Source organism: Seriola dumerili, unplaced genomic scaffold, assembly GCF_002260705.1.
Source record: "Seriola dumerili isolate Sdu_G_001 unplaced genomic scaffold, Sdu_1.0 BDQW01000121.1, whole genome shotgun sequence".
Taxonomy (NCBI): Eukaryota; Metazoa; Chordata; class Actinopteri; order Carangiformes; family Carangidae; genus Seriola; species Seriola dumerili.
This window is the reverse complement of record NW_019174376.1, coordinates 93,784-165,872: the sequence shown is the minus strand read 5'-3', so window position 1 is coordinate 165,872 and position 72,089 is coordinate 93,784. Positions and strand designations below refer to the sequence as shown.

Below are 72,089 nucleotides of genomic sequence, written 5' to 3'. Positions count from 1 at the left end.
AGCTTCTCTTACTACCCCCCTATACTCCTCTCCTTCAGCCTCACCCCTCTTTCTTGAACAGTGTTGCCTGGAGTCAGCAATTGCGCTCTCAGTTTTTTTTTTTTGTTTTTTTTAAATCGCGTTATTTCTATCTCATTCTACCAATGCAGGACCCAAGCTCCATATTAAAAGCTTAATATGATCGGACACTCTCACTCTGCATGTGTGCGACCTGGATTCAAACCAGCATGTTAGCCAGCCAGCCAGCCAATCAGTCAGAGAGGAGAAGGCAGTCGGGGCTGCCTGGGTTTCCTTGCTTGCTTGTGGCCTCTGTGGTAGCTCGCTGCGGCTCAACAGAAAGACAAGAGGCTTCAGTCCACTGCTGCTGCTGAGAGGCAGTGTGCTGGGCAGGGCTGGGCCAATCTGCCTGCCTGAAGGCTGCTGCCACTGCTGTCTCATTGTGCTGAGCACAGAGCCCACTCTGTTCTACTCACAGTGATGAGCAGAAGCCACCATGCTGCACTCAGTCATGGACACACACACACACTCACACACAAACAGACACACACACACACACACACACACACTCACACACAAACACACACACCAGTCTTAGAATGCCAGGTCCTCTTCTACTGCAACACCATCAGTGCATTACTGCCATTCCTTTCTCACAATACAAAACTCAGCACATGGGCTATTCTCTGTGGGTATCATTATATTCATTATTGGGATCATTCTTCTTAGTATTGTCTTAATTGTCTGATGGCACACTTTATTTGGGAAGGGTGGGAGCGCTAAAACTTGTTAGACGATAATTAAGATTGTCGTCCTGAAGTGCTTCGGCTAGTTTCGCTGCTATATTGAAAGGTCAGTGTCTCGGCTGCACTGAAATCCTTTGTTAGCTGTCCCAAACGGGTTTGCGCTTGGTGAGCAGATGTGGCCGACATCGCCAGTAGTTTGACCTTTAGTGATGGGAATGTCTCAGCTGTCTCCAGACTCCTTTACGTGTTCAGCTGGACCCCCTTAGTGACTGTGGTGGGTTTTCTGCAGCACCCTGTGTCTCCCATACACACTGACAGTAAAGTGAAAAGAAAATGCTCGATGTCATGTCATTGCATGCAGTACACATACACATGCTCAGGATTTACATTTCCATATTAAAGTGCATCTAATTACAAATTACAACTATAGACCAACATAACTTGTTATACCCAATCCCATTATCTCAGAGGAATGCTTACATGCTCTACCATCAGCAAGAGTGGAGATGACATTGGTAACAGTGTGTGTGCTTGTATGTGTGTCTATGAGAAAAAAAACTATTATACATGTATGTGTTTCAGGTGGCGTTGTACAACACAGACCAGGAAGGGAGCGATAGTCCAAGAAGCAGCCTTAACAACAGCCTGTCTGATCAGAGTCTGGCCTCTGTCAATCTCAACAGTGTGGGCAGTGTGCACAGCTATACACCGGTAAGACCAAGGACCACTTTTCACATGGGCAATACTGTACTTTTATGAGATTCATTTTAGAGGTCTTCACATATCCAAAATTCTGGACTTGATCCAAAATGTACCTTTGGAAAACCCACTGGAATCTGACACGCATATATTAATGTTCAAGAAAAGACACCCAATGCAAAAGGGACTCAAGGATAGTCACACCTAGTCCCAAAAAGACCTGAGGATAATTAGACTCTTCAGTTGACCCAGACAGACCCAGAACAGGAGCAAACACTACACCTTCAAAGCATGATGAGGCACCATTTAAAAAGCAGCCTGTACTCTGAAAAAAAGAAGTAGCAAATTTGTGTCATTTATCCCTGCACTTTACAGTTTACACTCTCCATCTTTGTTCAAAAAACACCTATTACTCCCTCGATGATACCACATGATCAGAACTGACAGCAATCAGATCAGCTCAGGTACTGACACACAGACCAGTGACAGAACAGGACCCTATCTGACTGATTAGACTGAATATAACTTGGTCCTGGGTTGTGTCTCAGTAAGGCTGAATTGAATGGAGTCATGAAGAGCGCTGGTTCTTTTGCACCTATTAGACAAAACAATGAAGGTGCCAGTACATTATTTTGGTTGCCAGATACATGGTGCCACTGCCGTTCCTTAAAGGGAGATTAGAGTAGGATGGTGATATTTTCAGGTTTCTGTAGATGTTGCAGCTCATGACCACGGCTCAGTTGGATATATTTTAACAGGATATTTATATAAATATGGTAATTTCTTTGAGCACGAAGCGCTAAGGCCAAATGATAAATTCTCATTTTCTCCACATTTTCAAGCCACTAATTGAATGAAAATGAAACACTGCCAGACTTAGAAAGTGTTCTGTATCCCATATTTCATCTGATCAGAAAGCCCCAGGAGGCTGTCTTCAGAGCAGCCAGCGGTAGACAGCAATAGACCGAGGTTCAGGGTGGACATGCACTTCAGTACTACATCAGGAAGGGGGTTAAGGGAAACAGAGAAAAATGTGCACGCTCCTGGAAGCCAGACAAAGAGAAGCGCTTCCTCTGATGTCCTCCCACCAGAGATGCCCCCTCTTTGGTGTGGTCCTCCCCGCATCCTAGAGTGCTCCCTGCTCCAGGCGCTGGGCATCGATCGGCTCAGCCTGATGGATGTGCTCTCTCTCTCTCACAGCCAAAGCAGCAGCTCACAGTAAACACTCTGGCTTTATTATCACCTCTTCACTCTTACCCAAGCCAGACTGTGAGCCATGCACTTCAGCAGCCTACCCAGATCTTGGAAGAGGAAGATGTTATGATCAAAAATTGGACGTGACCTCTCTTGTAATGCTAGCTCACAGTGGACACAGGTCAGGGCCTGCTTTGTGAAATAGCAATGGTTTTGCATCGCTGCCCTTGCTGTGATGAATCTCGTAGACAATCTCATTGCTGGAGGGAAGACTGCTTGCTGTCTCACACCCAGGGGCAGTGCATAACATTGACTGCCCACACAAATACATGGATAAAATGGCTGCTTATTTGTACAAGGTATTGCTATTGATTTTGTTTTAAATACATTTTGCTTGGCCACCTGAGTATTGGCTTTGTGTCCATTCGAGTTGCTCTCTTAATGTTGTGTGAGCCAAGGCGGTAAGCACTGACCTAGATTGTTGCGGTTTGTGTAATTGTTCTTAACATGTTGTGTGACTGACACCTCTTCAGACAGAAACAAACATTGTTATAGTGGCTCCTTAGAGGAATTGGATCATCCTCATATTTGACTTCTGTGTGTTTGCAACGTATGTTCACATAAACCACCACTTGCATTAAATATTCTCGAGGTTTTCTGTTTTCTGTTTCTGCGGCGCCATGACCAGATAAGCACAGCGAGTATCTTTGAAAAGTATGTATATTATTGATGTGTATGTTTGAACTTCATAGTGCGTTCCTCGTAGCATCAGTAGTCCCTGTAGTCTGTGGTGCAGATATAGCCAGTGTTTTTTCACAAAATCCTTCACAAATTAAACATCAAACTTCTCTTTCTTGCGCTCAGTATTGCTCCCTTTTTGTAAATCTTGATCTTTCTTTATCACCTCATCTCCCCAGGTGACCAGTCACCCAGAGCCCGTGTCCCAGTCTATGAGCCTCCAGCAGCCCCCACAGTCCCAATACAACATGCCAGACAGGGACAAGCAGCTCCTGTTCTCTGAATTTGAAGATCTCAGTGCCTCCTTCCGCAGCCTTTACAAGTCTGTTTTTGAGCAGTCCTTCAGCCAACAAGGTGAGTGGCCTCACGGGAGCATCAAGTAGAAACCTAATCGAGAGCTTAAGCTTCACTTATCAAGACCAGGATGATTCAAAGAATGATTTTCCTAATGTGCGTTTGTTCTTAACAGCTGGGGCTATAGAGAGTCTTTAGCCACTAATTATTTTTATTGAAAAGCGAGCAGGTATTCAACAGGCTGACTAGCCTATAGTGCAAATCTTTACTGAATATTTTCATGGTCTTTTGCCAGAGCAATATGGAAAAGGCTTCATTTGATATTCAAAAGCATAGTCTGAGAGTTCATGGCTTAAATATTTCATTAAGGGATGTAAAGGGTTGTTGGTGCATTCATTTTATGGTTAATTCAGAATTAATACACCATCCTTCTTGCTTTATAATTTTCAAATAGCATTGAAGTTTTCTGTATGTTGTCATGTTTGAAATGTTTTCTGTTTCATCAGAGGAGTGGAAGAGGTCACAAGCAGCACAAGTCCTCAGTAAATCTGTTGGATTTGAGGTTCATTTGTCATAATGATAGGGAATCTGTATGATATAATACATAGTGGTGGATAGAGCAGAGCTTTCCAAAAGCCTGTGACTCCCTGTAGAGCAAAATGCATTTTTGCTTGTAATCTGATTGACTGATAAACAAAGAGCACTTGACAAGCGGGTTATGAGCAAAGTAGACCGAGCTTTCTGTGTATAACCTACTTTCACAAATCAAATGCATTGCATGCTAATGTTTTCAAAGATTTCCTCTCCTTTAATCTATCATCTATGTTTCATTAGTTGAAAGTTGTTACCTTTTTTATGTGCATAAAAGTGAAATCTCTTAGTCAGACAAGCTCTAGCAATTAAAAAGCGTAAATAATCGAGCTAGAGGATTTCACACTCTGCCGCTGTAGACAGTGAGCTAATTCACTGGCTTTGATAATAGGTAATGAGCTCGCATTATTATTCTGGTGCCGCGTTAATTGCTTTCTGTATTTCCCTGGTCGGACAATGGGCTTTCTGTGCCGATAAGAGATGCACCTTTGTCACCCCTGCAGTGAGTGTTACGTGCCGATTGTGGAGGTGCAGGGCTGGAGTCAGCTCTAAAAGCACTCCAGTGAAATAGGTTTACTGTGCCAAAGCTGTGAAGGACAGGGCCTCTTAAGACCACTCCCCGCCACTCTGATGATTGCAGTTGGGTGTGCAGATGTTCATGCTCCAGTCATGTCTGTTAAAGAGCCCTGCAGCAGCACAATGAATTTGTCAAAGACAATCCAGAGCCGTGCAGTTGGAGTGGAGAGGAGACGGCAGCTCGAGCTCGTGAACCTCAGAGACACAACTGGTGCTGAGTCATTCCCTGATACAACAAAATGGCAGCTGGTCTGTCTCAAGTGTAGAACTACTTAAACACAGGAGGCCCACATTCCATCATTGTAAGATGTTAAGATACATGACCTTAAGGACCGTTTTTACATGTGAAGAACCTGGCTCTTTGTGTTGAAGTGCGTTATAGTAATTCACCTAAATCTGAAAACTTGTCACTGGCATTTGTGTTGGAATTAGTCTCTTTTCAGTTGCTGTGGCTGCAGCCAAAGGTATTTTGATTATCAATTAATTTGACAATTATTTTTAGATTCAGTGATTCTCAGAGCCCAAGGAACCCACATTTTATTCAATTTACAATGAAAAGAAACGAGTCCTCACAATTGAGAAGCTTGAAGAAGCAAGTGTTGCTTGATAAACGATAATTTGATGAACAGAAAATGAAGTAACTATTTTGGTGATTGATTAATTAAACTATTAAACCATGTTTCAAGCAAAACGGTCAAACCATTTGTGTGTTCCAGCTTCTCCAGTGTGGAATTTTACAGAATTTTTTCTTTTATGTTTTAATATTTTTGGATTTAAAGGGGTAAAGACGTCACCATGGGCTTTTGTTGGAAATGCTTTTAACAACTAATTGATTAGTTGGGAAATTAATTGGTAAATTAATCCATAATGATAATAATTGTTAGTTGCAGCCCTAAATTAGTCAGTTATCACAATCGCCTGTCAGTCGATAAATCTGTAATCGACTATTCGTTTCAGCACTCTTACAGCTTTGTGTTGGTGTGTTTTGTGTCCCAGGTCTCATGGGCATACCGTCAGATTCCTCCCAGCAGACCCACACCTCCTGCTCCTATCAACACTCCCCCAGTGGCACCATTAGTACACAGAACAGCCTGTCAAACAACCAACCCAACAGCCACCCCAACAGCCACTCCGCCAACAGTGGCCAGGTGCCCCTGTCCCATCCTGCCCAAGCCCACCCCGGCCACGGCTCGCCCCACGCACCGCACCTCCCGCAGCACGGCGGCCCCCACAACCAACACAACCAACACACCCAGCACAGCCAACACAGTCAGCACCAACAGCACTCCCAGCACCCCCAGCACGCTGCGCACTCCCAGCACGGGCAGCACCCATCGCAGCATCCGTCCCACGGCCAGCACCCACAGCAGCACACGCCACACCCCTCCCAGCACACGCAACACAGCCAGCACCCTTCTCAACACGGACAGCATCAGAGCCTCTCCCACCAGCCCCATCCTACCCAGCAACAGATGGCCTGCAACACAGGTAAGACCCTCTGTTTGTCATTGTCTTCCTTTGAACCAGCGTGTTGTTTCCTCTTCATCCTGTTCATCACATAGACTCGAGACCTACAGCGAAGACAACATGTGTACAGCCGAATTTGATTCAGTATCAGTCTCCATTATTTAGCTATAAAGCATTTAGAAATTGTTTTAGGTGCAAAACAGTAAATCATCATCTCATTTATTATCTTTGCTGTTGTGAGAACAAAGCAATGCTGCATCCAGTGACTTTAGCAGCCTTTACAGAGTCGACTGGCTCCTCCTTGTGGCCACAATACAGTACTGAACTCTTTAAAAGCCTGATAAACTGTTTTATTTGGTGTTATCTTCTCATTCATTTGCCACTACAAGATTGCCTGCGCAGCTATAAAGATGTGACTACAATGAAAATGCATCATCTGGCCTAACCCACAGGAAATAACAATTAAAGGAGCAATTATTATGTAGTTGTCAATAAATTATGTAATAAGAACTAAATCTGTATTTATCCCAGGAGTGAACTTGGTGTTGGAACCAAAACCATCTGTATACTTCACATCTCCTATCGTGTAATGTTACCGATAGTTTGCTGTGTGTGTGTTGCAGGTTTACTGTCTGACTGGTACCCAAATCTGGATGCACTGAAAGAAAGCTGTCGTATTGCTAGCAGCTATAACTGGGCTGATGTCGACCTTTCACCTTTCCAAGGTGCGGATTGGACACTATAAATAGATCTTACTGCATTTAGAAATATTAAAGAAATAATAATGAAATTTATTTGATTTATATATATCTGAGATAATGATATTTAAAGTTTTCTGTGTTAGATTTACCTCCTGTGTACTCACATATGATCTGAAGAAACAAACATTTAAAGCCATGAGCTGATAGTACAGTGCTGCCCTAGCTTTTGATTGAGTGCTGAAGTGTTGACACTGTGGAGTTGATTATGAGTTTAATTAAACTGAGCTCTTCAATTAAATAACACTGCCTTCAAGTTTAATTACCAAAACACCAAGCTCAGCAGGTCAGTTTATCCAATTATAGTCTAGGATTGCAAGGTAGGATGTTTTTTAAATATCACCCACTGAAGGTTACTGACATAATGAATATAAATTGCAACTAAGTTTTTGGTTCATATTGGTAAATGAATTTCTCATTTGCTAAATTTATATTGTTTGGACAGTCAGCTGGTGCAGTTTCATACATTTCATTGTCACAAAGGCATTTTAGTGCAGACAGATGTTGTCACTAGCTCTGATAATAATTAAGGTGGTTGTGTGTTTCATATGTGTGTGCTTTATGTTCCTAAGGGTTAAGAGAGAGTATGAGACAAGCGGAGTTGAACAATTGGTCCCTGGAACCCACCCAGATCGCAGACCTCTGCTCGTCCATCAACCAGTTTTTTGCCCGCACCGGTGTAATCCAGCCACAGGGGGCAGTGCAGCCCTCTGTTTGCCATGGCTCCATGCACACCAACAAACCAAGCCAGCACCTCAACACAGGTTTGTCAGCCACTTGTTAGTACTATGATCCTGATTCACTCTAATGGTTCGATCAGTGTAAAACTTTTTATACACGTGGGTAGTTTTGGTTTTGAAATAAGGATCACTTCTGGACTGGATCCACTTAAATTGTTTTAAAGTGTTATTTATATTATTATATAGAGACAGTAGCTATAGATTTACCTCTGTTAGGAGGTAAATAATCTGCATAATATATCTTGAAGATTCAGTCATTTATACTTTTCCTGTAAGGCCATGTTATAGTTTTTTTTTTTTTTTTTGGGGGGAAAGATCATGTAATTGTACAGTATATAAATGGACCTGCTGCAGTGTGCCTTCGAGGGCTTTCTGCCTGTAAGCAAAAATATGTGTTTATCTGTGGGGTTTAAAATTCTTTCTGAACTTGAGTCCAAAAGTCTGTAAAAATTAAAACACAAGCCCATTGTCTGAGGGACTTATCTCAGTTCTTTTTTTTCTGCAAGTGCACAGTCTTTTTGCATGCTATGTGCTCTGCTTGACTTATGTGCCAGTGGTTCCCAACTGCTTACAGTGTCTACTTGGAACCCATCATTACAAGCTGTATGTGTCCACCAGTCGTGACCAGTTCAACCAAACAATGGTTTATTTTCCTTGATATATTTGAAAAACTTTAAGAGGCCCGAAGACGAAGAATTACCCAGAAATTCACAAGAAGAAAACAATGATGGAAGAGGAAAGTCTGAAAAAATAAGCACAGTTTTATGTAGCAGAATTTCTCTGCTCTCCACACCTTGTGGGTGTCCTGATCCACAGGGTGGGAGTCGTTGCTCTACAGTATTATATTTCACAGGTGTCAGTATAACACACTACAGACAAAATGTAATGTGACTCAACTCCACTCACATTTTCTATTACTCACAAACTCCTACATTTGAAAGGTGTAAAGATAGCTACCGGTAATTCAACAATTCAGTGTATCAGTCCAGTTTGTTTCAAGTACTGTTTTGGGCAGCCAGAATATAAATGAAGCCAAGAGTACGACTTTTCACCTTTGGGTTGAAGCTGTTTTTTAGAAGAATTCAGAGATGCTTTACTCCAGTTGAATGACAGTGCACAGAAATGTACACTCCGTGCCTCCTGCTAGAAGCGAATCCCTTTCAGACGCATCTGAACAGGTTCTGTTTCATATGAGGTTTTAAGTTTTGTTCTAATTCTCTCCTCAGGAAATCTCTACATGGACTCCAGACAGAGCATGTCCATGATGGGTCCTCCAGGATATCCCCACATGCCCCCCATGAGCAGTGCAGGACCCACTATGACAGGTGACACGAAGTCACATGTAGCAGAGGAAAATCATAATTACTTGCAGCCATTCGGTCTCTTCATTTGACCTGTTTTTATGCACAAACCCAGGAAATTGAGTTTTCGTGATGTGCCTGACAAAAGGAAACAGCGGGGTCAATCTGACTCTTCCTCTCCTCTTTGTTTTCTCCAGGACACCATGCACAGATGAACCAGCAGCACATGATACCTACCAGAAACTTCCAGATGCATCGCATGCCAGCTGACGACATCCAGGACGACTTTGATTGGGACTCCATCGTCTAGCCCCTAGACCTCCTTTTTTCAAACAAAAGGGAGCGAGGAGAGGAGGTGGAAGCCAGAGGAAGCCAGGCTGAGCTGAAAGGCCACAGGAGGAGGAGGAGGAGAAGGAGGCCACTGTGGGTGGGATGCAGAAGAACATTTGACAAGCTTTGGAGAAAGACAAGACTTCAGAGTCCTGACATTTTTACAAAAGCAAAACATAAATAGAAAATGTTACTTTGAAGACAATCATATTTAGTCGGACATGTTAAAGTGATTGCTTACGTACTTGTCTAGAGACAAGTAGAACACATTCACGTCTAAACCACATGCTCCTCAGCTCCTCAGCCAGCCCTCTCCCCGTCCCTAGCCAGCTGCCTTCCAAAGTCTGAACCCCTCTCCCCCCCGACCCCCTGCTCCGTAACTGTTATGTGATTCGAGCGATGTGTTCAGCTTGTAATTCTTCTCGTGTTGACATTGGCCTCAGCTGTCTCTTGGATGAGTTTATCTCTCTATTTTAAAAACGATTTTGTTCTTTTATTTTCTGTTTTTAAGAAACACAGGCCGTCTCTGTGAGTAATGTGATGGTGCTCGTTGGTGAGAAAGTGGGCCCCGCTGTGGCTGAATGGGTGGTAAAGTAAAAGTTAGGTTTACAATAACTGAGGTTTTGAACAGGGTGTTAAATGTTTAAGGCTTGATATTAAACAAACCGAGAGAGACAGAAAGAGAGAGAAAGATCACAAAGTATCGTGATCTGTTTTCATAGCCAACCAGTGTGATCAGGCTCACTGCAACAGACTAGTTATGGGAGTACAACTTTGTTTTTCTTAGTTCTCTGTCTCAAGCACTTCAAGATGAGTGAATATGATGAGTGTGAGTAGGTGGTGATAGCAGGGAAGTCGGACAATTTTTGTCTTTTTAAAATTCATTCAACCCAAAGTAACCTGAGTTTTAGGTAGGTTCTCTGTGTGCATCGTGTGTTTGCTCCACCAGTCAGAAGCTGTTGTAACATTAAAGAGTTTTAATAGTAAAGTTCATCAGTTTTACATGAGTAGCCTATTGATCATTAAACAAGCCTTCAGTAGCAATTAAATTGAGTCCAATCTACACATTGGCAAGGTGATATTTTCTTAGCTTATCGCCGATGTGTCAGTATTGGCTTATGTGTCAGCCAATAAGTAAAAAGAAACTGCAAAACATGTATGAGGTAATTTAGAAACTGTGTTTCAGTTACACAGTTTATTGACCAGAGAGTGTTTCCAGGTACATTTTTAAACTGTACTGTATCTTCTGCTCAGCAAATATCATAAAATCATGAAACAGAAACTAAATTGTTTGTTGGCAGAAATGGTGATATCAGTCCTATTTTTTATACTCTCAAATGCATCGGCCAAAATCAGTTGGGATCCAGCAAGACGGGTTTTGTAAAAAAAAAAAATGAACAGTTCAGGTCAGTGGGGTTTGAATTTATTAAAGGAATAGCTCAACATTTTTATTTGCTTTCTTGCTGAAACTTGGATGAGAATTTTTGGGGAGGGGAGTTGTTATGTGCCAGACTGTTTTTTGGACAGGTGCAGCGACTTCCTGGAGATATAACGTGATAATGAGTGAGCGCCAGAGGTACTGGTAGGTGGATTTTTGGTTACCTTTGGACGAGCCACACTGGCTGTTTCCCGGAGTTTCCTGTATTTATGCTAAGATAATCTAACCGTCCTCTGGCTGTAGCTCCATATATGTCCCTACAGACATGAGAGTGGTATCAAACTTCTCATCTAACTTTCCCAAGAAAGTGTATAAGCATATTTCCCAAAATGTGGGACTATTCCTCTAAACAATAAAACATCACACATCAAATATCAATCCTATAAACCATATTATAATCATTATAATAACAACAGTAAAGATCATGTATGCAAATTTTAGAGTAATCATTTTAAGCCTCACTGACTTGAAACAATTAAGAGACAAATAAAATATATAACTAATAAAAATCTAGCCTCTGTGAAAGCTTTTTTTGATTGATTAATGATCAGTAGGATATTCATGATGTAGAACTCTCATAAGCATGACTTTTATGGTAAGTTTCTTTGATTTGTAAAATGAGTTGCATCCAAAGTCACCTACTGTACATCAGAATGAGTTTTTGATGCTACCCTAAGTGTTTATTGTCACTTCAGACATCAATGTTTTGTTGTGATAGATGCCGTAAGATGTTGCTATTATACAATCATAATAGAATGAGAAATGTGACTCATACAGTACATAAAGAGTGGATGTGTGTGTGAGTGTTGCTTGAACATATGGTGTGTGCGTGCGTGTGTCTTTTGGTTTTATTGTAATTTTAGGGCTATGGTCGATTGCTGTAATCATCTCTGTACTATCTATGAGCACAAAAGCAGATGCACACAGTGATTTAAAGACTAGATTTGAGATTTTGCATTTTTGTGAGAAGGGTTTCTCAAACACAGAACAGGGAGATCAGTGTTTCTGGAAACCTGTCTTCTGTGTCCTGTAACAAGTGACTCCTCAATCAGCCAGGTGCTGAACTTTAGAGACACTATGTTTAAAAAAACAAAAAAAACAAAAAAAAAGGAAAAACAAGCCCTTTGCACACCTTCACTTTTTGTTGATCTTAACCGTTTTTTAAGATGCAAAGCACTTCCTGGGTCTAGCAAGCTATTCACTCATATTCTCATTCATTCATTCAGACACAGTAAGATTATCTGACCCCTAGTGGCAATTGTGAGGCATTGTCTACATTTGATAATGAAAAGGATTATTTCTCCTCTCTCCAACTACTAAACTGTGTATGGTGTTTTGCATCTATGACACTGTGTGTCCTTGTTTAAAGAAGTAGTTCAACATTTTGGGAAATACACTTTTTTGCTTTTTTGCCTAGAGTTAGAGAAGATTGATACCACTCATATCAGTGTGGCAACTATGAAGCGGAGCAGACGGGTAGCTCATCTTAGCACAAAGACTGAAAATGGGGAAATTTATGCTAAGCTAAACTATCTATCTTCTGGCTGACGCTTCATATTTACCTTATAGACATGAGAGTGGTATCAAAGATCTCATCTAACTCTCGGCAAGAAAACAAATAAGATGATTTCCTAAAATTTCAAACTATTTCCTTGAGGCAATTTAGCTACTAGGGACTCCAGTAGTGACCGTAGTTTTAATTTCATATTGGGATGACAATCATGGATTCTTTTTTTATGATATTGCATAATGTCTTTGTTATTGTGAGAAAAAGCACTTTCAAGTCTCACGATTGTTTTATTGGATATTATAGAACCATACTTTTGAACACATAGAAAGTTTTGTGAAACTAGAACCAGCCCAGTTTTATACTGTATATCTTCTGTTGAACATGCAGATGAAGTCAAGTTCTCTTCTTTCAACTGATGATACTGCCGTTCATTTATATTTTCAGCAAATGTTTTTTCTTTTTTTGTTTACCTGCCAATCATACCTGTTCACACCTGCTTCTTTCTTGCTTTGTTTTGTCTATCTTTGTATATCAAATGTCCACTTTTGTGTGGTAAATTGCCTCGCCTGTGGATCTCAACTGAGTTTTTAATCTTTGTTCAACTGCCAGAATTTCATAATTAGTGCTCAGACATGATATTTAGTCAGTTGGGTGACCCAAATCATGACTCTTTGAGGTGAGTGTGGGCCAAAGGACTGCAGCTGAAGACGGCAGTGAAAAAGAGCCATCAGTGTGTTTTCATTAAGACTCTATGGACCTGAAATAGTGAACATCCTGTAAGTCCTGGGTTGGTGTGAGGGTGAAGTGTGGTTCAGCTCTTCCAGGTGAAGACTGTGAGCACACAAGCTACCATTTACACACATCAGCCCAGAGGAAATCAAAAGAATTGAGCGAATGGATGTGGATAAAAGGGGAAAAGGTGAAGACAATGACTGGATCACAATCACAATTTTACATTAAGTCTGTATGCGTGTGCGTGTGTGTATTTGTGTGTTTGCTTGTGTGAGTTTAAGTTCTTTTTTTTTTTTTTTTTCTTTTTTTCTTTTCAAAAGACGATTTAAGTTTTTAAATACCGCTGGACATGTACCTGCCAGAGAGATTATTATTATTGGGAAAAAAAAGATGAAAAGATAAAAAAAGCCTTGTTACAATATGGGAGAGAACTGCCAACAAGTACTGCTGATTGGGGCCTGTTTTATTCAGTGCTGGTGTGTTGTTGTGCTTGTACATATATGTCTTTTCAATCATCCCTTTTTTCCTCTTGGGGGTGGGGTATCAAGGCAGGGGGTGGGTGTTATTCACAAAAGAGAGGAGGGAAAAGAATAGAGTATTTTGCTATTGTCCAATCAGAGGGTGACAGTATGTATATATATCTATATTGTATATATGTGATGAAAATGCGTTGGCTTTTTGTGTGACACTACCTTTTACCTGTACTATGGTTCTACATTCAGTGTTTCAGTGTTGATAATATATATTTGGTTTGTGTTTTATTTTTGTTTATTTTTTTTTGTTTGTTTTTGTTTTGTTTGTTTTTTTTATTTTGTCTTTGTCATTTCTTGTATTTTTTTTCTCCTATTTGTCCTTTTTGTTTATTGCACGGTTTATTACTTTTGTTGTCCGATGAGGTGACACAGCTACTCTTTGTATTCGTTTAGTGCTGTAAAATAACTCAAGTGTTATTAGAATTGTCGATACCACCGCCCACCCCACCCCCTTCCCCAATATGCATGAATGGCACTTAAAGAAATAAAATATGGTAACTTCACTGTGGAATAATGTGCTGCTTGAGCTTTTTTTCCTGAAAACTTTTAGCCTCACCAACATAATCAGCAGATGTAGCAGTTGTCCAAAAGCCCAAAAGCATAAATGGAACTTAAAAGAGAACTAAAAAAAAAAAAAAGATCAAAACTTGATGCATCAGATGATGAAATATCCTGACTTTAAATCAGTGTGGGTTGAGTTCCAAAAACACTGGATCCTACCTATTCCCACAACACAACAGCTCAAGACAGTTTTTTCTTTTTTTTTCTTTTTTTCCAATCCTCCATGCTTTATAAACACCCACGTTTTTCAGACTCTTTGACCACAGTGTGTAACACAAGACTTTCATTTAGACTTAACAGTAGAACATTTCCATGCAGAGCCACAGAAGACATTTGACTAGGATTTGAGAATTTCAATAATTTATTGTTACAAATTAAAATGTCACCACCACGGTTTCATACAGTGGGGAAAAAAGTGCCACGACCGCTTCAATCCAGTCAACATATTCACAATATACAGCAATGCTATCACATGAAAGTATGTACATGAAAATAAGAATCTGAAATAAATGAAGCTGTTCACAAACCGAGTTGTGCTTCACATGATGAGTAAAATGAAATTGTTGTGTAGAAACTATTAAATTCCTCCTTAAACATTATTTAATTAATCTATTATTTTTATTAATGTTAAAGGATGAACCCCTTGTGATGCTCATTTTCAAAAGGGTCTAGACAAAAAGGGTTTAGACAAAAATTGCGAACATTAACAGAAAATAAAGGCAGTAAAAAAAGAGAAATAAGATCATTTATGAAAGAATACTTCTGGAGCTTCATATAGCAATGGCAAAAGTACATTCGATCCACTGAGAGCATTTCATCCATGATATAGGAAGGCTGGTGTGTGGTCTTACTCAAGAAATACATGTGATCATTCTCTTTACCCACCCAGCCCTCCAAGGACCCTCACGATATTCCCATATGGTATGGCACTTCATAAAATGTGTCACATTACATGTGTGCTTCACCCCTGCAGGATAGACTGGTGCCTCTGCTTCACAGTAGAGACGTCAGTTAAGCCACAGCATTGGAGTTACTGGGAAGAAAGGACTCAGACAAGATGGACATCATGTTCAAAGCTTCCTCTCTGCTGCTGCTGCTCCTGACCCTGAGCCTGAATGTTCAGTTATACTCATCAGGACCAATACGTAAGCCATGTATTTCCTCTGAACTCTTTTGATATGGATATGATTGCTTCAAGCTTTGACTCAAATATCAATCATAAATAATCAAAATGAATTCCAATATGTTTCTACATACATACATATATATTACAGCATTATTTCAAAGCTACTTTATTGTATTACAAAGGAAATGCCTCTTTAGGTTATTTATAGTAGGCAAAAAGCAAATCATAAGGGCACAGTTTTTAAATAGACTTTTTACATATAATGTATATAAAATGATGTAATAGTGTCTCAATGCTGTTGTAGTCTGAGTAAATTTATTCATCAAATTATTCCAACTCAAATGTGTCTGTTGTAATTATTGCAACTGATTTAACAGATTGCTGGAATTAAATTTCATGAATATTTGTTGATTTATGATTGCGTGGTGTCAGAATACACTGAATGTACTAATTCAGAAAAACATTACAGAGGTATATAAACATGTTTAATAATGTAAACCTGCATTTGATGTCACATAATAGGAAGACTGTGAGAGAACAGAACCTCAGAGTGGGAAAGGCAAATACTGGTTTAGGCATTTTCTAGCTTATAAATAAAAAAATAAAAAAAGTGCATTCAGTTTGGACACTGACCTCAGTCAAACCCACACATGGAGAATAAAACTCCTGAGCCTGATTAACAATCAAACGTATCTCAAAGTGCTTTCATGGCCTTTTCAATGACACACCTGCTCCTGTTAGCATATTACCACGTGAGACATTTGAACTAAACTTGGATCACTACACACCCTCCATGTTTGTATCAGGTCACTGGAGATGCCCTTAACTGTTACATAATCAGCCATCGTTAAACCGAACACATTTTTCTAGACTTACTTTGTGGGTACACGGCTGCACCTTTGCTTACTATGTGTCGTGTGTCTTAGCTTTAAAAGTCAAATTAATAGACCCTCGTCTACAACATAGAGGAATATGAGACACAGGCCATTTGGCATTGACAGCATAGGCTTCTATGTGTAATTATTATATATTACTGAGAAACTGTAGGAATTATACTTTATCAATTAAGATAAATTATGTGAAGTCCTCAAATTTATTGTTCTGATATTCCAATATATTTTAGGTAAATAAGGCTTCCTTTGTTGACTACCTTGGAGAACATATAAAATGATTATATTGCTAATGCATTGGATAACCAGTACAAGGTTCTGGTTCTGGTACTGACTCCCTAACTTCTGTTGCAGCTGCCACAGTTGTTCAGTCTTCTGTTATTGCCGAGGAACCAGGTCCGGGTCCAGCTGAAGAAGCACCAATCCCAGTCATTCCTGTAGAGACTTCAGAAGATGGACCACAAGAAGAAAATGCAAACGAAGAAACAACTGTTGTTGAAGAGAGTGCTGGGGAAAATGCATCCTCAGAACAGCACAATGTACCAGATCCAGATCCAGCAGCAGCAATTCCCATTATTTCTGTAGGGGCTGCAGAAGATGAAGAAAATACAGAGGAAGCTGCTCCAGAGGACACGCTACCGATAGTCCCTGATGACCAGGCTGAAGTAGAAACAGGTGCTTCTCAAGAACCTCTTTCTAGTGCACCAGAAGAAGAAAAATCTGTTTTTCTTATTCCACCAGAACCTGAGACCGAAGACTTAGTTCAAGAGGAACCTGTTGCTGAGGAAACAGCACCAGAGGACTCAGCCCCAGAAGAACCTGCAGTTATTGTTGCCATGGAATATCTTGAAGAGGATCCAGTTGTCTCAATAATCCTGGAGGATCCCACAACTAATGAGGAACCCGAAGAACCTGAGACCTATGAGGACACTGCGGCAGAGGACACAGCACCAGCAGAATTACTCCCAGAATCTCCAGTTGTCATTGTGCCTATCCCGATTGTCTCAGAAGAAAATGACGAAGAGGATCCTGGCACTAATGAAGAACATCTTCCCAGTTCACCAGAAGAGGAGGAATCTGTTGTCATTGTCCCAGCAGAACTTGAGACAGAAGAGGAAGGTCAAGAGGAAACAGCACCACAAGAAGTAGCCCTTGGAGAACCTGTTGTCGTTCTTGTGGACCCGACTAGTGAGGAACCAGCTCCAGAAGACCCAATCCTCGTAATTCACCTGGAGGACCTTGAGCAGGAGGCTCCAGAGGATGACACAGAAGAAGAAGAAGAAGAAGTTGTCCAATCAGATCCTCTTGCGGACGAACCAGAGGAGAGTCTTCCAGAGATTCTCGTTATAGCTGTCACTGAGACCCCATCTGAATCTGAGGCCACAGAGATAGTATTGGATCCAGTGGAGGAAATCCCAGTAGCTGCAACAGAGACTGTAACTGAAGCCCCAGTTGAACCTGTCACAGCCCCTGCACCAACTGTCACTGATGCAGAGGCAGAGAGAGCTCCTGCTCCTGAAGGTGGCAATGGCACCAGCATGACAACACACACAGAGGATTTTAGAGCTGCAGTCACGCTGACAGCAAAAGAACCTGTGGGTAAGAATCGAATTGAAAAACATTTATGTTGGTTTATATTTGACTACAATGTTAATTCGTCTGAAAAGCTGAACCTGAAAAGTTGAACTTTTCTTCGTACTATATTCAAGCAACATTCCAGGATGCAATTATCATCATGGCATTTTGATGAAATTCCAAAAAATAGGTGGGAAAAAACCCGGGGGGCACATACAGTGTTGTAACATGTTCGTGTCTGCGTAAGAGCTCACAGTGAGAAAAGTAGAGTCATTATAAGTGTTGATTTCACTAATGACAGTTTTTGTCTCCCAGCTCAGGTTAACAAAGGGGCAGAGCTCGAAGCAGGAGTTTTCACACTGACGTTTTTTATCACAATTGGATTTCTTTGAACGACTATATCCAAGAAGCTGCGGTGAATAAGAGTGAGTACTAAACTCATTTGTTTGAATCCGTGATTCATTTTCTCGCTGATTATCAAATAGTTTGGTAACAAAAATATTTCCTTTTGTTTCTTCACATCTATCCAAGTGTTTCTCTTTAACATTACATCTCTCTAATAACCATACCTGTTTAAATGTAGGATCCAGTTACTCAGTACAAAGCTGATTGAAAGACATTCTCTGGACTGATAGCAACAGTCATCACAACATCAACAACACTGTTGGTTGATCTGACCTTATCATTCTTTTTCCTGTTTCAGGACACTGAAGTAAAGATCATCTGACAAAGCTGAGCAAGGTTCCCTGCCTCGGCTCTTCACTAAAGAAAAGCCCGCTCCAAAGTTTGCACGGCCAGAATGCAACTAAAATAATGGAAACCAGTGGTGGAGGAAGAAATACTGAGATCTTCTACTTGAGAAGAAGCAACACCTTAATATAAAAATATTCTACTACAAGCAAAGGTCCTGCATTCATGTTTTACTTAAGTAGAAATATGGAAGTATTATCATTATCAGCAAAATGTACTTAAAGTATCAAAGGTAAAAATAGTAATTCGACAACAGAATGACCCCTGACGCATTAATATGTAAGAAGCATTTTCCCCTTGGTTTTTGGTGGAGCTAATCTTAACTACATATATACTACTGTGTAGTTTTCGTATAAACAGTCAGTATTTCTCAACAAAACGCATTGTGTATCCTCAAGGTCTCATTCTTAAAAAAAAACATTTGTGAGGTTGATTTTTTTCAAGTTTACATCCATGTTTACTTCACTGCATCCACATTTCTACTCTTCTTTGTGGCAATAAGCAAAAAAAAAAAACAGCCTGAAACCAGAGGCAGGAATGTGTCGTTGTGCAAACAAACAAACAAAAGAGGGACCTGTTTGTGAAAATATTACTCCACTGCGCTACTAGAGGTCAAAAACTCAACAGGGTACCTTTAATGTATGGCAATGCATCATGTTTTACAGACTGATTGTAGGTTTTATATGTAAAATCTTAAACTGCAAAGTAACTGCAGGTGTCAGAGAAGTGTAGTGGAGTAAAAAGTACAATTTTCCCTCTGAAATGCGGTGGAGTGGAACTATATATCAAAGCACTTGACTTCAACACTGTGTCTTGACCTATGCAAGCTGTGGCATGGCTATTATAAGCAGATTATTAGCTACTTGAGAAGGTGATAACATACTAGTATAAAGGGTTGTGCGTATATCAGGATGGTATAGCAGTGCTTTTTGAGGAATGCGAGCATGTGACCAACCTTACATAAGCAGGTCGTCGTTCTCCATAAAATGTGATGTGTAAGCATTTATGAATATTTCATCTGCGTGATCATGATTTGATTTTGAAATTTATGGATGATGATAACTTTCATGCGCTTGTGATTTTCCTTGCCGAGCTCTCTGAATGCTGAGCACAATAATGAGTAATGGTTAGTGCAGGTATAGTGAATATTATTATTCTTTTCTTGAGAACGGGTCAAACATCAAACATTGTCCAGTCTTAGAATCACAAAATGTCCTTCATGTACAGCACATGTATTTCAGTTGGCCTCATGGTTCATACATGCACACAGCCCACCACCACTATTAAAAAGCGCACACCTCCCACATGCTGTGTAAGAGCAAGTGGGCCTATCACTTTTCCTGTTCTGTCATGCAGCATGAGACGGAGAGCTCTCCTATCAATCACACTTTGGCATGCTGCAGCACCAGCTATATGTTCACGGCTCATCCTGCACACAGTAAATATTTTTAGGATGGTAAGCGGCGCATGATGTTCCACATGAATGCTTTCAACTGTGTTCTGTACCAAACCTGCACCCAAGTGGAGAACAGTTACAACAACCTTTGTAACTGTTGCCCACTTTTAATGGCACTTGTTTTAAAGGGTCTGTATGAAATAAATGCTGATTTTTGCAAAGATTCCTGTAGAATAATTTTTATACATTTTACAAAATTTATAGCATGTACGTGGCTTTTTCATGCTTTCGAAGCCTTGGCATTTCAAATACTAGCTTATCTTTGATTTATTCATAAAGTCTCATTGAAATCAAGATCTCATTTACAATAGCAATCTGAGAACAAGTTACATATATACAACATCACTAAAAGACACATAGCAGTCAGTACATGCAGAGACACAAATTGAAACAATTACAAATATTATTTAAAGTATTGAAAGGTAAAAATTTGTGTAAGAAGACTGATAAAACAGCCAGGCTGATATATAGTTCAGTATTAGATTATTGCAGATATATTGGTTTCAGTGTATGCCAGCTGATAGGAACAAGAAATTCCAGGACAGAAATGCTAAATCAGTTTTAAAGTAAATTTAGTAACAGTGTCAACCATCAGTTTGTCACCACAGAATGCTGACAAGTGGATTTTTCAGAGATATTATGTCCTGCTTAGTTTGCATCCAGCCCTGGCAGAGGTGTGCGCTCTACTCAGTGCAATTCTTAGTTAATGTTGTTTTGCCCTTTATTATGTATCAACAAGAATGACCCTAAAATCTTCAGAAAGACTGGCAGCCACCCATGTGTTGCATAATGTATTACATGTTATTTACAGTATGTGGAAGGTTTCTTTGTGAAAATGAATTCTCTGTGTTTTACTGTCCCTATTTATGTGAACTTTGATGTAGTCATGATACTCATTGTCTCTTTAGAATTCAGTTTTGTCTATAAAGTGACAAATACAAAGAAATCAAATGTATTCACTTTAACTGAGCTCTTTGTAATTAATGTTATCTTCTGGCAGCGTTGGATAGATGATAAGAGCTTTTTCAGTTCCTCTTGGTAGATCTAAATATTTCTCGTATTAGTATTTTACAGGAATCTGGCATGAAAACACTGGAGGTTGATGGACATCCTCATATGGGAGACAAGGAGTTACAGCTGTCATAAAAAGCAGACGGGCCTGTGACAGCTGTCAGCCTGATGGACATGTGAAGGTCGTCAGAGTGGAGCACGGGTGGAGGAATTTGACTTTGCTGGACCTGTGGAGGGGAAAGCTTGTGAAAAGGGGGACAAAAAAATCAACACATCTGGTTGTGGGATGCTTTAAGTGCTCGGGTCAAAGAAACAGATGAGGTGAGTACATGAATGATCCACAGCATGATCCCTCTTGTGTGACAGAACTACTGAGATTTGTTTGGATCAAATACAAATGGGAAAGTCAGAACAGGGGATGCAATTAATAAAGAAACCCCAGATGAGTTCCCTCAGATGTACCAAACGCCATTTTTAAATGACTTACTAAGTCACGCTTGAAGAAGAAATTGTGACACAGATCCTTTCATAATCATTAACAGGAAGAATAGTGCTTCCTCTTATTCCTGTTTTATGCAAGAAAACACAACTACAATAGATACTCCACCACTTAGTTGTGTAGTTCCCCCTGTGCACTGTGCAGAGAGCAGATTTTCCTACAACCACACGCAGATGGCAAAAAATTAAATATTTAAGTGTATCAGTCCTGTTCAACCTACTCACAGTTTGCACATCTGCAGGCAGAGACGCTCATGTGAGGAGAACACAACTTGTTCGTTGTAGCACAGCAGCCTCTAGTGGCCACAGACATCACCTGTAAGTAATGGTACAACAGCCATGATCACCTGGCTTGCCCTTTGAGAACCAACTTAACTAATACAGCCTATAGCAGGACAGTGATTAGATGATAGAGGCCATGTGGACACTGCAAAAGAAGCCATTGCTGCTTCTATTAACTTCTATTTTTTTTTGTCTTGAATGTACAAGATGTAAAATCTTTGTCTGAGCTGTTTCTATGTTCCATATAATTAGAATAATATCTTGTGTTCCTCCACAGAGGCTGGGGTTTGACATTAAAATGATGTATACTGAAAGTTTGCACCATACCACATAACGTTTATACTGTGGCAGCTATCCCCTCAGCATCTAACGCGACTGTGGGCAACTTACAGGACTGTTTTAAGATATTTTATTTTTATGTTTTGCATCAATGTGATGAAGTCCTTTAATTGTCAGGTATTTAATTAACCAAAACAGGCAGTCCTGCTTGACTATTACACCCCCCAACAGTTTCTTATTAGATTTTCCAGAAAATGTTCTAGGCTATATCACAGCAAATATTGATTGTAAAGTTTTTCATTATGTGACAGAGGATTTTATCTATATCACCCATCCCGAGAGACACCTTGTTTCCATTATTCCTAAAAGAAAGAAATCTACTTTCATTCACTGCACAATGTTTTCGCTGATGAAGCCAGATTAGATTTTGGATAGTGAAAGCATTTTTTCTATCTATCTATCTATGTTCATGTGACTTTTATTTCAAAAGGATGGATACAGTTGAAAAAAACCTTGACACTCTTGTATCAGTGTATTGTGTAGTGTATTAGCCTACTGCTGAAGTTGTGAAAGATCTCTTGCTTCTTTCTTTTTTTGTGAGGTGTACTGTCACACCATGTAAATTTTACTTTCAAAATAAACTTGTATCCGCTTAAAAAGTTATTTTTGTGGGGAAAAAAAGATCACATATAGGGCATAATTTTCTGATCAACAACTCATTTATTTTGAAATTACTCACCTGAAATCCGGCCCTAGATTCCCACCGAATCAGCCGTGTAATAATAATTATGAGAGAAAATCATTTTAATTTAAAAAATATTAAAGTATATAAAGTTGGGGCATTTTACCACCAAATAACACCTTTTAGCCTGCATTTACCTGCTTTTACTGAGTTCTGAGCTATTCATGGATGCACAGATGGCACCAGCCCACAGGCCCATTATGCTCACACATGAATCTGAGCAAGGTACTTAATTGGCATGGTTTCATGTTAGGCTGCAGTGTGGACAGGACCTGACTCTGAACCACTGCCTGCAGGAGAGGAGACCAAGGAGCCTTGGCGTCTACAAAAACCTCCTTGCGTGCAGACTGACTTGAACATCATTATTGCCCCATCACTGCATGTGTGTGTGTGTGTGTGTGTGTCTGTCTGTCTGTCTGTCTCTGTCTGTGTGCGTGCGTGTGTGCACGGGTCTGACAGGCTGCCTCTCCCAACTCCACCACACCACGAACCGAGTTACTGAGGAGGCTTTCGACTCAAGCCTCCATCCGCCATTTTCAGCAGATTGAAAGCAGGTAGAGCACAAACATCACAAGTCCCCGGTCAAACAAAGCAGGTAAGTGCGCGTAATGAGTAGCCTAAACCCAAAATAAGCCACCCAGCGACAGGCAACATTGAGGGAGGGGGAAAAAAAGAAGCTCCAAGCACCTTAGCTCCGGCCAGCATCGGGAAGAATAAGGAGAGCGGGCGGTTTGCCTACAAGGGTAACAATAAACTGCATCCTTCAGGCGCTGCACGGTTTACAGATCCGTCTATTTTACTTGTCTTTGGCAACTTTTCTTTGATGAGCAGAGGCTGAACGCTTTAAAATCCGCACACGCCCACATTAAAATCTCCTGCTCCGTTTGTTGCTTGAACTTCAGCAGGGAGGGATTTAAAAATGTCTGATCACAACTCCAGCACCAAGTGGGTTACAGCAAAGAAAAATCATGTGAACCTAAATGGACTGGACAATAAAAAAAAAAAAAGTTCATGCATTTTTATTTAATAGGGTGTGAAAGAGCCTAAGTTTGACAATAAGGGTTATTGTCTCCGCCACGCCATTTATCTGCCTCTGAGATAATATTAATCATCAAGTCTGTCAGGTGAGAATATTTGCTATTGTGGGAGTTGTATGGTTTTTTTTTATGAATTCACATTGCTGTGTGAGCCTAGCCTCGCAACACATGGGTCAGCAGCTTATTGTGCTCCTTAACAATTGGCTTTTCTGCCAGTTGGGACAAAAAGCAAGTTACTAAAGCATAGCAAGTGCTTGTGATGGCAACATTTTGAATACTCGGCATGTCTGTAAATGCAATAAAGTTGAAAGTGGACTGATCCATTTGTCAATGACCGAAAACTAATTGGCAACTACTCTCATTATCCATTAATTGTTTGAGCCATTTTCTAGGGAAATATTCACTGGGTCCAGCTGCTCAGACGTGTGGGTTTACTGCTTTTCTCTGCTTTTGTATGATTATAAATGGAGTATCTTTTAAGTTTTTGGCTGTTGGTCTGACAAACAAGCAATTTGAAGGCCTCACCTTAGACTCTAGGAAGTTGTGATGAGCATTTTTCATTTCATTAGTTGAAGCTTTAAAAATCAGCCCGTGTTCATTTATAGGCTACTCTTGAAATGAATGAAAGTGGCTTCAAACTGGTTTGTATCATAGGCTGACTAGGGAGAATGAAATACATTCAATATGCTGTCTACCCGCGGTTAAATTTACATGTCACAAAATACTGTCCTTGAGGGCACAGCAGTCTCTTGTCATGAACCAGGACCACTATGGAAATAAGTCACAGTAGAGTTTTGTTTTCATCTGGTGTCATGTTTCATTTTACAAAGAAAACTAGTATTAGAAGGATGGCGTGTTGCTTTCGCTGATATACAGTTGACCTCTTTGTAATGAAGTCCCTTTAATGACGTCCGTCCATCCATTTCTTAATCTACTCAATATTTACAGCATTATCACATGAACTGTATATTTACAGTCCACGTGATAACACTGCACTGAGACTCTGTGCCTGCTGTCTTGTGGAAACCCACCTGAACAGGTAAAGTCTCATCTTTAAAACTGAAGATAAATTTAAAGATGCAGTTTTTGTTTTTTTAAACATGTCATAGATAATTGTATTTGACATTTTCACAGTGATACCTCTTGATAACAAATGAAATCTGCTATCTCTCATGTATTGTAGGTCATGGCTATCACTGGAGGGACAGTGGAAACTCTGGATGAAATTCCAGCCCACATGTGGAAGGGTTTGCCTGACAGTTTGAGCCTCAGACCTTCTGCTATAAATCAAAGCCGCATCGGTGAGTAAAAAAAGTGTGTCCGCTCTGTTCAGAGAACTGCAACAGCATCTTTTTAACAGCTTACATGCTGATTTCCATATGCAATTCATGAGTTATACATCTCTGAAACTGACTGTCTGCAACCTGAAATGCTGGACCACAGTGAGACCAAGCAATATGGAAAAACTGAAGAGCTTAAGTTGATTTTTTTTTTTTTTTAAATTTATTTTAACAATTTTGAGGTTGAATATTTTCAACAGGAGGGAAATCTGAATGTCAGTCATGTTCAGTTTTTGGTAACATAGTCGGAAATGTGTAAACATTATGTTTATTATTGAAGTCATAGTTAAAGGTGGGTTTATACTGGACTATGTTATATTGAGAGGTGTTTCTAATTAGGCTGTACGGGTGTACCTTATAAAGTGGACACTGAGTGTATGTGTGAATAAGAAAATGAAAGATAAAATATTGAAGTAGACTTTTTGCCTAGATATTGACATCAAACTTGGGGCAAATACAATAAAGAAGAAAATGATAAGACAGAACTAATAAATAAACATACAAATAAACAAACAATCGATTGTGAGTTGCTGTTTAAAAGTAGCCAGTGATATTTTAGTAAACTTAGAAAAATCATTTAACTCTGAACTTTTTGGAGTAATTTTTCAAATTTAGCAGGGCTTTTACTAATCCTATTGCATCATTGATTTAATCCATTAATCATTTAATTAGGAAAAACTAAAATAATGATACTTGTAACCTTGACCCCCTGTCAAACAAAATACTCCGTCTTATCACACAGTGTTGTAAATATTAAGATTTAGACAAGTTGTTGTATACACAGAGGTATGGTCTTGAATCAGTCTTGAACAATCTGTAATTATTACATCAAGGTTTATTTTATACATCATCACGCCATTCCTTGAGTCTCAGGATCCTCGAGGATGTGTGTCAGAACCACGTTGTCAGACAGTCTCTCCTAGAAGACATTCATAGTGTTGTTCAAATGAAAAGTTAAAGTGAAAGAACTAGTTCTATCAGGAGTGGAAAAGGAGAGCACAGCTGGTTCACAAAGCTGCTCAATTACAACATGAAGTTGTTGTGAATTTTGGATTGTCTGTTTTGGGAACAACCCCCTCACCCCCCCCAAAAAAATCCGACATCACAAAGGTTTCAGGGGGAGGGGGTTTCTGAAGCTGTCCAACAAGATGTTCCGGTGAAGCACACTGGCAGATCGAGGTTACTCTTGACTGATGCCTCCATGATAATATCATAAATGTGATAATTCAAATTCATCAAGAATCTTTCAACCTATGAATTCAAAGTAGTCATATAGTTTCTGTAACAAGTCACAGCACAAAATATATTTCTTCAGGCACCACTCTTTAAATGTTCCCACTAACTGTACATAAGCGGATACAAATTTCATCACATTTAGTGAGGAAAATATAAAATCTGAAAGGTATGTGATGTTTTTCCTCATTTTTATTTTCAGGTGTCTGGGCCACTCGGGTCATTCCTAAGGGCAAGAGGTTCGGGCCATTTGTTGGAGAGAAGAAAAAAAGGTCCCAGGTGACCAGTAATGTTTACATGTGGGAGGTACGTTACAGGCTGCTCTGTTGGCTCCTTTCTCTAAAACACTCACCTCCTTCTTTGTGGTAGTCACTGCATAGCTGAAACGAGCCCAACTACATTCTCTATCAGTAAAGAGTTTGTACTGAAGCTATAAAACTGTGTCAGCTCTTAAAACCATACAATAAGTGAACGCAATCATCTGGAGTTTTCAAGGCACAACAGTGTGTTGTGGCACACTGTGACAAATTTTTCAGCTTCCACTTCAACAGGGGTGACCCAATTGAGTGCTCCTTTTCAGATTTTCTAAATAGATGTATATATGCATACACATGTTTTTTTTTTTTGTTTTTTTTTTACAACATCCTCTTTGTACCTATGTCCTGTAGGATTATTTCCCAGCGCGAGGCTGGATGTGTGTTGATGCCACAGACCCCATGAAGGGGAACTGGCTGCGATATGTGAACTGGGCACGCTCCAGTGAAGAGCAGAATCTTTTTCCATTGGAGATCAACAGAGCCATTTACTACAAAGTTTTAAGGGTAAGCTAAACATACATTCATAAAGCCTGACAGGTCACACATCCAGTGGTACATGCACAGAAATATGGATATATGAATAAGTAGATGAGTGAAAAAGTCTTCTGGCTTGGATTGCAACATTGTTATGATATGAGAACCACAATTACATCAGATTATATCAGTATTTCTAAGTATTAATAAAAAATCAATTTAGTATCTATGATTCTACTCTAGTACTTCAGAATGTGATGAGCTTACGAAATACAATTCATTTTTATAGAGTAAACTTCCTAATGGTAGCCTATATTAAATAGCTAGAACCATCTTGACCAGCTACAGCAGAAAGCTGCACTGATGCATCAGTATAATAATGTAAGTATCATAACAATAAATCACTCTCAGATCATTTTTCTGCAGAAACAGTATTTTTATTTTGATAGTTTAAATACATTTTTCTGACAATACCTAACTTGTTGTACTTGAATAAGATTCTCATACATGCATCATTTCGAAATGACTAACAGTGAAGTGTGACTTGAAATCTAACAGCCATTGTTAATTATGCAAATCTAAGAACTGGTTTAACTGAGTCACGGTAACTACATCCCTGTTACAGTGGATGTAATACATTCAACATACTATCCAAAGTTTGCACCATTAGAGAATATACTGCAGCAGACTATGATAAAAAACACTGTCAAATTCCATACACCCACTAGACAGATTAGATGCACAGTGGCCCAAATATCCCCCTTGCCGGGCTGTGATTGGTGGCCGACCTCATCTCTCATTGTTGCAGCCTATCGGGCCGGGAGAGGAGTTGCTGGTGTGGTACACAGTGAAAGACAACCCTGAGATAACAGCTGCACTGGAGGAAGAAAGAGCCAGCAGTCTGAGCAGGAAAAATTCACCCAGAGCGAAGCGAGGTGAGGCCTTACTCTTATCCATGATGACATTTGTGCTCGGTTTTATCCTTGGACCTGTGCGGTGCACACATGCCACGCGAAGTCAGCCACGAGTTGATTTTCTTTGCAGCCCAGTCGAAGTTGTGTCTGGCGAGCTAGCTAGCTACAAATGAAGGAAGGCTAGTGGAAGCTAACGTTAACGGTTGCGATGTGTGGGGCTTCTCTCCACTTTCATACCCGACCTAAAACTCGTCGCTGCGAGCCGATTCAGCTCCAAATAACGACCAGTGAGCCAATTCGTTTGCCGTTAAATATCCTGTGCAGCAGTTATAAGAGCATCTGGGCAACTTTTTAGCAGCTTTTCCTCCTCCTGTGGGTCCTGACGTTGTCGAGGATGTGACCTTCCTTGAGTTCCTAAAGCATGAAAGCCATCCATCTGCGAGCCTGTCTACTTGATGATGGCCTAGCAGGGTAGCTAACTAGCTGGCTGCCTTATTCAACTGTAGGCTAATTAAAGTCTAAGTATTGGATAACAACCTACAATATAGTTGTTATATATTGTGGAGAGTGTTTAAAATTACCCTTCACGTCGATTTGGGTCCAGAATAACCAGTTCATCGAGTTGTCAGACTTGGTGTTGCATGCTAGCATGAGGCTAAACGGCTAAGTCTGAACACACGGACATCTCCGTGTACAGGAACAGATGGCAAACTGTCTGGAGTAAATTATTATAAAAGATATATTAAATTACTACGGTGGAAAGATGGTTAACACTCTGTTACAAATTGTAACTGGTCGTTCAGGTGTAACGGACTGGTTTGATTGAGCATTAACATTTCGCGACTTCAGACATCAAAACCTAAAAATAACACCACAGAAACGTCATTTAGTTAACCTTTTAATAGATTTTTGAATAAAGCAATAATAAACTAACACATACCTCTGATAAAGTGATGAATGTACTATCATCTGAGCTCTTTATTTTGTAATAAACGCATTATATTTGTCCATATGATGTGGACATAGTGTTTCCATAAAAAACAATTAGATTATGTGGTTAATTCAATGCAGGACCAAGAAGAAACGGGTAAAGTGATTCAATATATATACATATATATATATGTGTGTTCTTATCTATTGTGGTCTGATTTTGATATAGTTCTGGCTTCACGTATTCATCTTGGGGGTTAAGGGGCATTGTGTCATGTGCTGTAATGCATGATCCTGATCATGATAAATCCTGTTGAAAATGTAATACCACCAAGAATAAAATAGCCCCTGTGTAGTTATTATGTCATTCAGATGTTTGTAAATGCCATTTACAGACTCTGACTATTAAGCTGTAATTACATCAACACTTAAATGTAGGCAACATACAGAAAGTCACATCCGTCCTTATAACTCCTCAAATGTCAGTGAAATGAGGTAGAAAACAAAATTTGAAAGCTGCAGCACCTGAAGTTGTATGTCCTTAATTTTACAGGGTTGTTGATAAATGAGCTTTGTGTTATTTCTTGTGAGAAGAAGCCATTTCATTTTCTGTCTAACCCTACAGACAGTAGCCTCTAGGACATCATCTCTGTACCGCAGTGTAGTGGCTTCTGGCAGGCACGTAGTTACTGTACTGCATAGTCAACCTGGATGAAGTTAGCCAGCCTAGCCTGTTAGTTTCATTTTAATATCAAACATCCTGCATGTTACCTAAGCAATCTATGTCAGAGTTGGTGTAGGTGTTGGCTCAGTGAGTGCTGGATATAAAAAAAGATAATGACAGAAAAGGCTAGGGCTATGAAATGCCAGTGCAGTAAGATTATTAAAAATGTTTGCCTAGTTATGCTGCTGCTGTAGATTTAGCAGAATGCCTCTGACCATGCTGGTCAGATGACTGACCTGCAGCATTTGTTTCTCTGGTATGAATTAGGCTTTGTAGGCCAGGTCAGGTGACCTTGTTGACACACTCCTATGATGGGGACGTGCCAGGGAAGCCTCTTGAGTTAGACAAGGCTTAGAAAATTCAAACTAGTGTCATGTTAGCAATTGCCTGGGACTCAAATTATCTTATGTATCAGTTGTCTTATTTAAATTACTGATGCATGCAGTGCATAACTATGAATAATATGTGCTGCTGCTTAAGGATATTCCGCAAGGTTAGTTCATACATTTCAATTGGAATTTTAAAGCAGTAACTTGTAAGTTTTCTTAATGCCCTTTTTACTAATTTGCTGTAGTAAACTGAGCACATGAGGTGAAAAAGTAAAATTGAATTAATCATCTTATTGACCATAGGTTTCATGGGCCTATTAATTATCTTACAAATCTTGTTGATCCTTTTTTAGGTCATGGTGAAAACTTTTTATCTCTACAGAATTATTTTTCCAGGAGCAAGTGTGCCCTGTTACCTGATTAAAGGTTATTTGATCACTAGAATTAGTTTGACATGAAATGACATGACATGACATGACATCAAACCCTGCTATTTGACCAGTAATGTATTTTTAACCACTCTCCGGTTATTTTAGGAGAAATTGTATTTTATAAATGGATATTTATCATATTATTAACATGATAAAGTGACTTTTTTTTCATCACGCCTGATACAAAGTGATGTGTGTGTTTGTACTGACAGCCAGAAGAAAGCTGCTGGAGAGAGCCAGACAGTCTGGTTTGGGTGGATTCAAGAAAACAAGTGGAACCAAACCTACTGTCAAGGAGATGTGGGATGGGGAAGAAGGTAAGTTGATTTACTGTCATGATTAATCAGTGTAATTTAATGTGTTTTCGAGCACTCTTCAATTGAACATGTCTTAAGTAGCACAAATTGCTATTCATGATTATTTAACAGGTCTGAAGGAGGAGGAAGATGAGAGGCCAACAGCCTTAGGGACCTCGCAGGAACTCGAGGAAACACATCCCATGGGAAGCACTGACCATAAAGATGTACAATATATATCACCGGGATTAATGGACAGGGGAAATGGAGAGGAAGAGGAGGAGGAAGAAGAAGATGAAGAGGAGGAGGATGCAGATGATTTGATGGATCCAATTGAGGTACAGCAGCAAACTGCTCAGCATTCACCTGCAGCTAATTCCATCCAAAATAAGCAGCCTGGGCCGTCGCTGACTTGTGGTGAAGAAAGCCATAAGGATTCGGAGCTAAAATTACAGTCTTCCTCATTTAGAGGGCAAGAAACAGAGGTCGAACCCGATCCTGATCTTGACCTTGACCCTGACCCTGATGGTGACCTTGAAAGTGATCCTCATGGAGAGTCATATCCCTGTCAGCACTGTGAACGTCACTTCTCCACCAGACAGGGTCTGGAGCGTCATATACACATTCATGCCATCACCAACCAGCAAACACAACTGTTTAAGTGCCGGTACTGCAATAAGTCCTTTGGCTCACAGGTGGGGCGGCGCCGGCATGAAAGAAGGCATGAGAGTGGGCCTAAGAAAAGGCCTGGCTCTCTGGCTGGAACTGCCAGTTTACTCGGTCCCATGGTGCAGACTGACGGCTCAAGTCCTGACTGCACCAGCCCAACTAGTCAGTATATAGCAATAGGGTCCCAGTTTACTGGTGGAGCTCTGCACAACTCTGAGATGCAGAGAAAGGAGTTGGGGCCCCATGCTGACCGTCCCTTTATATTGGATGAAAATGGGGAGTCAAAGGAACTCCATCCTTGCAAGTATTGCAGTAAAGCTTTTGGCACACATACCAACATGCGGCGACACCAACGCAGAATACATGAACGGCACTTGTTACCCAAGGGAGTTCGCAGGAAAGGAATGCTGCTTCAAGAGGCATCAGCACAGCAACAGCAGCAACCTGATGAGTCCCCCAGCACCAGCCCTCCACCCGTCTATGTGCCCAGTGCGGACACAGAAGATGAGGCCGACAGAGACGATTACGCAGTTGACATATCCAAAAACATCTCTGAGAACTTGAGCTTCTATATTGATGGCAAAATTGTGTCCAGCAGTTCAGTGAGCAGCTGTGAGGTGATAGAGGTGGACTCAAGATCTGCAGCTTTGTTTGGTCTGGACACGGTCATAATCAGCCCGAATCAGATCGGTCAAGCACTCAAGGTGGAGGGGAGAACTAGTGCTGCAAAGCAAGTCTCCAACATCGGTCAGTCAGCAGCAAAGAGGAGGACATCTACACCCCCATTTGTTCCCAGCCTTAAAGTGGAGACAGAATCAGCATCTTTCACAGCCTCTTCGTCGTCTTCATCATCTTCTACTTCCTCTTCATCTAACTTGCTAGTGGGAGGACTGTTCCAACAAGCCACAGATTCATCAGCGTTTCAAAGAGAGAAAACTGTTTATCTCTCACCTAAACTCAAACAGCTCCTTCAGACACAAGATATTCAGAAATCCACCATTACACTGATAACAGAAAGCCATAGACTGGCCTCCCCGCTGTCAGTCACACCGCTGCAAGGGGCTTCAGGCAGGTTTAAAAGAAGAACTGGTTCTCCCCCATCGTCTCCACAGCTCAGTCCTACTTGTAAAACGGAGAGCTGTAAAGCTGAGGTGGCAAGCTCATACACCCTTAAGGTGCCAAAGGTGGAAAGCCATAGCGCATCACCTCCTGGGAGCCTACTGGATAAAGATGATGGGGATACCCTGAGCCCTTCTGGAAATAATATGCATAGCCAAACTTCTTCTAGTAGCGGAGGAAATTCCTGTAATCAACAGCCCTTGGATCTGTCAAACTCTGTCAGCAGGAAAAGTGACAGCTTGAACAAGGTGGCCGGGGATTCAGCTCTTGATTTAAGCTTGCATCGTAAGAGCACCAACGAGCCTGAATCAAAGGGAAGTCCAGCGCCACAGCCTTTAATTAAAAAGAGAAAGCCTAACACCAGCATGCTTGAAAAAGTGCTAATGAATGAGTATGTAGGTCTAACTTTGCCAGGAGAGGAGGGCCCCTCAGTCTTAGCAAATCTAAGTCTTTTCCATTCTCGCTCTCCAAATGTTGCATCAGAGTCTGCCCACCCCTCTCCGCCCTCTTTGACCCCTGTCACCATGAACCCGTCTTCACCCGGTACCTCTAGTGTGACATCCCCGACACCGCCTCCCCCTGTACTACCTACCATACCGTCACCACTGGCTATGCCTAGCTCTCCTCTCTCTCAGCCTTCTGACTCATCTGCACTGAGACCTCTTCCTGTCCTCTCGCCAAAAATGTCTCCAAGATCAGATGAACACAAACCCCCGTCAGACTCCGAGGAGATTTTGTCAGCTGATGAAAACAAAGATGAGGAAGAGGACCACACCTCTGAGCCGATGGACTCCTCCAGCACTCTTAAAGACCCCCTTAATTGTTCAACACCAAGCTCTCCTGAGCCTGCATCAGTAGATCAGCACGCTACAGAAGATGTTTCTGTGACCACGACTTGCAACAGTCTGCTAAATGGAAAATTGAACCAAGACCTTGACTCAAAAACCGAGAAATCTTTGAAATCTGACTTTGCTGCTCTCCCACCCCAACCAGAATCCTCATCTTGTTCCCCATCTCCTCCTCCTGCATCACATAATCCATCCCCACCACCCGTTCCACAATCCCTCCATCAGATTAAGATAAAAGAAGAGCCTCAGCACTGCATAGACAAGTTGTCAGTTATGAATCATGCGCCTCAGGATGGTGTTGACACTTCACCTCAGCCTGCTACTCTTGATAAACCGTCTGATAAATCCTCTGCGGTAGAGGAAGTTGACTCAACATACTGCAAGACTTTTGTGTGTAATGTCTGTGAGGAGCCATTCAACTCCATCAAAGAGCTCAGTGGACATATCATAGATCACGCTGCAGACTGGCCCTTCAAGTGTGAATTCTGTGTGCAGCTATTTGGTGACGCGCCCGCCCTGCTGGCTCACCGGACAACACTACACGGAGTGGGCAGGATCTTTGTGTGCTCCGTTTGTTCCAAAGAGTTTGCCTTTCTCTGTAACCTCCAGCAGCACCAAAAGGATCTACATCCAAATGAGACATGTTCAAATACTACTGTAGAGAGCGGCAAGCTCAGGCCACAAAACTACACAGATCCATCCAGAGCCAAAGAGGAAAGCAGTCCCTCAACACCAGCACCAGAGATGACTGATGACCCTGCTCAGCACAATGACTCTGATTTAGCAAAAGAAGAACCTGATGTTAATGGAAATCATGCAGAGGATGGAGCAGAGGACCCCAATGAGGAGTTATACACTACAATAAAGATCATGGCCTCAGAAGGAGGAAAGCCTAAAGGCCCTGATGTTCGCCTCGGCATTAATCAACACTACCCCAGTTATAAACCACCCCCTTTCCCTTATCATAGCCGTTCCCATGCTGGCTCTGTGGCCTCGGCTACTAACTTCACCACCCACAACATACCACAAACTTTCAGCACTGCCATTCGCTGCACCAAGTGTGGCAACAGCTTTGACAACATGCCTGAACTGCACAAGCACATTTTGGCCTGTGCCAATGCTAGTGATAAGAAGCGTTACACTCCCAAGAAAAACCCCATCCCCCTCAAGCAGATAGTGAAGAGCCCGAATGGAGTCGTGTCACCCACAGCAGCCACTGCAGGCCAGAGTGCTTTCCGTAGAATGGGTCAGCCAAAGAGACTTAACTTTAATCAGGATACTGGTAAAACAAGAATGAGTGCCCTCAGTAAGAAGAAAAACCAGCTGGTCCAGAGGGCAATTTCACATAGAAATAAAGCCGCCACTACTGCAAAGAAGGCTACCGTTAAAGTTGAAGAAGAGCAGCCCTCTAATGTCTGCCCCCACTGCAGCCGGGAGTTTACTTATCCTGCAAGTCTCAGTAAACATATGGCAGTCAGCTGTCCTAAGAAGCCTGTTGTGAAAAAGGGCAAAAAAGGTCTAGCAGAGGTGAAAAAAGAGGCAGTGTCTGTGGTAGATAAAAACGTAAACCTTCGGAAGAAAGCTTCAGACTGTGAAATACAGCAGACAGAGTTGGAGCCTAAACCCCTGGGAAAGACTCGAGCTCGTAGCTCTGGTGCAGCAGACCCTGAACCCTCCCAGGCAAGCAAAGGAAAATACGCTGCTACTCTTGGCCGACTAAAGAGGCCTGCTTCGTTCCCAACCCCAGTTTCTGCTAGCAAAAAAACTAAGAAGAGCCAAGTTCAGTCTCTACCTCCCACCCTGTCATCCCCGGACACTCCCAGTGACACTGCACAGCAACGGCCAGCCATGAGAATGCAGCGTATGGGTAAGGAGGCAGCACCCAAGAGATTAGCAGAGGCCAAATCACCACCACCACAGCTGAAGAAAGAGGAGCGGTTCTCCCTGCGAACAAGGGAGAGAGTTGGTGGTCCGGTCACCAGGAGCTTACAAATGGCCAGTGCAGCTCCTTCTGCTGAGGTTAAAACTGAGGAACCACCAATTCAAGAGCCAAGAGAGACTCAGGTGAGATAGAGACCATTTTCTCATCTTCACTAGCATATATTGGTCACAAGTGTAACAACCAAATTTTAGGGACATGTTGCTTATCATTGTCCAATAAAAACCATGTTTCTTCAAAACTGTTCAGGTTTTCAGTAAACAATTAAAAACATACCTGTAAAACAAGGCTGTTTTACTTGGCTCATGAAACTTTACATTTTGAAGATGCCTGGTTTTCACAGGGCAGCACCAATTCAAAGAACTGAATTTGGCTGATATATTATCAGATTTTTTTCGCTGTGATATTCTAGAGTTATTTTCATTTTATTGTCAATTTTGCTGCCAATATTTTTTTGATTAATCATTAGGTTTATAAAACATCAGAAAACAACAAAAAATTCTCATCACAATCGACTGGAGCCTGAGGTGATGGGATTAAAATGTCTTGTTTCATCCAAGCAACAGTCCAAAACTCAGATATGAAAAGTAGAAAATATGTGTCATTTCTGTTCAAAATCTTTTTCACTTAAACCATTAATAAATTAATTGATTAATCAAAAATGATCCAGTTGTTGCCAATTAATTTTCTCTCAGTCACTTACTTATTTGATCAAGTGATCATTACAGTTCTGTATTGTTCATCTGTGTTTGTCCTTTGTGTTACAGGAGGTGCTGATGAAGTGAGCCATTTGGACTTTGTTGAACTTTTCCTGGGAATATGGTGCTCACCTTCTCAGGCAACGCTCTGGACTAATCAAGGCACTGACAGCACCTGAGGTCGACCTTTTGTGGTGGGCTTCTTCACTCAAAACAAGTGAAGTTTGCTTGTCTCAGCTGCCTTTGCTGGATTTAAGGAGGGAACTCTCTTTATCTTCCATCTATCTTGTGAACTGAACTGAGCCTCGATTTTAGCCAGCCTTGCAAAAAAAAAAAAAAGAAAAAAAAGAAATAAGAAACTGTAAATGACATTGAGTTAATATATACACTATGTGTCATTACTTGACCCAAAACAGTAACATTAGGGCTCCGTTATTTTGGAAAGCTGATATATTGCAAATGGCAATCACGTATCAGTTAGGGTTAGGGACACTTGTTTATTCTTTCGTTCCTTATTTTCCCCCTTTGGTTGTTTAGATTTTTGGATGTTTCCAGAGTCTCTTAATGCATGTGCTGAATAGAGTATGAACTAGATTAAGCCAATTTCCATGTCTCCCAATGGGCACCTACTTCAGTTTATACATGATTTGCAAAGTATGTATGTTTGATTTAAATTTCTGTAGTCATTATATTGTAGAATATATGTTATTGGTGTATGTTTTTTTTTTTTGTTTGGGAAACAAAAATGAAAATGGCAGTTGTTTACTGCAACAATTGGTCCTCAGGAACACTGTATATGTGTGTGGTAAGTATGTGAATGGTTATGGTTGGATGTGTGGCCTGACAGCTATTCCTTTGGTCTAAATCTCAAGTATGTCTCATGTTTTTACTTGCTTTCTCTGTTTTTTGTTTTGTTTATCTGACATTAGCAAGTAATTCCAATTGTAAAATGATGGGAATTATGTGTAAACTCCTTAAAATAATGTTGACCTTGAAAAGAATTTTTAATATCACTCATACAGCCCAGTGTTCTGACAGCACTTTAAAACAAACTGCCAAAATTTCTAGCTGGATCAGTAAGATTGACTCAATTAAACAGTGAATAATGGTATGTATTCAGGTCTGTTGCACTCTGCAGACACTGGTAATTTGCACCAAATTGGTGCAAATCATTCATCTAGTCTCAAATACTACTTTTACAGCGTTTCTATCAGCAAATCACTAAATTGGTTGTCTCCATTAAGCAATTTGATAAATGAAAATGACACATGAACCAGTTTCTATGGCCAAAATGCATGATAATGACTCAGATCCTAGAAGAAAAGTTGAATGCTTCATTATTTTTTTTTATTTTATCCGTTCGAAGTGGACTTGTGAAAAGTTGCTTCATGTGTCGATTTTCTTACAAGAGCAATGCCGCAGTAATGTAATTGAATGATTTTTCTTCCGAGGACAATGTCATCTTTGTTTCAGTGAGTCGATATATTTGGTCAGACTGTACATGATGAAAACGTTGCTAAGTCCCTGCCAATGAAAAGCTTTTTATTTTTAGTTTTATAGTCTCTCCAGTGCTGACCCCACTTCTTCAGTCTTGACCATATTCCTTGTACCACAGAGACACACACACAGGCAGTGCTTAAACGCTTGTAGCATGTTATGGGAAAATAAATTGAACAATATGATTTGAAGCTAATTTATATTTCCACGAGAAAATTTCATGTTTTGCCTTTCAGCATCAAGATTATGTATTTAAGGATGAACAAAGACAAAAATCCCGAATGACCTCAAGTAAGACATTACTGTAATTGACATAATAAAAAACAAAAAAGTTTTTCAATTTGTGTAAAGCTTTTATTGTTTTTGCTTACAGGGTTCCCAGTTATACCCAGCTCTGCAAGATGTGAGTATAAACAGATAGTATAGACAGTCAATGGGCGGAAATTGTCCTTTAATATTGATCCAATTTAACGCTTGAAGACCGTTTTCACCCGTTAGATTTGTATCCTTTTTTCGTAATGGAGTTTTCAAGTTCATGAATGTGCCCCTAATCATAGTTTACTGGTCATGTAAAACTAGAGAGAGAATGAGATTAATTTTTCTCATAAGTGCATCTGACTCCTTGCAGAATGTTTTATTCCCCGAGACATTTTCTTTTTATATTTAACATAATAGACACCCTGCCATTGCAGCTATAATAAAAGTTTTCCAGATTACATTTGCTGATTGCCTTCTCTACTCACAGCATGTCAGGGACGTGGCAGATTATGAAAAAAATGTTAGTTTCCATTTTATTTGAGTTTGATAGAAATTCAAATTACAAGTTGCTACCCTTACTCTGCAGGTCAGGAAGCTGCTACTGTGCAGCCATGGCCATCCTCAGCTTGCTAGTTGCTGCGAGATCTGTATCTATTTTGGGAGTGGTGTACTTGTCAGTGAGGTTGATTTGTGAGTCATACAGCACCTTAAATTCTTACCTTTGCTATGTTGCTCCACGCTTTGTGGGAGAGTGGTTTGTTATTCAAAGATTCTTGATATTTGCATTTTTATCACATTTCCTGAATCATTTGGATTCTTTGTAATCCCATCTTTGTATTTATTGGATAATCACAGTGTCTTATTGCTTCATATTTTGTTGCACTACTATGCACAAAGTCACACATGGATATTACAGTCATAAATCACAGCAGGATTGATATCACTAAGGCAATGAAAAAGCTAACTTGTTCAGTATTATACACATAATCTTTAATTATTTCTAACACTTCAGCAGGCTACATTTTTGTAATACTCTGTGGCAGTCACATAAAACCAGACAAAAAAATTAAATCTTTAAAACCACATATAAGCAAACATCTTATAATATAAGTGCATACTTAATACATAGTACAAATGTAAACTGGACATAAATTGTAATATATATATTAGTAACATTATTTGGAACGCTGGGAAAATGTATTACAGAATACGTATTAGGAGCAAACGTATTAATAATTAAGTGCCACACTTCTCACCAACTCTCAGCTGCACTAAAATTCTCTCTTCCTTCAAGTTCTTTTTTAGTACAATATATGTTTGCAGTATATATCCTTACAAATAAAGTATCATCCGAGAGACGATAATCTGAATTTATAAATATTCAAAGATTCCACCCCAGCTGTTTTATAACTGAACCTTTTCAATGCGAAACTAATGTAACAATAATAATATATACAGCAATAGTTTCTGGAAAGCGAAAAAAGGCAGGAGACCAGAGCATCTCAATATCACTGGTAGTCATGTCACGTGTTACCTTGAGCACCCTCATCCGGCCTGTATGCATCTGCAGGGATTTTTTTTGTCATTCACACCCGATCCGTCACACTTTCGTACCTTAATGAGGAATCACCCCCATCAGACAGAAACGTGCTCCAAGCGTTAGAAACAAACTCAAAGAACTGTGATGTCTGGTGGACTCGATCCTCACGTAACACATGAGCGTATCATGTTGATGGATGGGTTTATGAATAAAATGCAATCTGTATGTTGGATTTGATCCACACGCTGGATTTTTTCTTTATTCAGTGGGATGGGGAGACGTGTTTATTTGCCCAGTGCCATGATAGTATAGTTTATGGTATGGGTCATTCAGCTGCGTGTGTGTGTGTGTGTGTGTGTGTGTGTGGGGTGGGGTGGGGGGGGGGGGGGGGGATTAAAAGCTTGGACAAGTGCTGCACGATACTCGTGCTGTCAAGGTGAAATATCACTGCACTCTCTCTTGATTGCAGTGTACGGTGCTTCAGCCCTATTCATAAAAATGCAATTCCATGCAGCTCTGTGCCTGGCTTGACGAAATAAACTACGATACACCAGAGAGACTGATTTAAGACATAAAAGAGCACCGAGGCTGCTTTGAGGGATTTGTGCTCAATTACCACATGCAGAAGGTTCAGTTCAAGCCTTAACTTAGGGCTGGTATGCAATAACAAAATCACAAAATATTTTTTGCTACACAACTTGATATTGGTAATGTAATTGTATTTTAGGGATGACGTGTTGCTGTATAGTGAAAACTACAAACCTCAGAATTTGGTGATTTTTTTTTTTTTTTTGGTGAATTTTGGATTTTGAGTTTTTCAGTTAAGTTAGATCATCTAATTTGCAAAAACAGTATGAGTTGACACAATGATGAATGTGTGTGCAGATATTTCAGTCGGGACTAAAGTGGTGGAGAGACTGACTGACTCTTTTTTTGGGGATACATGGTTTTCACTTATAATATTTTTAGTAATACCTGCTTTCCTGGAATGCTGCCTTAAAGGCCAGGAAAAACATAATTTAGGCTATATGATACTAAAGCTAAAATATACCACATGATTTCTTGTAGCTTCAGTCCAATATTGATATTGTACTGACATACAGCAACTAATGATTATTTTCATTTCTGATTAATCTGTTATTTCCTGGACTAATTGTTTGGAATATAAAATGTCAGAGAAGGGTGAGAAATGCAAATAAAAAACAAATAGCTGATGTCTTCAGTTAACTTGTTTTGTCCAACCTATGGTCCAAAACTCAGCATTGGGCATTCAGCATTTTTCTTTTTTTTTTTTTTAAATCTAAATTGTGGCCGATTAATTTCAACTAATGGATTAATCAACCTAATCGTCTCAGCTTCGGTGTAAACAGTATGTCAGCCAGTGTTTTTCTCTCCTTTTACTACAACAAAAGATCTGGTTGAATACAAGGAATCTGGATGAGACGGTTTGCTGGTATTAAACTATACGGTTATTTGTCATCTAGAGAAAGATAGCCGCCAGTGACAGAGACACAGTGGGAGGGAATGACAGCTGCTCATACATGACAATATACAGCCTCCTCAAAAAAGCTCACTCTGCCTCTACTTCCTGTTCAAAGAGAATGACATTAAAGTTGATGAAGATGGAGAGAGATTTATTCTGCTGGGCATTAGTCTGTCAGACTTGAAAGTGAAGTCGCGTCTCCAGTCTTCTCATTGTTTGTGAAATGTTCATGTTCTGTTTGACCTTAGCGTTTCGCAGGTTCTGCACATGTTTGGATGCAACCACATGGTGTTTTTTTTTTTGTTTTTTTTACTGCCTCTGGCTTTGTGGTTTCGTAAACATACTTAATGTCACAGTTATTTCCTTTCATGCTTTAAATACTGGGCATGGTTTTCTTCCCTTGCCATTATGTTTTCACCTGCAGAACCACCTGCTTCAGTCAGCGCGCTGACCCAGCCTTCCTCCCTAGCTCCCACTGTGGCCCATTGAGCATCCTGCCATTTCCTTTCAAAACAGGAGGATGTGATGTGAGGATGTGAGTGCTGTCGTCAGGTCTCTGGTGTGTTCGCCTTGCAGAGCAGCGGTGTGAGAGATGGCTCCATGACAATGGGCTTCCTGGCAAAGTTTTTTTTTCTTTTTGCTCTGGAGGAAATCGGCCGTTAAACCTGGGTTTTAGAGGCTGCAGAGAGTTTAGACAGTGCAGAGATGGCCCGAGTGTGATAATATGTTGGAATAACTGAGTCTTGAATGTGTTGGTGGTCTCCATGCCAACTGCTGCACAATGTGTACTATACGGCTAGCTTTGGCTCCAAGGCCTGAGAGGTAAAGATCTTGTAACACAAGCTCATTTGATCTCATGGCGCTGTTCATTTTTTTATTACAACACCTTCATGTACCTTTTTGCTGCAGCGTGAGGAAAGTGTTTTCACACATGCAAGTAAATCAACCAGAGCTCTTGCAGCACACTGAGAGGCAAGTAGGAGTTTATTTTTCAGTTGAGTATGAGCTAATTTTTATTTTATACTCAGCAGTTTTCTACAATTCCTTTTCAAGATGAAGCCCCTGGAAACCAGCAGCTGTACCAGCCCTACTTTTCACTTTTTATACAACCCCTCCACTTTCTCATCCTCTTTTTCCTCAGCACTGGGGGAAGATGAAGCACTCGAGTTTGCTAGAATCTGTTTCCCAGCAGCGGCCCGAGCTTTAAGATGGATCGAGGGGATTTGCATGGGGTGGGGTAGAGAGAGAGTAAGAGATGTGAAGGCGAACAGGAGAGAGAGAGAGAGATGTTACTGCTAAGGCACATCAAATGAGGGCTGTAGAGAGGGGGAGGAGGGAGAGGGAGGCGAGAAAAGGGGGGCATACTCACACAGATCAGAAAACAACAGTCCTGCTCTGTGCCCGGAGGACATACGCTGCTGTCTGCTCACACTGAGAGTGAGGAGGAGGAGGAGGAGGAGGAGGGGGGAGGGAGGAGGATTGACTTTTACCTGCTGTAGACGCCGCACTCAGCCCTCGCCTCCCCTATTCTTTACTCTCCCCTTCAACCCAGCCTGTCTGGAGCCGCAGAGGACTGTCAGCCCGTACAGACGAAGCACAAGATCAGAGTGCTTGCAGAGCAAGTGTACCTCCAGCTCTGCTACCTGCTTTACCACCCTGTGTTACTCACCCTCACACATGCACACCAAAATGCTCTCGCAGGCACACGTTGAGAGAACTTTCTCTCGCGCGCACACACTTACATGCTGACAAGCAGGCAGGCAGGCAGGCAGGCAGGCAGGCAGGCACACCCCCTCCCATTATCTGTGTGGCGAGCAGTTCGGCTCATATTGGTGTGAGCAGTGAGGGGCTGGGGTCAAGAGGAGAGCAGTCATCACCAGAGATCACACACCAGCTTCTACAACTGAAGGTAAGCCTCCCTCTTCTCTCTCTCCTTCTTATTTTACACTCTTTCCCTCTCCTCTTTTTTTTTTTTTCCCTGTCTTGATGTGACGCAGTCTTGCTGACCTTCCCTCATCTCCTTCCTCTCTCGCTCTTTCTCTCTCTCTCTCTCTCTCTCTCTCTCTCTAGCTTCTCAGCGGTTGCCAGTGGGACAGCCATGGAGGACACCCTCACCTGCAGCCATGCCACCTTCTCCCAGGTGTTTGGGCGCCAGGGGCAGCTCATGCAAGCCAGTGAGTAGCCACAATTACAACCCCTCCTGCCTCCAGACAAATCATTAGCCGGCAACATGTCCCGCATGTCAGCGTAACTGATCTCCACCCTCAGCATTTTCTCCCCGATTCCATCCTTGATCTTATTGCTATTTTAATTTAGCTTATGCTGAGTGGCGCAACTCTTAATGTACAAGATTACAGTATCACAGCTAAAATCTTCCTGGGCTGCTGCTGTAAAAAAAAGAAAAGAAAAAAAAGACAAAACAGAGAGTGAGTTTTTGTGAAGAAAAAGGAAAACTGGTATTTTTGTTCAGTAAGTGAAGGATCTCTGTGATGTGCGTGCTCACATTAAGGGCAAGAGGTAATGACCACCTCTAGGTTTTTGTTTTTCACCCTGCATAGATTGTGTGATTGTGATTGCAGCTGATGTTTCTGTCAGTGCAGCAAGTTTTTGAGGAGTGGGTTGGATGCATTAACTTGTGTATTCTTGTATTTTAAGCAGAAGGCTACGAAAACAAACTGAAGTTGGGGCTGGGGCTCAGCTTTGTTGGGGGGGGGGGGGGGGGGGGGGGGGCCGGCGGGCTCACATTTTGGCAAAGGGGCATTTCATCTGGACTTGAATAGACAAAGATAAATCAGGCTATTTAGTGGATGCGTTGTTTTGATAACAGTTATAAAGGTTTGTTAGCAAAGGACACTTCTATTATGTTTTTAGTAATTTGATAAAATGCTAAAAATTGCGGCTCTAGATAGGTGTAGCACTAATAGCACAGATTCTTGCTGTGATGTATTTATAATGCAGGTGCACAGTATTAGTGAGGCTGAGTCTAACAGGCTGAGACACTCACAGACATGCTCTAGGAGCTCAGACTGATAGCGAAATTATTGGAAACTGAATTTATCAAGATTTTCAGGAGAGCAGAAGCATTGAACACAACCTCGGATTGCTGCAAATGCATGAAGCGTACTGCAGTGATCTCCCAATATGTAATGCATATGGTCAGAATACATATTCCTCCCAGGAATACAAACCAAAAGGGATGATTGACTTGCCTCCAGAATGACAGTGTCAGCTGCATCCTCCCTCATCTGGCTTGGTATCCCTCCTCATGGAGTCGATGTGGGAGAACTTAGTCAACGCCTTTGATGCCTTTACTCGGCCATAAATGCAAAGTGATTCTTCATACAGTGTTGTGATGGATGAAGAGGAGAGCCCAGGGCAGACATCAAAATAAAAGCATCCGTTTGAGTTCCATCCTATACATTGACTTTGCCACATCAGCTCTAAATTCCTGTTTCCCTTCAGTACCACCTGGAGAGAGAAGTGTCAGAATGGAGTTTCAAAGCAAGGGTCATTAACAACAAACCCAGCTAAGACAGCACTGTGTAGCTAATAATGGCAACGCATCAGTCATTTTCCTGAGCTGGAAAAATTCAAGCTTCTCGACACGTGCTTCTTAATAAGCTGTGTTGCAGGTTTTCATCTGTTGGGATTTATTTTGCCTGTTTGAGTCATGGAGTTATTTGAGAAGATAAATGTGAAAATCCGGCACAGTGGATTGTTGTTGTCTCTGCTGATGTTCTTCGCCCCCTCTTTCCACAAGAGCACCCTTTTTATAAATAATGCACTTTGTGTGAATACATCCGTGGGCTTAATGCTGTGTTGATAAGAGCATATTACTGTTAAAGGGTTGCAGGGCACTGATTAATATTCTGTTTCAGACAGGCAGAATGCTCGAAGCATCTTCACTAAATGAGTATTTTTTTTTTTTGAGTGTTGCTGATCTGCTGCGTGTCTTTCTGGTTTTATGTTTTTGTGGCATGCAGAGAGGGAACTCTCTCAGGATTTATGTGTAAATAATATGTACACAAAACACAAACACTAAAAAAAGAACACATATAATGCAATCTATGAGTACTCAAATGTATGTAGGATCTTTCTGTGTGGATGCATGTTTCACAGCACTGTGTGTGTGACTGACTAGGTCAGTTTATCTGGAGGGCATCACAATATGAAAGGAAGGTAAAAGGAGAAGAGGGTGTGGCAGTGTTGAAGAGTCTATTGCATCATGGCTGACAGCTGAGCTAGACTTGCCTTCAAAATAAAGGCGTGAAAGCTTGAGGAATCTGAAAATATATCAAAGTATATACAGTGGAAAAGTAAGATTCCAGTACAATGAGGGGCTGCTGTAACATACTCTAGATAGTCTTGTTCATTGGTGGTTCCCAACCTTTTGGGGTCATGACCCTTTAAAGTGACACATCGTCCAGTTGTGACCGTTCGTCACATATTGCATGTCTCTGAGAGCAGAACAAGCAAAGTCATGTTCCCTTCCCAGGCTGTTTTGTTTCAATACTCAGGCCAAAGAGCTCAAACTACCAAGTATTTCATAATAATAAATCAAAATTGTTTTTAGCAGAAATATGTTTTTATCACTCTTGTTAATCATCTCACGACCCCTTCAGATTTATCTTGCAACCTCCAGGTTGGGTCCCACAGCTGTATGGTGTTTACTAATGTAGAAGTACATTTAAAACAGCTACAACTGATCAAAAATAATGGTGCTCAATATGCTTTCATTGAGAGTCTTTGCGTATGGTGTGTGTGTGTGTGTGTGTGTGTGTGTGTGTGTGTGTGTGTGTGTGTGTGTGTGTGTGTGTGTGTGTCTCTCTCATGAATTTTGTGTGGTGGTGTGTGTGTGTGTGTGTGTGTGTGTCTGTCTCATGAAAATTCTGTTAGATGAACAGATTAGTTGTCAGAGTGGATGTGCAAGCAAAAGGGGTAAATCTAACAGATATGCAAATCACACTTCCAGTTACACAGCTGTTGTGTTTTGATGTATTGCTCTGAAAAGTTACTATGAATATTTTTTGACAGAAAAAAGAAAAAATTGTTTTTGAGAAACAGAAGTCATGAAGAGAAGAACAAGGGCTGTTACATGTGGAGCACTATAATAAAATTATTAGATGGTTTCCAACATTTGGAGATAAAACCCCCTCCTCAGTGTGAAGTGCTCAGTGTTTTACTTACACAGCCAACATATACCAAGCAAAACTGTAACAACTGTCCCCTTGGCCTAACCGCATTTTTCTATTTGTGCATTTTAGCTGCGACTATAATTTTGCCCCGAGCAAATGGCAAGTGAAACCACTGTTTCTGAGAACTGCATGTATTATTCACTACATCTCAACTTTCTTTGTGTTGCCTTTTCATCGCTGGTTGAATTCTCTCCTTTATCTTTGCTTTTAATTTTACCAACACTTTGTCCTACTTTTCGACCTCAACCTGCTCGCGGCAACAAAAAGTTCATAAGGGTTCACACAGCTACATGGAAAAAAAAAAAAAGCTTCATGTGCACTATTACTGCATTTGCACAAATCCCTGCAAACACAGGCTCCACTCCATCTTGCTCAAATGGCTGTGCCCTGACAGTGCAGCGGTTTCACTCACCTTTCTGCTCCAACGGACCACAGTGATGTGAGGATAGACACAGTGTAAGGTTGTCAGCAGTGCAGTCCACAGAGGCCTGTAATTCTGAATATCTTCATTCTCCCTCTGGTGTAGTGTCATCCTCGTGTGTGTGTGCTCAGGGAGGTCAAGGTGCTGGCTTATTGCCAACGTTCTCATCCCTATTAGGCTCCTGGGCTGCCGGCCATCAAACCTAATAGTAATATCATTCAGAGGGAGAAAGGCTCTTTTAAGTGCTTCTTTAATTGAGTCATTTTCAATGCAGGTGTGTACTGAAAATAATCTCATACAGTAAATAGATTTTTTGCCGGATTGATCAACTTTTCTCCTCCGTCTCTTGGCAAAAGTCCAATCAGATACATTCAATTTGTAAATAATATCTATGGCCACTGCTGAATACGTCCCTCGCACTGGTTTATATTATCTTACATTAAAGACCCTGGTCTCTGGGTATCCCCAGCAGGACTGAAAATCACTCCGTCGGAGTCGATACAGGCCTACTTTAGATCTTCCTCCCTCCTCTAATCTCTATATTGGATTTGAGAACCCCAGTAGAGCCAAGACTGGTGGACCTCGCATGTCTGAGCAGCTGCGTAAATCTACATAAGCTGCTGTAAATATTTGGTTCTGGTTCAAGGTAAATTTATTTTTTGTTCAAATTTAATTAGATTCACAAACTGTGTTTAATGTATAGCATCATGCTTAATTGCACTGAGTTGCTGGGTTAAATTTATGCATTTAGTTGAACGCGCTCCTTAGTTTTTTATGGCAAAGGATCACATGCATCTTTTCATTCTCTCAGGATGATCAATAAACCAATGGGAGTTCACTGACTGTATTAGTTTGGTGTTTTCTCTCAGCATCAACGTGTCTGCTCTCTGACAGGAGATAAACATCTTCTCCTTGACCGACAGGAGTTTCCTCGCTGACTGGTGATACTGTATTTAGCAGATGATGATGAGCTTCATGAACTCCTGACCAGTCACTCACAGCAGGACGAGACAGATACTTCATAGAATAGTATGAAACCACATGTGCTGTCTGATGGAGGTCTTTACAGACTTAAACTGTGTGTTTTATGGTACGAAAAATCCTATACAGTGAGGGGGGCTCCAACTCCCACATCCTTCCTGTCTGATCGATATTTTATGTTCTTTTATTATTAACTTTTTATAATTTTTTGGCATTTCTCTTTTATGTGAAAATGAACACTGGAGATCGACAGGAAACATGGTGCGAGAGAACACGTGAGGTGACATTCAACAAAGGTCCTGTCTTGGACAACTTGGTCGTGAGGATGCTGATATTTTAGTGTCATGTTTTCAATACAAACAGAAGATGTAGGAGATTTCAAGAAGCTATTCTTATACAGGTGTATAGGAAAAACAGAAAAACTCATACATACAAAGCAGATAAAAGAAAATATGAGATGCACAAAATGAACAGAGCGATGCAGCACCAATCAGCTGACAATGAGTCTGAAGTTATGCTGGCAGCTCTGTGAGGCTGTATTCAGGCACAGTGGTGCTTTGAGCTTAATGCTAACATCTGCATGCTAACATGCTCACACAAACAGTGCTCAAATGCTATGTTTATGTAGTGTTTGTCATGCTCACAATGTTAGTTTGACGTGTTCGCATGCTAAAATTTGCTAATAAGCTCTACACACAGGACAGCTAAGGCTGATGTGTCATTAGTTTTGAAATTATGTAGTTATAAACCAAACTATTGGACAAAGTGCAAACTGAAAAGTCAGGGGATGACCAAAGTTATTGTAGTTTATCTTAAGTGGGACATGAACGTCCGTACCAAATTTCATGGCATTTTATAGTTTTTGAGTCATTTCAGGACCGACAGACTGCAGTCCAACAAAGATTCATTAGACATTATGAAGTGAATCTCTTTTTAAAATAAAAAACTATAGTGAGCTCTTAATAATACTTTGGCTTCCATGTGTATGCACCATGATAGCTCCGGGAATACTGGGTGTGTCAGGTCTGAAGAAGTTCCTAAAACATGACAGGAAGAAGCTTTATTGCATGGTTTTCTGTGCAGGTGGATCTTGACGAGTTTCGGGAGATTGTTTTGTCACCTACTGCTTCAAAAGGTGAAGAATGAACGTTATTTATTTATGTTTTATATTTCTGAACAGAGGACACAACATAATGCTTCACTTTGCAAAACTAATTCCAGCCGGAGGGTTGCTGCATCCTTCCCTGTCCTACAAAAGGGAATTTGTTGCTTCAGCACACCACCAAACTCAATGTGTTTTATTGCTTTTTATACACCGCTGCATTGTTTCAAAGGATTGTAATAATTTCTCGCACTTTCAACTGTTGTGCCTCCTCTTGCTCTCTTTCTCTTAATCTCCTTCTTTTTCTTTCTGTCTCTCTCTCTCACACACACACACACACACACACACACACACACACACACACACACACACACAAACAAACACAAACACACAAACACACACACAGTCATAGAAAAGTGAGGTTATTGCAGAATTTGAAGTTGATGCGCATAAGCTGAATACTGTGCGCTCAGCGAACACATCTCCCGGATTTAATAGTCACTCATCTCCACCACTTTAAAAGCAGCTAAACTTGTCACTGCTCGATCTGCTGTGTACACACCAGGCTGACAGGAGAGTGTTTAAGGAATGAACAACAGCACATTTCACAGGGTGGGGAGGGGTTGATCCTGCTCACCTAGGCATCTGTATGATTCTGTGTTGCATATGAAGAAAGTGTGTTGAAAGTTTGAGTGAATATTCAAGGTCCTAGCAGGTTAAAAACACACATATATCTTCTGGACCAGGTGCTGGACAGAAAAAAACAAAAACACACACAAAACTGCTCAGATGGAAAAATGTTAAATTAAATAAATTCATACACCTCGAGAGCAGCCTCTGGTGTGCCGTTCAAGTCCCCGCCGTGTTTTCTGCGTCACTGAGCCCTCTGCGTGAGTGTCTGCTGACTCCGCATATCTGCCTCACCGTGCCCAGCACTGCTGGCCTCTTTTTTCCCTCTCTGCCAGCCATAAACCCCTTAGTTACACTGTTCAGGCCTGCTCTGCAGACACAGGCTGAGCTTTTTTCATCTCACAATACTCCACAAAGCAGATAGGGAGACCGAGAGAGAAGGAGGAGGAGGAGGCTGGGACAAGATAACAGTCAGTACCTACAGTACAACACACAAATTGAAAACTTAGATAGAACTTACATTCGTAGAAAATAAATTTCATAGTCTAATCTGCAAAACTGTCCCCTTACTGCAGCTAACAAAGTACCTGAGCTTTGTTATTCAGCTCAGCATGACTGTAAATAGGCTACTATCCTATTCCATCAGACATCCCACTTGTTATCACACACTGCACTACAGCACTGTGATGCAGAGAGCAATCCTAAGGAGAATCTGGCATGCTCTAAATCTGTATAAATTTGCATCAGTAGTTAATGCAGGCGCTCCTGTGGTGATGAAATATAGCCTATTCTCCCGGGTGCTTCTCTTTAATATGCAGGGCATGCCGTGCACGGATGGGAGTGACGGTGCACACTGTGTGTACATCAGTGTTACAATGAGAAAGCGAGAGTTTGAGTTGGATTGACTCCCTGAGTATGACCAGAAAATATTAATAAGTCTGGAGGCATTTTTTTGTCTGTTTTCCATTTGTTGCCACTAAAATGTCTATTTAAAACTTTAGACCCGACATATTTGTGGTTCCAGGGTTATTTCTAGAAATAATAGCTAAGAAAGAACAACATACTTTTTGATAAAGTAAATTCAGTGATGTTTTCACAGTGTAAAGCTAATGAGCAGAGCTGTGTTTGAACCTACACACAGTAAATCAGATATGGCTGCACGTCGAGACACTCGACTGTACGTGTGCTTTGCCACCAATTTATACCACAAATGAAGGAATAGGAGTATAGGGTTTAATTCACATCAGTAGGTCACAAGAGCAGAGAATCACCCAGAGGTCAAGATAAGCAACTCTTCATATAAAAAAAGGCTCATTGTGAAGGACAGTGTGTGTACAGTGTGTCTGCAGATGAGCGTCTTTATGCCCACATGTGTTAACCAACCAGCCAACCACTGCAGGGACATCAGGCTCAATGCCTGCTTTGTACACACACCCCTTGGTAATACGTCTTAATGCCAGTACAGAGCTACTAGTTTGTCATATCACATTACATTAGCTGCTACTTTTGTTTAAGGATTTGTTACTGACGCCAACTCACCAGAGCCGTCGCCTCACTGAGGTCCCTCAGCAAACACTTAATGCTCTTATAAATGTCTCTGGTGAGCATAAGTCTGCTGTGAATCTGCTTCTTTCAACTTGTTGAATAGCTCTCACTTCCATCTCAGACTAATGCAGAGCAGCTAAAGTAAAGCATTCAAAACTCACTGGGATGAACAACACAAGTGTCGGTGCTCATGTGTCCATGCCCATTATAACTGTCCTTTCCAATGAATTGCAGCACCTTTCAGACTCAACAAGGACTTAGCCTCCACAGCCTTTTAACCAACAGAACACAAGGACAAAAACATCCTTTACTTACAAGTGTACGAATTAAACACCCACATCCCGTAAACAAATAACTCCCTCACTACTAAGAATATGAAGTACAGTAAAGCCTTAGGAACGGCTAATTGACTTTTATATTTTCAAAGCCAGTCTACACAGGCCACAAATAAAGGTAATTCTTACCAGTGCAGGAATGCTTAATATAGTGGGTATAAAAAATAAGATAAGCATTTGATAGAAAAGGTGACTTCAGTGTTTGATCAATTGGAATTAGGTCTGCCACTTAGCATTTTGATGTGAGACATTGGAGGTTGCACAAGATAACTAACCGAGTTCCATCTGTTCCCAAATTGCTGGCACATCAGTTCAAAACAAATAACACTTTGCCAGAAGTTCAATCTGAAATATGTATTTCATGCGTACAGTCAATATTGATTTGGATTTTTCCTTTCTTGCTTCTAAATCAATCAGCTGATCGAGGGATATATAATATATAACATAACATGAAATTGTAACCTCAGGTAAATCTGGCGGAAGTCACCAGAGGAGTCTCATGTCGATTGCAAACAGAACCAGTACTAAATTACTTTTTGTGGGAGAACTACCACAGAAAAGGCAAAAATAAATAAATAAATAAACTCCTGCAACTCCAGTTTTCACTTAGACTTGTTCTTTGCTCTATAACCATCAATATCTGAGGGGTATTCCTGTACAGCTTTTTTTTTTCATGGGGTCAAATTGCCCTCACATACCTCTTCAACTTTTCTTTTTGTGTACACACCATATCCAATAAATGTACTAGGACTGCAACTAACGATAATTTTCACAATGAATCAATTATAGTTTGGCCTATAAAATGCCAGAAAAAAGTGACATAACTCCGAGGCTATGTCTTCACATGTCCTGTTTTCTATGATCAAGAGTTCAAAACCTAAACATATTTAGTTTGCAATGGTTTAAAAGTGAAAAGCAGCAAAATCTTACCACCATTTGAGAAACTGGAACAATCAAATTTTGAGCATTTTGTCTTGAAAAATCAAAAATCAATTTTCAAAATAGTTTTTCATCCTATTGATGAATTGATTAGTTGAATTGTTTCAGATCTAATATGTATTTCATAATAACTCTTTGTGTCCATCTTTCTTCTGATTTAAATGATTTCATATGCCAAGTCTAGAAAATCAGACAAACAGCAGTGATGAGGTAAAACTAAACAACACTGAAATGTATAACAGGGGTTGAACATAACTGACCTTTGTAGCACAGTTGGCTCCATTGATTTAGTTTGTGAAGTCCTTCTCATGAATTTTTGATGTTACGTTGTGTGAGTTGTACCAAGCATATGGACGAAGCTGAGATCAGAGACCTTGAACACAGACTATATAGATCAGAGGCACAGGCTCCGTCCTGGTTCACAACCGCATCAGACCAGCAATTATGTCAAGCGGCGGTTTCTGCATCACAACTCTGATGTCAGCTTGGTCAGATCTGTCCCCTTCAGACACAGTGCACTTGGAGAGGCATGCTCAGCATCATTAAACAGTGCTCTGCTCTCTCCTCTCCAGGCTCACGAGCAGCGGCCATGTGAATATGGAGAAGTGAGCACAGTTTGAGTGTTTGATGTGAGGGGAAAGTGAAAAAGCGCACGAAATGTGGCGGCAACAGTCTTCACCAGAAAGGAATGTCTAACTTAGTAATAAGTTGAGTTGATGTGCCTTTGAACTCCCAGAGCTGTTTACCTGCACAGAAACGTGTTAATGAACGATAGTGGTAATACCTGCAGTCTGAGCTCGGAGTGGCTCATCTACTGTTGGAAACCTGCTCTGAAACTGAATTTTGAGCATCAAAGTGGCTGATAATGATAATGGATTCAGAACTGTCACCCCATGTTAGAACAAATTTGAAGTTCAGCTATATAAATCCCTTTTGCCTCATTTCAAGTTTGTGAGTTGTGTGCTACCTGCCATTGTGCTCCGGTACAAAGATGCGCTACGGCTCTGACCCACTTTCATTCACCCTGAAAGACAGGTACAGACACTCACTCACAAACAGTCCTAATTGGCTGCAGCCTTGTCACCAGTGTCGCCTGTAGCCTCTCGAAAAGGCACTCCAGCGTGCATTTTGAAATGTCATGTTTGAGCTCACACAGGTCTGCTCTAACAAGCAATGTTTAGCCCAACTCTGTAAAAAAGATGAGCGGATCCTTATTCCCCCTCCTTATCTCAGCTGATGCAGAGAAGTTTCTTCTCTGCTGTCTGCCAGTTGAATCTTCAAAGTTTCTCCCTTAAGCCCATTCTCATACTTTGTAGCTGCAGCTGAAAACAGCTATTAGCGATGCACCTTTCATTCGCGGGTCCATTTTGTGCTGTATATTTCTTATTCCTGTGGATAACCAGCCAAATAGTGACATTGTGTGGAGATACTTTGCAGCACAGCTTCAATAAACTAGCAGTCATTGTGAAGTTCGGGAGGAGAAATGGGTTGTATAAGTGGAAGAAGTATCAGTTTCTCCAACAAGAGTCTGAAAGAACATGGTGGAAAAGGCAAGGCAGTGACGTGTTCTGTTTAAAGTGAGCTTTCGTCTCTGTCTGCAGCTGCTGTCACTGTCACTGATGCTGTTTTTCTCCACCTCCACAGCTCAATGTGACATGTTCACGCCTGTTCTCATCAAAGTGATTTATGGGAGGCATTGGAAGTTTCTAACTGATATGAGCAGTGGAGACAGGTTGCAGTAAAATTGATACACCAATAAAATGAATTAAAACACAGCGACTCCTTCAGTGCACTGAACAACAACAAAGGATTGTTACGTAAGAGCACCCAAGGGTGGATTTTTACTTGAACTTATATATGATCCTTTACCTCCTCCTGCTCTGTGAGTGAATTGAGCTGTTATAAAAGAGTTATCGTGGATGCTAACGTTAATTAACTTCTAACCCTGCATTAACCTTTTGTGCAAGCAGACAGTCATGTGCCCTTTTTGCCATTAACACGCACCATTACACTTGATATCAAGGAGAGCTGCTCCTTATCTCCAAATTAATTACCTGTGTGTGAACCTGTTTGACTTTGTCTTGGCTGAGTGGAGGAATTTTAGTGAGAGTCGCCACACTCAGAGTGGCTTCATCAGGTGTCGAGGAGGAGGCCTCAGGCAGATTATCAAAGGACCATCGGAGGCTTTTATGTTCAGCCGATGGTTCAACACTCCCCCTGAGATTTATTTTAGTCTTTGACTCAAAAGAAGAAAAGAAAAACCTGGATTGCTCAGTGATGGTCTCTTGTACCTCTCACTAGGTGGCACACTGATCAAAGTTATGCAAAATCAGTGGAGGGCACATTACCCTGGCTTTCTCTGGACTGTCAAGGACTGTATTTTAATTATACATCAGTAACAAGACTCAGATAGATCATAGACAACCTTTTTTGAGATAAATCTCATTATTCTTTGGAGATAATTACATCTTTATATTAAACATGCTACTTGTGGAGTTGTTACGTAGATGAAAGGTTAATAAGAATGAAACAGGATTTTTTTCATTGGCTATAATTAATTCTTTAACACGGTTAGCCTTGTAAGTGTGGGTTCATTTTTCCGAGATAACTCCACAGCCTCATTATGTGGAGGCAATGACAGATGTTTTGCAGGGTAGAACACAAGAATGAACATGTTGTTGTCACCACTTCACTTGCTGGAAAATGCAGGCCACTGCCATTGAGACAGCAAAGAGAGGTACACTTTCATTTCATGTGTTTGCGGCACAAATCAAAGCTACCAGTTGGTGGCAATGTTGCTGTGGGCAAAATGAAATCCCTCCTGCAGTTTCTGCCTCCACACTGGAGCTTCATGCTGTAATGCAGAGCCGGTTATCGCAGTGAGACGCAGCTCTCTCCGTCGCAAAGTGTCTAAAAGGATTTTACCTCAGCTGACTATTCATGGACTTTCTTGAAAAGGTCGAAGGGAAATTCAAACTGTATACTGTACATTTCTATATTATAGAGTGCGGAGATGTTTTGGGGAAAAAAAGAGAAATGCAGGGTTTTTCCTGGCTCAAAATGAGGTGGAGGTGGTGTAGCACGCCTTCAACTGGCTCAAGCAAACACTTTGTACAAGCAACATATTTTAGGAGTTTTAGTAAATCCTGAAGAATTTCCAAAAGGACAATAATAAACTAACAGTTTAGGAGATGTCACCTCGTGGATTTCACACAACTCCATGACATTTTAAAGACTAAATTAAATGACTACTTGAAAAAACAAAAACAAACAAAAAGACTCCTTCTTTCTGCCCTTCAACAAACCTTTGCTGCCTTTGTCTCACATTTACAAATTCACTGTTGGTGTCTCTAAAATGTTTTGAATCTGGACCAACTGAATATATTTTTTAAAATTAGATAGATAGATAGATAGATAGATAGACAGACAGACAGACAGATAAATATTTTATATATGCCCTAGGGGAAATTCATGAAAATGTTTCATGTTTATTGTGTTTCGTTTATGCTTTTTGTCATTCTTGCAAAATTCTGATTATTTTACAGTGAGGAAAGACAAACACTGCCCCAAAGTCCACAATAATGGACGGTGTCTCTTTGCCGAAGAAGAATAAAAAGTGACGTTAAAATGACGTAAACATCTGCTTTACGTTAATACACTCCTAATGATTTGTCACCTATATACCCTCGTCTTGACTCCTCGTCTTGTCTTACACTCTGACTCTGATCTTCTCCATCACTGGTCCCTTCCACTTCTTGGGGTTGGACACAACTTTCGCACCTTACAAATTTCCCGCATCTCGTAAGTAAAACATGAATTATTATTTTTTAACTTCCTGTTATCAGGTGATGTCTGCACCGTTTCATCTTCTCCTTCTGGCGAACTTGCCTTTAAGTGCTCACTGATTGGGATGAAGGCATAAAGTTCATTTAGGAAACTTTTTTTGAGAAGTTGGGCGTGCTTGTTTGAACAGTCATGAAATCTCACGATGACGTAGCCTGACGCACCCCTGCTGTAAACAGAAGATTTCTGGGATCTTTGGGATGAAATTCCTTGAAGAAAGTTGCGGGGTTTTTTTGTTTGTTTGTTTGTTTGTTTGTTTTTTTCTTCTGTGTGTTTGGCAGCGTGCCCCGATACAGCGCCACCGTATGGCCACAATGCCGCAACTGCAGTTACAAATGACAGAAATTCACCGAGTGCAACGCTTGTTAGAATATAATCCGTCAGAGTTTGGTACGAAATTTGACGGAGACGCCCGCTTCGTAATTATTAATGCAGGTAAAACCCTGTAATGTGGTAGATTATTGAGAGTGAAACCTTCAGGATCAATGGTGTTTTCAGATATGCCAAATCAGAAACTGCACGTGAGAGGTAGTCTGTGGTGATCCTCACTATATGTCCAAAAGTATGGAGATAACTCTGTGTGCCTGCTTACGTGTTGTCTTGGGTGGGCTGTTTTTCATGGTTTGGTTTGGGACCACTGGTTCCAGGGAGTTTTCTGTATGAGATGTCGTCAAGGTTAACTGGATGGTGTGGAATTTGACAAATGCCACATTTGTAGGGCAGTGATGGTCAAATGAAAAATGCTGTTGAGCTGCATTATGGGAAATGTAGGGTTAAGGGATTTTGGAGCTTGACCTGTGCTGGGGAATAAAAGTCAAGATATCTCAGACTCTACTGCCTCAATTATCACAATTCTCTCTTTTGTCTGTCTCTCATAAATCCCCAAGCCTTATGGAAGTGCAATACTAAATCATTGAAGATGATATTTTAGACGGTGCAGTGCTCTCAACAGAAATGGGTTTCTGAGTTTTGGTCTGAAAGAACTTGAGTGTCTTACTGAGGGCACTGACCTCAACCTCATCCAGCACCTTTGGGATGAACTGAAATGAGTCGGGCCTAGGCCTTATCAGGCAGTTGTTGCTGACCAGGAGCAAACTCCTGCAGCCAGGTTCCACAGTCTTGTAGAAAGCTGTTCACAGAGGGATTAGTTGACAAAATAGATTAGTTGACAGACAGATTAGTTGAAAATTGGAACAAATTATTCATAACCGAATATGGGCGTAATTTTAGGTGTCCACATACTTATGGCTTGTATAGTGTTAGAGATTAGATTTAACAACTGCTCAGAGTCCTGTAGTGGTTTGAAAACATTTTGTATTTAAATGGTCAGTGTTGTTTTTTGAGTCTTTCTAATTCTGCATTAACAGAATAGAGTAAATTACTGTGTGTTTATATGTGAACTGACTTGAAACAGCAAGGTTAATTGAATCCTCGATACGGCAGACAGTTTGACAGTTTTGGAATGTATGAGAAAATTATTATTGAAATGCGAATTTCCAGAAGGAAGGTTCTGTACTTCTTGTTCTGTTTTAAATTTTGACTTGGTGTTTCCTGGTGAAACTGCAGCGTGGGGAATCTGCAGGGAGAGCCAAAAACTTTTCCTACCCTGGAGGCCTCATTGTGAAGATGTTTACCTCCAGGCTGCCCTCAAGGTCTTTACTGTCCTACCTTCAACAGTTTTCACTTGTTAAATAAACTGAAAAGCAGAAAAGAAAATTAAGAAACAGTTTGAGAGCAAATTAGGTAATTTCAGTAGCAGCTGTATCCCGAACCTAAAAAGTCCACACGCTCTCAAGCTCACTCAAACACGCCAGTCTTAAAGAGGCTATTTGTGAGTTTTTACTGCTGCTGAATATGCAAGGTAGCGTGTGGTGGTGATTATCGATTGACAAGAGCTTCGACCATCATTTACAAGACAGGGTTATAATACGCACTCTGAGCAGCGTTAAGTCGTCAGGGCAGATTGGAGGCTACAGTGAGTCGCTATCTGAAAGTGCTAAGATGGGCCGGGCCTAGCTGGTTAGCATGCTAACTTCATTCGAAGAAATGAAAGAGACAAGTGTTAACATTGGCGTTGCTTTCTACCACTGGAGATCACCTCTTCTTTCTTTAAAAGTTATTTCGTTTTTCGGGCTTTTTGCCTTTATTATAGTCACAGTGAAAGAGAGAGGGTCAGGGAAGTTGGAGAGAGAGAGAGAGAGAGAGTGGATGACATGCAGCAAAGGGCCACAGGCCAGACTTGAATACCAGACCACTGCGGTAAGTACTAAACCTAAATGGTATGCGCTCCAAAAATCAATTCACTTTTCACTCACTGATAAGACCCACTCGGTACTTACAGCAGATGTTCTCCTATACAACATCTGGATTTGTGCATGGCAATGAGCAAACAACATGTGCAAGTTGCTTATATATTTCTACATGATTGAAACTTCTGTTCGTGTATGATGCCAACTCATGCAGAGAAATGTGGTACAATATGAAATCTTCAGAATAATTTAATTAAACAACGGTAAACCATAAACTGAGATTCCATGTGTATGTTTTTTAGCCACGTTAGCATCATGGCTCTAAGGACGACAATGCCAGCTGGTCGGCCCATCACTTTGGTCCAGACTGAAATGTTTAATAACTATTGGATGGATTGCCATTAAATTTGGTACAGACATTTATATTACCCTCATGATTTCAGTGAGCCTCAGCTGTACATTGTGTTTAGTGCTAAAAAAACATAGACATCATCACGTTAGCATTGTATATTCATTCATTGTTGACACTGACCATGTAGACGTTAGCATTCAGTGTGCAGCCTCACAAAGTTGTTTGCATAGATGTAGACTTGTTATTCAATTACATTCCAGTTCAACTTTTGACTTACTAATTTTACTACTTTATTGGAGCTTGGCTGCCATTTTGATAATACTCTTGATAGACCTTTTAGCAGCACAATAAAAAGCCTACTCTAAGCATATCAATATTTACTTCACACATACAGAAATTGGTCGTCGCCCACCAGTTCATTGATGCTTGCTTACAAGAAGTAAAGCACGATACAAAATATGCACAGTAAATGTGTGTGGTATTCCTTTCTGGAACTGGCTGAATTGAGTTAAGAGTCTGGATGTAGATCTGATCAGATCAGATACAGTTTAGTATTGAAACATGCCAAAACCTGTCTGTTGCATCATGGGAACTGTGGAAATGAGAATGAAATGAAGACTCGAGGGATCCTCTCTCGCTAGACGTGGACAGAGAAAAGACGCCTGGCAGCCTGCCTCAGCTTCTGCTTGCCTGAGTGTTCTGGGCAGATTCTCTTGATTTCTCAGCGCTTTAGTTGTGGGGGAATACGACAACAGAGAGAAATATAGAACCCATGCAGTCTGTTTTCCATAGAGGTCAATCTCCTAAATCCACTGTCACAATTATGCACTTCATGTTCACATATTCCCAGCTTTGCCTGTAAAGACAGACAAAGCTCTGCGCACACAAAAAGCCTCCATCTGCTCTGCATCAGAAATTAGTCGACACTAGCCAGAGGGAAGGATCAAATGCTTTTTGGAAGTGTGGAAGCGTGACATTGGAGAGAAATGTAAAGTGTTTATCATTTATTTTGTGTGTGTGTGTGTGTGTGTGTGTGTGTGTGTGTGAGACAGACATGAAGATAAAAAGATTCATGGAATATGCTCGCAATGCACAGGATGCTTATGTTTTTAGCAAAATCTTTGAATATAAATGCCACTCTGATTCGCTCCACACATCGGAGACTCTGTGTCCTGACATCCTGAAATGTTTTGGGAGTAATCATTTGGGGAAAAGAGTCCAAGTGACCCTCCTGCAGATAGTGATGCAGAAGAATGAGGCAAACAACAAAATTACAGGCTTGTGTTGATGCTGTCAGATACACAGAGATTCAGTTATTTCTATGCAAAGCAAACTTTGCTAAGCTATAATTGATCTGTCCAAATCCCTATGTTTGAACAAACTTGCTGTTGGCTTTACAGTGGCATGTTTTCCAAAGCCTCAAAATGAACATTGGCTAGCTCTCATCCTGAGAGTGGGAGATGGTGTTATACCCCTTGTTTAGGTTCAGTGCAGGCTTTTGTCCCTCAACAAGATTATGTAGTGTATTTATCTGGCATCAGTGTAATTGAATTATAGCCGACCTTTCTCTTGGGAATGCCTCAGATTCTCACAGATTCTCCTCGTTGTTGCATCCAAGTCTGAGCCTTTTGGGCTTGAAGTGTGAAGTTTTTGGAACTTCCTCAAATTGCCTTGGAAGAGGCTGGTTGGCTATTGGGGACTGACTGTAACTGTCAGTCCCTGAAGTGAGCAGAAGCAAAAGCCGTTCTAACATTTTTCTCATCACACTTCCTGGTGGGACAGCTGACTGAACTCATTTGAATATTTTACTGTATTCCCCACATCTGTGTTAAAAAACTCCCTTGATCATATTTTGTGTGATTTCACAAATTAACAGCGATCCTACATAGAAACTGGAATGGATATTTTTCCTGGAGGATGCATTGCATTTTATGAGTGAGCTGCTCTTTTTTTTTTTCATATGTGCATTATATTCTCCTTTCACAAGGACTGTGCAGGCTGACAAAACACCAACATGCCTCATTACAGTTCATTGTTGATGTTGTTTTGCTCCTGTGGGTGGCTACAAAGATTGTAATGAGCTGTCCACATCTCAGTCACCAGCAGCACTGTGCCACCTGTGTGTGGGAGTGCATTTCACACAAAAACTACAATATTCATCAGATTTAAATGATTGTACATATTACATCAAAAATACAGATGTGAAGAAATAGGAGCATGATTGGGGATCCTGTACATGCACGCTGTTGAAAAATGCTCTAGAATAAAGGATCTAAAATGTTGTGGGTGTTAATAAAAGACTCAGTGGTAGATGAACAGAGAGGCTCCAGATTAATACATGAATATATAACATGTCTGTGTGAATACACTGAATATGCAATTTACAGTGCATTCAGAAAGTTTTCAGACATCTTCAATTTTTTCACATTTTGTTAAGTTGCAGACTTGTACTAAAATCATTTAAATTCATTTCTTCCCTCAACAGTCTTCACTGAATACCCCATTATAACAAAGCAAAAACTGAATTTTAGAAAGTTTAGAAAAATGTATTGAAAGGGAAAAACTGAAATAGCACACTTTTGATGTAAGTATTCACACACTTTACTCAGTACTTAGTTGAAGCACCTTTGGCAGCAGTTACAGCCATGGGTCTCCTTGGATACGATGTGATAAGCTTTGAAGACCTGGATTTGGGGATTTTCTGCCATTCTTCTCTGCAGATCCTCTGAAGCTCTATCAGGTTGGATGGGGACAGTTGGTGGACACCCATTTTCAGATTATTTCCAGAGATGTTTGATTGGGTTCAAGTCAGAGCTCTTGGGGGAATAACCTTGAGAGGCAGCTAGGTTTCTTGCAAGCGAGAATCCATTTTGCTAGGCTTCAAGCTTTTGGCTTGTGGCCAAACCACAGTGGGGTTCGGACCAGTCAGTGTCCTGTGAGGGAGGAACTACTGGCATCTATAGGCCACGGCGAGAAGCAACTGTATGTTAACAATAACGACAGCTCCTTAAGAGGTTAGCATAGAGGCTGCTTATAGCATCAGTTATATTTGAACTGGAGAGTATTTCTTCATTGAAAGAAGAGCAAAGAATGGCGCTAAAAGCTTTTCTCAATGGATAAAGATATTTCAGCTCTTCTCCTGACTGCCTTCAGCAACAATTTGATTTACCAACTGACTCCGCTGGTAGTGAAAAAAATGAGAAAGGTGCAGTCTGATTGGTTGAAGTTAGCCCATGATGGACAGTGAGAGACAGATGGTTCATCCAATCACCTGCCAAGTATTTTCAGTTAGTTTCAAGTTACTTTCTTTGGGCATTTTATGCTTTTATTCGAGAGCAGCAGTGGAAACAGACAGGAAATGCAGGAAGAGAGAGTAGGGGAATGACATGCAGCAAATGATCTTGCCGGTCGGAAGGTGACCCTAGGACTCGCTGCTCATGGCATTTGGGCACATGTGGTATCTGCCCTAACCACTGCGTTATCAGGTCGCCCCACCTGCCAAATATTTTTTGAAAACACCTGCCCTTTTTAAAAACAGTTTCCAATGAAGCCTTCCCAGATGGCAGATGACGGTTACTGGCTGGGCCACTCAAGGACATTCACAGAGTTATCCCTAAGCCACTGTTGTGTTGTCTAGGCTTTGTCCTGTTGGACACACTTCGGTCCAGTCTGAGGTCCTGAGCTCTCTGGACCAGATCTTCATTAAGGATATCTCTGTACTTTGCTCCGTTATCTCAGAGTCCTCTAGGTGCCTTCATAAGTCTTGCACTAAGATGAGGCTTCTGTCTGGCCTCTCTGCCATGAAGCCCGGATTGGTGGAGTGCTGCAGTGATGGATGTCCTTCTGGAAGTTTCTCCCATCTGCACACAGGATCTCTGGAGTTCAGCCAGAGTAACCATCAGGTTCTTGGTCCCCTCTCTAACTGATGCCCTTCTCTCTGATTGTTCATTTAGGCCACCAGCTCCAGGGAGAGTCCTGGTTGTTGCAAACCTCTTCTATTTAAGAATTATGGAGGCCACTGTGCTGTGAATACATTTTTTTTGTAGCTTTCCCTATATCTGTGGGTGTGTGGGCTCCAACCAAGGTGTAGAAACATCTCAAAGATGATCAAGAGTAATGGGAGGCACCTGAGGTCGGAATACTGTCAATGTGATATTTCAGTTTTTTGCTCTTAATACATTTGCAAAAATGTCTAAAATTCTGGGGGTAATTATGGTTTTTTGATTGTAGATAGATGATGGAAAAATGATTTAAAAAAAAAAAAAAAAAAGTTTTTCATGAGGCTGCAACATAATAAAAAGTTAAGTGGTCAGAATACTTTCTGAATACACTGTACAGCAACATCATTTTAGTTTAGTTGGAAATGCTGATCTGGGGCTTTCACAAAGTATCTAACCTCTGCCCGTAGACCATAAGACACACATTTTGAAAGGACAGTTTTAAAACTGAGAATTATTAATATTTTCAGTGATTTTCTGGCATACACAGACTTTTAATGAAAACAGCACCAAAATGGGTTAGGATAAAATCACTTTACATATAAATACACTGTATTATAGTTTTATTTATCACATGTTTCTGTTGTGAAAGAACATTTTTTACACCCATTTACACCTCAGACTTGTGGCTCAGTTTGTGCTGAAAAAAGGAGGCAATGGATGTGGGGTAAGGTGCTAAATGCATAGAAAGTTGCCAAAAATGAACCAAAATGAACTCAGACTCTAGAGGGTTAATGGAGATTAGTATTTCTCAACAATCCATGATTGTTTCTCATCAATATTCCTCACCTGGCGTCTTCTCTGTATTATTAAAATGCTCGATTTCACAGGCGGTCAGCTTCACCAGGTCATTTTGAATATTTACACTCACTATTGTATCTGATCAGCGAAGTGAAAACATGGTTTGACATTTCCACACTTACATATTCTCAGCAGAGGACGGGGGTGTGCGATCATTTTCATGCTGCTGCTGCTGCTGCTGCTGCTGCCTCGTCTGGTTTTCTCCAACCAGAGGGATATTAACGGTGCAGGTGGTGGCGAAGTCTTACAGATGTACACCTCCAGACCTGAACTGCTGTCAAATTTTGATCAGGGATGTCAACAGCCTGGAGAAGAGTTTCAGAACTTGTTGTAATTTCATGAGTGAGAGGCAATCAGTAGCTACAAATGGTTCAACAAATTCAAATTCAAAATGTTTGTGCCATATCTGTTTGATGCTTTATGCCTTTAGCCTAGAGCTGCAGTGGCATTTTGATCGGGATGTGGTATATTCAAGCAAGTCAAAATAACATTGCTTTTACAGAAAGCCACCTGTCCTCTCCATCATGCATCGCAGTGTGTGACAGGATGCATTGAATAAAAATTGAAAGTAGAGCACAAGAGGAGAAGAGGGTGTGTCTGTTCTCCCAGTTTGACAGCATGTCATTTGCAGCAGCAGCAGCGTACCATTACCCGACGTGTTTGGCCATCTCTGGGGCAGAGCGGTACACCTTGTAAATGCTGAATGTGAAATTAGAATCCAATAGTCAACCTCTGTCGTAAACATTTTATCCCCCCACCCCCCCACCCCCACCCCCCTGTGCTGGTTTGATGTACGCTGCTGTATGAGCTGCTGTGTGCTCGTAAACATGCCTCTTTTTTTGCCATGCGCCTGCAGTTCAAGAGAAGGCAGGAATGTGCGGCCATAAATCTTTGATCATTCTGCTGAAAAGCCGACCTTGGCTGTCGTCAGTGAGTCACACGTTGCCTCAGTCGATCTGCCACTCTTGCCCCAAACTGACCTCATAGCCTGCTCGCTGGCGTGTGTGAGAGAGAGAAAGTGATGCTTGACTTGGAGCCAGTGTCCTGACATCCTTCAAATAATTCTATCTCTGCGGTGGTGTGTGCTGTAATGAATAACTGGCTGGTCATTTGACAGAAAATTAATCGACAATTATTTTGATAATCGTTCACATTCAACATTCAGCAACTGTTAACATTTCGCTGCCTCTTCCTTCTCAAATGTGAGAATCTGCTTCAAATCAAAACGTAAATTAAGTATTTTTGAGTTTGATTATGTTTGACAGACTAAACACGCAATTTCATAATGTCACCTTCGGCTCTGGGAAATTGTGATGGTACATATTTTACGGATGTACTGATTAAGCCCTTAAGATTGAGCTTCCCCCTTCATTTTCTCCTAATCAGCTTTAAAGTTGGAAAAACGATCTTGTTTCTCAGTCTGACAGTCACACATGGTATAGATTATCTATGAGCTTGTTCCGTCCATTGAATTCAACAATAGTAATATTCAAACACAATACATGCTTTTGAGGCAGCACCTTAATATAATATACAAATATTCTGGATGTCTTAGCCATTCATTTTACAAAATTCATCAAAATTCAGATATATTTATTTTGTCTTTTTAGGAATCTGGCACAATTCTCCCTAATAACTGAAACATACCAGATAGATTGTGAATGTTTTAATTGATAGCTTTGTCCTGTTATTATTTATTTGACCCTTTTGTCTATATTTTATTTTTTATTTCTTTAGAGCTTGTTGACAGGGTTGAGTTTTATCATGTAACTGCAGCTTGTCAAGAAGTAGTGCAACTAGTAGTGCAACTACTTCTTGACCTGCCTATTATTTGTATGCACCTGTAATCAGGACACTCAAAAGGAAGCATGCTCTCAGTGAGTTCGCCCTCTGTAAATAAAGGTTGCAGTCAATCAATAAATCAGTCAATCAATCAGTCAATCACACACTTTGGGTTATCAGCTAGAATTTAAAGTGTTTGGCTTGAGGACTTGAGTTGGGTAATTACTAGCCCTCATGCAGGTTGCTGCTTGTTTTAATTAGCTAATTGAAAAAATAATCAGTAAACAGCATGAGCTCATACTGTATGTTACCATATACAGTGTATTTTCATGTCTGATTGGTTTCCTCTGACAAAATGTCCTTTGCTTCTACGCTGCTGGCTTGCTTTGAAACTTGTACAGTTTTGTCAGTATTGATCAGATATTAATATATTACCACTCACAGACTCAAAGACCCAAAGAGCTTAATGGAAACCTCGTAGCAAACTCTGAGCAAGCTTTAAGAAACAAAAACATTTCTGAACGCTGTGTTGTGTTGATATAGACTGATGAAGAACTGAAGAACAAACAACAACAACAACAAAAGAACTACAGAATAGAATAGAAATTATTACTGGGACTGTCTCCATGAAAAAATGGATTATATAGTGGCTTGAATATGAATTACTGTCTTGGTAATGGATTTAGCCTAATGATGGCCCTCTTGTCCAAAAGAGGGATTATTCTGAGGGGAGAACAGTGGAAACAGCCCAGCTGTGGCCGTGGATGAAGGAAATGTCTCACATCACTCAAGATGAACCAGAAAATCCCACTAGTGAGAGGAAAGAAAAGAGCAACAAGAAATGTTTGAGCGACTTAACAGACAAGACAGGAATGGAAACGATACAGTCACAGATTGCTTGTGTTTCTCTGTATTTGCGTGTGTGTGTGTGTGTGTGTGTGTGTGTGTGTGTGTGTGTTTTCATATGCTTCGACTTTTCACTGACCCAACTCTCTTTCACCTCTTTTGCAGCGGTCCAGTCTCTCAACAGCCTGAACGACCAGATTGCTCAGTTCATGGTGACCAGACCTTGTAGTCTGGCTGACGAGGATGAGACCTTCATACCGGGAGAGAGGGACACCTTGAGGAAGTCCATGACCCTGATGAGACACCTGCTCGTGGATGCTCAGGTACAGCCTCCGCCCTCTCATCAAGGTCAACAGTCATTCAGCAGATGTTGGCCCCTCTGAGATTATTTCTAGAAAGAAATAAAAATGTTAAACCCAGAGGAGAGTTAATATTGTAAAGACAAACATATTTTGCCTCGCTCAGTGTGGTCTGGTGAGGCTCAATAGCAATTGAGTGGTTTGAGGCTGTTACAGTTACTTTTCAGTGGCAGCCTATGTCAGCCTTTAGCCAACAGACGGATGAGTGCATGCACGAAGTAAATTTTTATTGGTGCATATGCCCAGCTCATATCAGTTTGCAAGACACCATAAATTAATGATGATTAATGAGTGCAACATGTACATTTTCAAATGATACCATAAATTATAGACTTGAACAAAATTCACAATCAAATTTTCAGACTTTCATTGCCAACAACAAAATGAATATATCACTGGCAAAAACATTTACTGCTGGAGAAATCTGAATCTAAATATCAGAGGTGGGGGACTTGACTTCACGGACTCGACTCTGCTCCTATCGCTCTTTCATATGTACATACGTACTTCTGATGTAAACTTATCTTTGATCAAACTTTGATGAAACAAAAACAGACAGAGATTCACAGACACGTCTCTTTTTCCCACGGCGTGTCAGTGTGACTTGCTGCGGTTGAATGTGTTAAACTCAGAGCTGAAATGGAACTTTTGCCCTTGCCCACAGCATAACGAGACTGAAACACTGAGAACTTTGGCAACATTTGCAATGTTGTGAACAACTGATCAAACAAAACGATCAAAGTAGTAACATCCCTGCTTTCCTTCTCTGCTCTGCCTCAGTTGAGATGATAAGTCATCCTTATAGCGTTGTAACATTTGTCCTTTTATTTATATTCCCTCAACATTTTGATGAATGTTAGATGAATCTTGACACAGTGATGCATCTGGGTCATCCATTAGCACCATCGCAGACTTGCATGATGGATACGGAGTCCCCCCACCATTCTCCTGGAGATATTTTTTCCAACTCAGTGTCATTGATTAAAGGGAAGGTAATTCAGCAAAAGGCCATTGCTTTCACCTAAGCTCAGTGGTATGCATGCTGGAGTGAAAGATTGTTAGCCTGAAGTCAGTTTTTTTTTTTTTTGTCCGTCAGGGATATAGCATTGGGAGGTGATGGATGAGTGGGGACCTCAGCCGCGAATGGAGTGCCGATTATCTACCCAAGAAATTGTACTTGAGGAAAAAAAAAAGTTTGCTGGTAGTTCAATGTTAAGTGAAGTGCTCAGACACCAGTCAGCATGACAGATTTCTCTGCCTGTTGGCCTTGTTTGTGTCAGACGCTACACCCACAACCTTTACATGTTCTCCACTTTTTTTTCTACGAAGGAGCGTCAAACGGAGGCCTCTGTCAGCTGGGGGCTCGTCGCTGTGAACTGTCAAAGGACAAAACCGATCACCAGAGATGCTGATGTGTGACTGACAGTTGCTATGGTGATATGTTTGTTTTCTCCAAGGCTACGATCGATTCCAAAGGAGATTCTTTGTATTGAGTGTAGTATGTGGTGTGTTCAATGGTTTGGCAATAAGCAGGCTAAATTTGTTAGATGTGTGAGTGCGCTGTGAAGGGACACTATCCTTTGTGCATTGCACAGTGGATAACTGTGCAATGCACAAAGGAAATGGAGGAGTTGCTCCCAAATGAAAAAAAAAACATTGTGAATGGTGGTGAGACCAAATACTGGTAAACAACAACAAAAAATATCAAATTTTAAAGGACCAGTGTGTAGGATTTAGTGACATCTAGTGGTGAGTAACTACCAGGCCTTCACGTCATGAGGGAAATCTGCGATGTACGATAACATTGTTCAATATTGCGATGATGATATGACTTGCAATAAATAAACAAATATTGAACTGTGCATATGCAGTTCCTATTTCTTACTCAGCCATTGTGCTTGCTAATCTCACAGTCACCACCAAATTGACACCAAATAATTTAATAGTAGCTGTGGGATTCATCTGATTGGCCAAAGGGTGTAAATGCATGGGTCCATACATCCAGGGCTCCATCTGACATGACTATGCCCCAAATTGACATATGTGGATGTTCAAGTGACAAGTTCCTCAGAGCTCAACATTGTTTTTTGTTTTTCTCTTAAACCATTACCATGATTGTCCCCTAACATTAACTGCATGATTATTATTGCAACCCAAAATACACTGTTTCCCTCGCACTAATTAAGTATTTATTGTAAACCAAACCATTATCTTTACAAAAGTAATGCCTCAACCGAACTAAACCATAACCATGACACTGTCACATTGTGAAACTGATAAATTTTTCAATTTGTTTGATTTGAAATGATGATGAAAGGCACAGAAAAATGTTGCTGTCCTACTGTGTCAGATCAGAAAAAGACAAATGACATATTTTTTTTCCTTTGGAGGATTTGTTTTCGCCTTCTGACACAATAAGGGATTTTAAAGGCTCTGGATTCATAAACCAGATTTTATACTGGGTTCATTCGATACCCCAGCCCTGGTCTCTGTTCTTAATACACCTTATCTGATTGGCAGGATTGAACTCTAAGGCTCCCTATTGTCACACAGGCAACAATAGAAAGATAAAATAATTGTGGCCAGATCATGCAGGAGATTTCGTTCGAGTCTCAGAGGTCAAAGCCGAATGTGATCTCATCCCACACAGAGGAGCTCGGCTCATCCAGAGGGATTTGCATTCATGGAGAGTACGGTTTCTACTGTCAAATGGAATATGAAATTAGCCCAGCCCTCATCCTCTTCTACTCTTTTTACTTCTGGTCTCTCGTTTCAAAGTGCTGTTCTTTTAGCATCAGGCGAGGCGACTTATCAAGACGCTCTGATGTCCAGTGTTGTGGGGGAGACCTTTACTGCTGAATCAGAAAAATGAGGAACTCTTCCTGTCAGTCAAGGAACCTTTATGTTTTGTATATTATTTGCGTCTTTTGAAAACATTCTCTGACACCAAATGGTTTAGCTTGTGTGTGGAAGTCAGTCTAAAAGCATCATCTGATGAATTCAGCATTAAAATTTCAAGTCCACGGCCACTAAAAGGCAGAAAATTAATTTAGAGGGGATTTGAATAGTTTCTCTTTGAATGCTGTCCCAGAGTTGATTGCCTCATTTGTCATTTGCACAGATGAATTATTTATGTCCCTGTTGCTGTGCTGGGGTGACTAATCAAATGCATTTCACTGGGTGTGGAAGCTGTGAATTAATGTAGTGGAACGTTGCACTGCATTAGGTACTTTGGTCGAGGAGTCAGCAGGGCTACCAAAGCGGCCTGATGATGGCGTGACGGGCTCCCCATAACTCAAAATGCACAGAAATAACTGTCCCTTCAATTCAAAGTTGGAGTCTTCTCACCACGCGAGAGTGGCTTAGTTCAGAGAAAATAGTCAGCTCTGCAGGTCAGTGACCACAAACAGAGCAGCACCTCAGAAAGTCTGTGTAAGTCTGAGCAAGTACCTGAGACAATACCAGGGATTTCAGAAGCCTTATTAGAGAATAACTGATTGGTCCACTGTGGGCAGGATATTACCTCAGGTCAGACAACTGGAAGATTATATTGTTGTATTATTGAGTTCCCTGTTGTATTATTGCCCTGAGTCATGGGTAGGGTGTGGCATGAGTTTAATAGATATGGATTAGCACATTAAAAAAGAATATACCAACTTGTAACAGCACACATGGCTTATTATGATCATAAGTTGAATGGAACGATCTTAGGACCTTGTTCACCTCTTTCCCTTTTGTTTTTAGTCATGCTAGTAGAATGGAAATTGCTCACTGAGTTCATGAGCCAAAAAAGTTTTCCTGCTTTCCTCTTTGCTTCTGCGCCTGGTCCTGCCTGCTCTGCTTTTTCTAGGCTCTGGGAACATTCTGCAAATATAAAATCTTCATGGTTTAAAAGTTAATAATACAAAGAGTAATGGACCTTTTTGGAGTTCCTTATTTTTGCGTCATAGGGGTGTTTTTTTGTTGCAGTACTACAAGCCGCCACAAGGACAAATTGGCAGCAAGGCTCAGTGGCGGCGCCCTATCCATGCTAACATGCCAAACTAAGATGGTGACCATTGTAAACTTTATACCTGCCAAACATCAGCATGTTAATATTGTAATTTTGAGCATGTCACCATGCTGACATTAGCATTTAGTTCACAACGCAGCTGTGGCTAAGTACATCCTCACGGAGCTGCTAGAACGGCTGTAGTAGTCTTGCTATCATCTTTTACTGGAAACTTCTATTTCCAGTCAAGTGAAAACCTGCCCTGTTTATTTATATTAACATTTATAATTTATACGGCACACTTCATACTCAGCATAGCAATGTGCTTTTCAACTGACATTTTATCTCCTCCCTTTTCTTTGCAGCCTTTACAGTCTCAGAGAGGCATAATCTTTACGTAGAGTCACTGAGTTCAAAAGAAAGCTTAGCAGCCTATAAGGAGAAATGAAACTGAAGTTTCATATGAGCCAGAAATCATAGCTGGTTTTGGCACAGCAGTAAGCTGCCAGTTTAGTCATTTCAATTACAATGTTGGCAGATCTACCTTGATTCATTATTGACTAGAGAAGAATTAAAAGAGCAATGTGAGCCTGAGCCTAAAGTAAAATAGATTGTGGGGCTAGATTAATGATCCAGTGAGGTCTGGACTGTCCTGCGATTGTTAGCGAGAGAATGGATCTGTTCAAATCTGGTACATAATGAACTAATCAACTATTTGACACAGAGAGACAGACGGAGAGAGAAAAAGAGGACAAAGGATCCAGGGATTTCTGCAGAAGTTCGCCTCATCCTGAAATCTATCCATGATTTCTGTCCTGTCGCTTCAGCCATTTTGGGTCCCACTGCCTGCAGGAAAAGTGGGTTATCATTTATGAGATCCTCTTTATGTGAGACTGGCTTTGTTCTGTAAGTATCTCTGGATGTTGGAACACAAAGAAACTGTTATTACCTGAATCTGTTGGTTGAAACCGACCACGACTTTCATCTCATGTCTCATTTTGAGATTTTTTTCCTTTGACCCTATTGTATGGAAATCAGTCCACCCTTAATGCTTTGCATTGCATCTACTTCAGTGTTACATCCTTTGTGTTACAGTGCGAGCTGAAGTGGGCTGGACTTCAAAGAGCTGGGGTTGCTCTTTTTTAACAATTGCAGTTTCAGCTGGTATTTGTCTCACCAGTTTCCACATTTCTTCCCCCTCAGAAACACTAAGGGAACAAAAAAGATTAATGACTCCACATAAAAACGACCGTATCAGAGCAGACTGCAGAGACGGTTTTAAAACACGTCTGTCACAGCTGATGCTTAGGCAAACCTGAGTGTAGAATAAAATGACAGTGTAGATTTATATTTCCTGATATGGCATGACGGATGAGATTGTTTTTCCAGAGGCAAATGCATTCATTGTTCGTGTTGCCTACCGACGCTGTCTCATTATTGTACACACACTGTAATCTCTCATCCAATCAAACACATTCTATTTTTGTATATTAAGGAGGTGTCGTACACTGGATCAAACTTCCACCGTGGGTATTATAAGATGACAGTATGGCCTCGGTCAGATGAACTGATGCATGGCAGGTTGTGAGACTTCATCATCCTTCATCCTCTGCAGAAGCCATCTGTTGATGCGGTTCAGGATGTTTAAATCTGGCGTGTTTAGGGTGCGCACATGTTTCTATGGAAACCCTGAGCACTGTCACAAAGCTGATCTGGATCACTACACGCATCTTTCTGCAGATCAAAGGTGCTCACCTCAATTTCAGAGAGAGTTTGGGTGATATGAAAGGGCCCCTCTGTCTGTCAATCTCTTCTTGAGTGACAGACAGT

At 40.8% G+C, this 72,089-nt stretch overlaps 2 protein-coding genes across 3 annotated transcripts in view; both read left to right on the top strand.

Moving 5' to 3' along the window:
• Positions 1–13,903, top strand: part of LOC111223956 (forkhead box protein J3-like) — a 45,519-nt gene extending 31,616 nt beyond the window's left edge. The window contains exons 5-11 of one of the 2 annotated variants that reach the window (XM_022748275.1): positions 1,326–1,454; positions 3,554–3,728; positions 5,832–6,323; positions 6,926–7,027; positions 7,633–7,824; positions 9,027–9,125; positions 9,299–13,903. In XM_022748275.1, coding sequence (XP_022603996.1) covers positions 1,326–1,454; positions 3,554–3,728; positions 5,832–6,323; positions 6,926–7,027; positions 7,633–7,824; positions 9,027–9,125; positions 9,299–9,411 — 1,302 coding nt within the window. In that variant the 3' untranslated portion in view covers positions 9,412–13,903. The remainder of the gene's footprint in view (positions 1–1,325; positions 1,455–3,553; positions 3,729–5,831; positions 6,324–6,925; positions 7,028–7,632; positions 7,825–9,026; positions 9,126–9,298) is intronic. The other variant, XM_022748274.1, reaches the window with a different exon arrangement.
• An 11,164-nt stretch (positions 13,904–25,067) lies between these two features.
• On the top strand, positions 25,068–37,949 carry prdm2 (PR/SET domain 2). The gene is made up of 7 exons (XM_022748312.1): positions 25,068–25,152; positions 26,627–26,730; positions 27,093–27,245; positions 28,024–28,150; positions 30,756–30,860; positions 30,972–35,539; positions 36,182–37,949. Exons 1-7 carry the CDS (start codon positions 25,089–25,091, stop codon positions 36,197–36,199), a joined length of 5,139 nt encoding a protein of 1,712 aa, XP_022604033.1. The 5' UTR covers positions 25,068–25,088; the 3' UTR covers positions 36,200–37,949.
• Positions 37,950–72,089: the final 34,140 nt, after the last annotated feature.

Bases quoted from the DNA above. Each gene is read 5' to 3' on its own strand.
- prdm2 (XM_022748312.1), top strand. From the start codon at position 25,089: ATGTGGAAGGGTTTGCCTGACAGTTTGAGCCTCAGACCTTCTGCTATA. The intron at 26,731-27,092 runs GTACGTTACAGG...TATGTCCTGTAG, and splicing joins GTAATGTTTACATGTGGGAG to GATTATTTCCCAGCGCGAGG. The intron at 27,246-28,023 runs GTAAGCTAAACA...TCATTGTTGCAG, and splicing joins TTTACTACAAAGTTTTAAGG to CCTATCGGGCCGGGAGAGGA.